The sequence below is a fragment of the Mus musculus genome, chromosome 14 (genome assembly GCF_000001635.26).
Source record: "Mus musculus strain C57BL/6J chromosome 14, GRCm38.p6 C57BL/6J".
In the NCBI taxonomy this organism is placed as follows: domain Eukaryota; kingdom Metazoa; phylum Chordata; class Mammalia; order Rodentia; family Muridae; genus Mus; species Mus musculus.
Window position 1 is genome coordinate 44,078,391 of NC_000080.6, and position 72,089 is coordinate 44,150,479.

Consider the following 72,089-nt stretch of genomic DNA (forward strand, 5'->3'; position numbering starts at 1 on the left):
CACACTCTTTGTGTGGTTACAAAACTTAAGACCAGAATGCTCTTGGAGAAATGATCAACAAACTCAAGTGAAAATGACTGGAATAAATTCACTTCTGTGGGGAGTGAGAGCTTTACAAACAGACACATCACATACATCATGTACAATGACCCCCCCCCACTCTCTCCTTTTCTCATTGTGCCTTAATGCTGCAGGCAATACCCTATTTTTAATAAGTCCTTGTGCCCAGTGGGGACCATAGCCTGGGATGGCCAGGTTTCACTAAGGACTGGCTCCTAGTCATCAGCTTACAGAAAATCCAGGAGAAGGTTTTTGGTGTCTTATAGTGGTGCATCCTGTGCCTTGCTGATGGAGAAATTGAACAGTGAACATTCCCTTACCAAGGGCATTTCCTACAGAGGAAGGTATGGTGGCATTTTTGGAAGCTGGAAGCAAATAAGATGATGGTATTTCTGTAAAGAGGGAAAAGAAGATTCAAAAAGCATGTATCCCTTTTATTTTATGCTTACCTTGAAAATATATTTATAACAAAGCTTGTTCATCATGTGGTGGTGCATGCCTTTAATCCCAGACCCCAGGAAGCAGAAACAGGCAGACATTTATGAGTTTAAGGCCAGCCTGAACTACAGAGTGAGTTCCAGGACAGCCAGGGCTATAGAGAGAAACTCTGTCTTAAAAAACAGAGAGGGGAGGGGAGGGAGAGGGAGAGAATATAAGATGTGTCAGCTGATACAATACTAGCATGGACTATTAGTGGAACAGTCAGTAACTTCACAATTGGATTTAAGGTCCTCTCCATAGGTGAGAATTCATATCTGGTCTCTAAACCATTAAGAAAACCTCTAGCTAAGAGGCTCATGGGGACCGACTACGTACACAACTGTGGTTGTCCTTTTCAATGGATGTGATCGACTGGTCAAGTTACCTTCTAAGCATTTCTGCTTCCTATGCACATAGACCATCGTTGCTAGTACTGCTGCTGCCTTCCTTAGTTGTGAAGAAAAAAGAACAATGGATGGTGCCTGCAGGTGGGACAACTCTGAAACAAAGGCACTGCTGAGCTAGCATGGTTACCCAGTGCTCAAAAAAGGCCCACAGATGGCTCACCCTTGTCAAGACTCAGGGAGCATTGTGGAAGAAGCAGCAGACAGAATGTAAGAGTTGGATGTATGTGTGGAGTACTATATGAATTTTTTTTTTCCTTTGGATGTAACAGGGTTGCCAGAGTTACAGTCCCACCCAGTGTTTATGTAGGTGCTGGAGTTCTGAATAGTGGTTGTAAGATGAATTCTCCTAATATAAATGTAACAGTGAATTACTATAGTGTCTGTATTTCTTTATCCTAGCTACTTCCCTATAACCACATGGAAAAACTAAGATTTATTTTAAGGCTCCACCTCACTATCTGGAAAGTTTAATGATTTATATTAACCCCTAAGCTAGTCTGACTACCTTCCAGCCTAGTTTCCATGATTCTGGCATTTCATTATTGGTCTGGCTCTTTGGGATCCAGGACTGTTTCAATGGACACTCTCTGGACCCCTTACTTGTGGCTCCAACTCCAAAACTCCTCCTCCTCCTCCTGTTTCTCCTTTTCCTTCTCGTTTTCCTCATCTTCGTTGTACTCCTTGTTCTCCTCCTCCTCTTCCTCCTCCTCCTTCTCCTCCTCCGTTTCTTCTCTCTCTCTCTGTTCTCTCTCTCCCTCCCTCCCTGTCTCCCTCCCTCCTCCCTCCCACCTTCCCTTCTTCTCTTCCTCCTTCCCCTAGATGTGAGAAGTCCATTTCTATTCTCTCTTTTGTCCAGCCATTGGGTGATCAGCATTTATTGACAATGCATAGAATAAATTGTAAGCATTTTTACACAAACGTGAGACTGGACATTCTTGCTGTAAGCATTGCAAAGGCCCTGTAGGGGCTGAAACAAGATACTAAGGCAGAGAAATTGGCATTTGAATAACACAAGGATAACCTTTACACCATGCCTACAAGTGGTACAGTGTTTTATGATTACATTTGTATAGCAAAGGCTTTAACCACTGAACCACCCCCACTCATTTGCCACTGGAGTTTTGGAGCAAAGGTCTATCTTTTGGATTCCAACAGAAGAGTTTCTCTCTACCTGTCCCAAAGAGGCAATTACTTGGTGAAGAAAGGAGAAAGATTTGAGTAGTGTGCCACATGAGGTAGAGGCCTGGATGCAGAGTCCCATTACCTCCAGTTTGTCTTCAGGGCACGAATGTGAGCTTTGGGTCTCAACAGAGGAACAATCAAAAGTAGGCAACAAGGATTATAAATAATCAAACATTTGTTTCTAGTCCTTCATGGTGGCCAATGAAGTTTCATAGACCGTTATCCTTTAAAGGAGACAGTCTAGTTCCCAAACACAATTATCCCACTTCCTGCTTCAGGCTGCAGCCTCTCCATTGCAGTCTCAGCCCTTCTTCAGAGTGGAGGCTTGGTGGTCCTGAGGTGGCTGCTGATTGGAGAGAATGATTTCAGCCTTGAAGAGGAAGGGGAGTAGTTTGTTATTCCCCATGAGAGACAGGCACTAGGTCATGCCTCTGTGCAGAGAACAGTGGTGACCAAGTGACAGAAGAAGTAGACAATGAGGACAGAGAACACCAGACCCTCACTTCTGCTCTGAGATCTGCTGCAAGCCCAGGCAGTGTGCTTCCTAGGAACCTGTTTCTCATCATGCAGCAGGTGCTCCTGTGTTCTCTGTGCAGATGAGTCAGCAGGATTACTGCTTCCAAAGGCTTCTCCCCTCCCTAGGCTGTGAGCATTACTTAAGAACATAGCAAGTACTACACGCCATTTTACTCTCCCACTTTTTCTTTGCCCTGTGATTCAAATGTGAATATGTTTGGATGTGTATGAACTTCTATCTACAGACTCAGAACTTGAAAAACAGGATAGTCTTATACTTCTAAGTAAGATTTGATTTCTTTCCTGGAATTCTTGATGTAGATCAGCCTTGAGTCCAAAATCACAAAATTCTGGGATTACAGCATGCACCACCACATCTGGCCTTGACATCTTAAGATGTGTATGTCTCATATTTTCCACAGGATATTTTAATACCTTATGTTGACGTGTGAAAATACATATCCAGTCCATTCTGTTTAGATGACCTAGGTTTAATATCAAATAGATTACTTTCTATCATGACCTCTGACACATTATTTAACTTTTCTGAATCTGCTCATCTGTACAGCACACATGACCTCACACCCATCTCAGTGTTGTTGAGAGTAGTAAATAAAACAGAGTTGCTGCATAAGAGTCAAACTCTATTCTGCTAGATTCCTCATCTGCTGCTGCTGTCCTGAACCAGTCTGGCAGGATCTGGAGTCTGCTTCTCTTCCAGTTTTGGCTTTCTGCTGCTATTCTGCCCAGTTTGTATTTCACAGGGTTATAATTCCTCCCAGGTTTGTTACTACGATTGTATCTCATATACTCTCCCTGCTCTCAGGTTAACCCACCCTTAATCCATCTCTTGCCTTACTGACTGAGTGATCTGACCCTGTAATTAAAAGGCTTTAATCCTCCAGAGTAAACCCAAGCTGCTTCTTGATCTGGTCTCCTTGCTCCTCTCTTCTCTGACTTCTCCAGTGATCTGCTCATGGCAGGTGGTCCTCTGGGGCTCCCAGGGCTGGGCAGCTGTTCCTGCTCTCATGGATGGGTCACTGAAAGATGCAGCACTACTGTGTTTCCTTGGAGAGCTCTTTCTCTCCATTTTATTTATTCAACACTCACTCTTCTTTTAGGTCTCCACTCAGCTGTGACTTGTTCTGAATTCCAGTATGGAGACACGTTCCTCATGTCAGATCACAATGTGATGTCTTGCTTACTGGTTTGTCCTTCACTGGACTTTGAAGTCCTGAATGAAGGAACTCTCTTGCTCTTGAATACCCAATGTCTAACCAAGTTAGCACTCAAGGCCAAGGAAGGTGCTTCTGCTGAGGTACTCATTACCACCCAATACTGATCTTAAACTTGGGTGTTATTTTCTGTCCCCATGGGGAAACTTTTTTTGTCCCTGTGAAATTTTGTCTTTTTGCTTAATGGATGTAGTCTACTACTTCAGTCTGGCAGGGACTCTAGATCTTGACTCACACTTACGTTATTTATGCTATTGACTGTATGAACCCTTTGCTCCCTCAGCAGCTATCAACTGCTCTTAGTCCCTTAGACAGAGGTGGGACATTGGAGGTCCATCCCATAGTCATGATGGAATGTTGACTGGCCTGATTTTTTGTGAAGTTAATCCTATCTGGTGTGAGATGATGTCTACCACAGCTGTTACATCTAGAATTCAGCTCTTCTCTGTTCCTACCAGCTTCTTGATTGGGCTCTTTCTTCCAAGATATTCTCTGATTCATGGATGACCCAACCACAGCTGAGAACTCAGACTTATTTATACATGGCCCTTTGACCAGGTATGAGTCTCACCTTTAACCAGCATTTTCTCACCTGGGTCATGGGCATACATTGTTCTACCAAAGATCAGGAACAAGTAGCCTCAGACCAATCATAGCACCTGCATCCTGGTCCTGGAGAAGTTATAGTGGGGCATGTTCTCTGGAGAGACAATGCTGACTATTGTTTCAAAGCCTGTCTTGGAATGAGTGACCCTGAAGTGGTGGGTTTTTAGCTAGCGTTTCTAAGCCTGGGCAGGTTGCACTTGGTTCACCAGGACCATCTGAGCTGGAGAGAGACCTCATGGGGTCATCCTGAGAGATCTATACTGAGGATACAGGGCTGCTTCCTCCACTCCAAACTCCTCATCCCCATCTCTTCCTTAGGATTCTTTTCAATTCCCATAGATAACCAACTAAACAAGGATTGAAATTAATGTGATGCTGATAGTCTAAAGGAAAATGAATGACAGGGTGTGGTGGTATACACTTCTAATCCCAGCACTCAGGAGGCAAAAGTGTGTGGAACTCTGTGAGTTCAAGGCCAGTCAAGGCTACATAGTGAGATTCTGTCTTTTAAAAAAAGGATTTGGCTACAACACTAGCCAACAAAAGAAGGATGATAGAAGGTCAGCCAAGGGATAGAAGGACCTGTTTTTGGTTGTTTCCTAAAGAGAAACAGAGGTTCTTCAAGGAAGCCAGGAGAAATACAAATGAACTGTTTACTCAAAACTCCTCTGACTATCTGTTCAGAATATCGACCCAACAGATCAGGAGCCAATTGCTTGGGGTTACCATAGTTCAACAGGGACCCACAGAGAGCCTTCTTGTATCAGTGAAATGTGTGTTAAAAAAACTTCAACTGTGCTAAAATACATTAAGGAAAGAGATAAAAACCCTGTCTTTTGTCAACAAGATAGTTGGGGCCTTCAACACATTTTCTTATTTATTTATTTGTTTGTTTGTTTGTTTGTCTATCTATTTTTATTACATATTTTCCTCAATTACATTTCCAATGCTATCCCAAAAGTCCCCCATACCCTCCCCCCCACTTCCCTACCCATTCATTCCCATTTTTTTTTTTTTTTTTTTTTTGGCCCTGGCGTTCCCCTGTACTGGGGCATATACAGTTTGCGTGTCCAATGGGCCTCTCTTTCCAGTGATGGCCGACTAGGCCATCTTTTGATACATATGCAGCTAGAGTCAAGAGCTCTGGGGTACTGGTTAGTTCATAATGTTATTCCACCTATAGGGTTGCAGATCCCTTTAGCTCCTTGGGTACTTTCTCTAGCTCCTCCATTGGGAGCCCTGTGATCCATCCATTGGCTGACTGTGAGCATCCACTTCTGTGTTTGCTAGGCTCCGGCATAGTCTCACAAGAGACAGCTACATCTGGGTCCTTTCGATAAAATCTTGCTAGTGTATGCAATGGTGTCAGCGTTTGGAAGCTGATTATGGGGTGGATCCCTGGATATGGCAGTCTCTACATGGTCCATCCTTTCATCTCAGTTCCAAACTTTGTAACTCCTTCCATGGGTGTTTTGTTTCCACTTTTAAGGAGGGGCATAGTGTCCACACTTCAGTCTTCATTCTTCTTGAGTTTCATGTGTTTAGCAAACTGTATCTTTATCTTGGGTATCCTAGGTTTTGGGCTAATATCCACTTATCAGTGAGTACATATTGTGTGAGTCCCTTTGTGAATGTGTTACCTCACTCAGGATGATGCCCTCCAGGTCCATCCATTTGGCTAGGAATTTCATAAATTCATTCCTTTTAATAGCTGAGTAGTACTCCATTGTGTAGATGTACCACATTTTCTGTATCCATTCCTCTGTTGAGGGGCATCTGGGTTCTTTCCAGCTTCTGGCTATTATAAATAAGGCTGCTATGAACATAGTGGAGCATGTGTCCTTCTTACCAGTTGGGGCATCTTCTGGATATATGCCCAGGAGAGGTATTGCTGGATCCTCTGGTAGCACTATGTCAAATTTTCTGAGGAACTGCCAGACTGATTTCCAGAGTGGTTGTACAAGCTTGCAATCCCACCAACAATGGAGGAGTGTTCCTCTTTCACCACATCCATGCCAGCATCTGCTGTCACCTGAATTTTTAATCTTAGCCATTCTGACTGGTGTGAGGTGGAACCTCAGGGTTGTTTTGATTTGCATTTCCCTGATGATTAAGGATGTTGAACATTTTTTCAGGTGCTTCTCTGCCATTCGATATTCCTCAGGTGAGAATTCTTTGTTCAGTTCTGAGCCCCATTTTTAATGGGGTTATTTGATTTTCTGAAGTCCACCTTCTTGAGTTCTTTATATATGTTGGATATTAGTCCCCTATCTGATTTAGGATAGGTAAAGATTCTTTCCCAATCTGTTGGTGGTCTTTTTGTCTTATTGACGGTGTCTTTTGCCTTGCAGAAGCTTTGGAGTTTCATGAGGTCCCATTTGTCAATTCTCGATCTTACAGCACAAGCCATTGCTGTTCTGTTCAGGAATTTTTGCCCTGTGCCCATATCTTCAAGGCTTTTCCCCACTTTTTCCTCTGTAAGTTTCAGTCAACACATTTTCTAATGTGGATCTCTTTCCCTGAGGACAAACTCTTCTGACACAAAAGACTCCATAGACACAGCCTTTGATGCTTACCAACTTATTGGTGTTCAACAACTCTGTCTTGAGGAAGACTCCCCTGAGCAGAGGAAGGTAGATGAACAGGTCAAACCCCGGTACCCTGACCAATTACAGGGCTGAGGGAACCTGATAACTCCTCACATCTAAATCTCATCCAGGGAAGCCTGGGTCCCTTTGAAGTGAAGGGTAATAGAAACAATCTGCTTATAGGTCCTGAGCCTCTCACTTAAACCTTGGTTTCATTTTCAGAAATCTTTCCTCTTGAGCCAAAAGTACAAAGGAAGGTGATATGTTACTCCTGAAGCCATCTGTAAATTTACAAAGAGGTTTGTTTGCTTGCTTTTGCTTTCTACTCTGGCATGGAACTTAGTTTTATTGACTAAGACTGGCCTTGAACTCAAGGATCTACCTGCTTTTTGCCTCCTGAGTTCTGGGATTAAATGTTTGAGCACAATTCTAAGAAGCGGCACAGTGTCCACACTTTGGTCTTCCTTCTTCTTGAGGTTCATGGGTTTAGCAAATTGTATCTTATATCTCGGGTATCCTAAGTTTCTGGGCTAACATCCACTTATCAGTGAGAACATATTGTATGAGTTCCTTTGTGATTGTGTTACCTCATTCAGGATGATGCCCTCCTGGCCCATCCATTTGCCTAGGAATTTCATGAATTCATTCTTTTTAATAGTTGAGTAGTACTCCATTGTGTAAATATACCACATTTTCTGTATCCATTCCTCTGTTGAGGGGCATCTGGGTTCTTTCCAGCTTCTGGCTATTATAAATAAGGCTGCTATGAACATAGTGGAGCATGTGTCCTTCTTACCGGTTGGGACATCTTCTGGATATATGCCCAGGAGAGGTATTGTGGGATCCTCTTGTAGTACTATGTCAAACTTTCTGAGGAACTGCCAGACTGATTTCCAGAGTGGTTGTACCAGCTTGCAATCCCACCAACAATGGAGGAGTGTTCCTCTTTCTCCACATCCTCGCCAGCATCTGCTGTCACCTGAATTTTTGATCTTAGCCATTCTGACTGGTGTGAGGTGGAATCTCAGGGTTGTTTTGATTTTAAATGAGGAAAATCCCTAATTTTATATATATATATATATATATATATATATATATATATATATATATATATATGTTTGAGCCCAGTAAGGAATAGGTTTTTAATCAGGTGTTGTTTCATGTCCTTTCTGTTGTTGGGAAGAGACTTATTGAGCTGCATATTAATCTTAAAAAGATGCTACTTCTGTTTTCTGCTTCCAGGACTTCCCTTTCAGCTTCTCAAACACAGGACCAAAGGCCTATGCACCTAGTTCCCTCTATAGTGATAGCCTAGTAATCCTTGCAGATGCTCTGCTAGAACAGAAGTAATCACTTCCTCCTCAATAGCCTCCTATGCCAGTCCCATCAACAGACAGCCAAGATTCCCCAGCCAAGGCTGTAACTGGCATAGGATGACAGTTTCTTTAGGAGCGATTGCTTTTCAAAACACAAGGGCATTAAATATGCAGCCCAAGGGGGAATCTGCTTGATGCTCAAAGGGACATACTGGCTCTAGGTCAATATATCATGACAAGTTCAAAGTGATTTAAAAATAATATTTAGTCAGTAGTCTCATGTCAAAAGCTAGCTATATATAGTACTGGCTCTCTTGGGATCCATCATCATGGCTTTTCTGAGCTTTGCCCTGTCTGGGGCCATCGGTTGGTGAAATGATTACTCTTGCTTGGATCTTGGTTTTGTTTTGTTTTGTTTTGTTTTTGCCTCCTGATAGGATTTATATCTTAGAAACTACAACAGTTTTATACTGAAGTTTGATGCCACTATTGCAGACAGTTCTGAACACAGGACATCCAGACCCTCTTCAACAAGCAATAGACAGAACAGGAGGAGAGTTTCGCTGTCCTCTGGATGAAAGTAGTCATAGAATCCTGACTATTGTTCTTCAATTTCCTTGAATGATTTCTATGACCACAGGTCTCAGGAAGCAGTTGAGGCAGGAGATTAGGGAAGAGAGTGAAGCCCAGAAGTCCTTATCTAAAGTCTTCAACAGTAGTTTGTGGAAAACAAACAATTTGGCAAAATGGAAGACTGGAAACTCCCCATTGTGGCAAAAACTGGTGCACATTCCAGAGCAGGTTCTTGGGAACGGTAGAGTGTACCTGATGGTAACACACAGCTCATTATAGTACTCACCCTTTTGGGTGGAGCTTCGTGTTTTCACAAGACATGAGATGTATGAAGTTATATTTAGAACTATGTGTAACAGAAAAGGCACTGAAAGCCTACTCTATGCAAATGAATCAGAATCTCCACATTATGCAAATGATCCATAAAAGGTAGGAAGCACAGCTCAGAGTAAGCACTGGAGAAACCAGGATTGTCAATTACACAGGCCTGTTTTCTTTAAAGAAAAGAAGTGAATGATGCCTGGTCACCTGAAATGCCCTAGGGAAAGTGATCAAATGACCTGGTGATCCTTTGCTATTCATTTAGGGGCCAGTCTCTTCCTGAACCCCCTGCCTTTCCTAACATCCTAACATTGTTGCGCCCTAACGCTGGGCTTTATCTTCACCAAATAGAACCTATCCCTGTGAAAAATGCCCCATGTACTTTGCATCCTCCACCAATAGAATCTATCCCTATGCTTATCACTGATTCTTCCTCTCTAGACCCAGCCTGAGTTCTGCGTGTCAGCCAGTAGAACTCATGCTTATTGAAAAAGACACAGATGCTTTGCAACTTTGCTGGGGAGTTTCTATGTAGCTGTGCCTTAAGTTTTAGTGTGATAACTGCCACATGGAAACCTTTTCCCAGAGTTTTACTACACGCATATGCATAAGAAGAATAAACCACAAAGTCAGACTATGAAAGTTTTGACCTGGTGCCTTCAACTATGGTACTGACTCCAGTTTCATTCTTCACCTTGCATGTATGCCTCCCCACCAGCTGCAAGGCCCGTGGAATCCTGAACAATAAAGTGCCAGTCTTCCATCTGTGGTACCTTGAGCTGTTCACTTTGGCATATCTCTCCCTTGGAAGTAACTTTCCTTATGAAGCTGTCCCTGATTCTGCTGCAACCATATGTTTACATCTACTCCTTTGTCTGAGAAAACAAGAATCTGGAATTTCTCAGGGAGAAGCAAAGTGGAAATTTCTGGTTTCTTTAGAGACTCAGGTTATTTTGATGTTTTACTGGGACACACAGGTGAAAGAATGTTTTGCTGTAGCAGACACAGATTAAAGGATATTTTGCTAAATTAAATACATGAAAGGATGCATGGTGTTCAGAAGTTAATATGAATATGACCCATCAGACAGTGGGAGCTTGAGCATTGGTTTGCTTGCTCTGCTTGCTGGTCTCCCCTGAGGACATGCATGTGTTGGTTTACCTTACATTGTATTGCTGAGCTTTGCTTGTGGTGACTTCAGAGAGAGAAACTCAGTCAAGAATTTCACATGAGATTCCTGTGGCTTCTTGCTGCTTCCTAGGACTCTGGCCAGTTGGTGAGCCTCATGGTTTCTTCTGGATTGAATTGACCTTGCTGATTTATGTGTGGTGTCTGTTGAATGGACTGGACTACAGCTACTGATTCATGTTTGGTGATTGGGAGTGGACTCCACTGAGAACAACAAAGATTGGAATCCCCCCAAAAGATCTGATTCTGAACAGATCCACTTCCCTTGTATCCTAACCTTTCTTTTCCCTACCTGTGATGGGCGGTGGGCTGGAAGGGAGCTTGAACTCTTATTAAAGTAGGTTGTGAAAAATATGTGCCTACAGAGAAGGAGTGTCTATCTGTAGAGATCTATCTGGAAAGATTATATCCAAGCCAGGCCTGAGAAGGGAACTGTCAGCGCATCATAAAATCTAGAGTTCCTGTTTGGTTTGGATTTTTTGAGACTGGGTCTCTCATACAGCTTAGGCTGGCCTTGAAATTGCTATCAGAGGATGACATCAACCTTTGATTCCACGACTCTACTTGCCAAATACTGTGATTGCAGGCAAGTGGTGCTGGGGATTGAATGTGGGGTCTGTGCATGCTAGGCAAGGACTACTGCCAGCCAGTTAACATCTTCAGTTCAAGGTCCGGGTTGATTGTCAGTGGAAGAGGCACTTAAGGATTTTGTCAATTGCTTTGCTGGAGTGAAAAGTATTCCCTCCTTTTTCTCATTTTCTTCGTCATGGCAGGAGACTGGATTAATCCAGAACAATCTACACAGTCTGTGCTGACTGTGGTTTAACACCATTTTCACTTCATGTCTAAATCGCCAGTGTCATCCTCAGATGGTGGCACATGCTCTTAATCCCAGCACTCACGAGGCAGGACAGTAGATCTCTGTGAATTGCAGGCAAGACTGGTCCACACAGTGAGACCTTGTCCCAAATAAACATGACTGAACAAAACTTAGTGTTAACATTTATCCAGCAACTAATGTATAGCATCTGTACTTCTGAACGTCCCTTTTGTTTTGATTTGCTATGGATTTGCTATGGCTCCTGGATAGGCAAAGCCCCCAGATATCACCCCAGTTTGTCCTTACAGGCAACAAGATGCTATCACACATATTCCCTTGAACCAGACTGTCCTGCGTCCATTCTCAGGATTTTGGTTTAAAAGTTTTGTACTGTATCAGCATGTGAAAACTGGATATGGGTCTTAGAAGTCCTCTGTCCTTGTGGGGCATGGTGGCAGCGCCTAGAAGTACAACACTTGGGAAGTGGAGCTGGAGGATCAGGAATTCAAAGTTCTGTCAACTTCACAGGGAGTTTAAGACAAGTAGGGGCTTCATTATACATTCACACACACACACACACACACACACACACACACACACACATATATATATACATACATACACACATATATTCATGGTATATATTCATGGTATGTATTCATGATATATATTCTAAGCATAAAGTGTCAAGTTTATATGCATGTTGTAACTTCTAAGAGTTTTCATTTTATTGAGAAAGTTGAGGCAGAAACCATGTTGCAGACACAATATAATCCTATATACCACACCCAACACTATTACCATGCATCATATTTCCTTCTTTATGTTCATTTATTTTTATTTTATGTGTATGCATGCGTCATATTTCATACAGAAAAGTCAGTCATTCTCTTACTTAACCATGACCACCAGCCATCAAATCCAGGAAATTCAAGAAAGAAGATGGTAGAGAACAGGCAGGCCTGCCCACTACAACCTCTACAGAATTAGCTGGGAAATACTTGGTAACAGCTCTCAGTTAGGTGTTTGATATCTCAGTATCTCAAGATGTAATAGCAAAGTCAATGGGGAAATTTGTAAAGTAGAAGGGAAAGTCCAGAGTCCATTTCATATAGAGTTACTCATCTGCCAACTGGTTGGGAGTCAACTCTTAGCAGAAAGTGGCTATCATCTCTGCAGCCATCTCGGGGTATTTACTTACAGGTGGATGCTTTTCTGCCCTGATGAGAGATTTGTTTTCCTAACGTGATGTTTTTGCAAGAAGCCCACCACACCTGAATACACTCTGATAACATCTTGGTTTTCTCCTATACATCCTGGACTTGTGGATAAATGTCTCCAGCTGCACCCCTCCCCCCCCAGCTTGTGCTTATATACCCATAGTTGCCTTTCAATAAAGAAGACTTGAGACTTAAGCAGACAGACTGTCTTTTCTTCACTCTTCAACTCTCTTGCCCCTCAGTCACCACTCTCTCTCTTGAGGACCACATTGACAGACCAGAGGATCGGGTCACCAACTCAATACTAACCACTTGTGTTATCTGCCTCACCCCACCCCCAATCATAGGAGTAACTATTATACTAATGTATACAATATTGTGGGGATTCCCTCTGGGCACACCTGATGGCTGGAGCTTGAGGCAGCCAGTCCCATTGCATCCACAACCAGGAAGCAGAGAGTGCTGGTGGCCTCCCTTTTTTCCTCCTTCCTGTGCAGCCCAGGACCCCAACCCATGGGATGGTGTCACTCTGATGAACATTGTCTTCTTACCTCAACCCAATATAGAAGCTCCCTCACAGCATGCCCTGCTTTGACCTGGATAACTTGGCTCTGGAAACCTGACCAGGGTTGAGAGGTAATGAAGAAACTATCAGGTTCACAGACCCCTTTACAGAAAAGCTGGGCTCAAGTGCCAGTGGGCTCTGATGCAGATGTACCAGCAACAACCTGGAAAGAGTGTGCATTGATTGTACACGGCTTTAGAGGAGGGAGGGTAGCCAATCTGGGCAGGAGGTCTGTGTAGGGGAACAGTCATCTTGCAAGAGGAAGCTGTGGCTAACAGTTTCTGCATACAGAGGTTTCAGCTAAAGGTCAGTGGTTCCTCTATTTTCAAAGGTCTTGGATATTTCTGCAATGCTCTTCCTTTGTCTTGTCAGATCAGGGTCTTAGGCAGAACCCTACTGCTGAGGTACAACACCATCACTGAGAGGAAGAGCTTTAATAAAAAGAAAACCTGGGAGCTGAGAGTGTAGTTCAGCATGGAGGGTCACATAAGATTACATTAGAAAGCAGACAGACACTCAAACAAGAAAAAAACAAAACAAAAACAAACAAACAAAAAACCCAAAGCTAATAAAAAAAGTAAACACAAAACATCATTTAATTAAAAAAACAACAACAATAACAAAAAAAAAATGTTTAGAAAGTAACCTGTCTTCAGTGTGTTTTGAAAGAGAGCATAGAGTGGAGGGTTAGCTGAATGGGAGCACAAGAAGACAAGATGAAGTCACAGAGAGGACATTGACTTGCTCATGTCACTACAAGACCTCTGACAAAGGCCCTGAGAGCCAGTTTGCTCTGGGTGGGAAATAATGAGAGCCCTGCTGAGCTGGGCTTTCCCAGTCCTCTGTGAGAGATTAGAGATAAATACAGGAAGAAGGAGGAGACATAAAGGGAGGAAGGGCATGTGGGTGGGAGTGGGTATAAGGGACACCAACTCTTAGTCTGTTTTATCAAACACCATTAAATTTACCTTAATGACAAGGAATTAATTTTTAATTCCCCCCAGCTTAAAAGACTTTAAGGTAAATACCCTCTCCCACCTTTGTCTACCCAAAGGCCCAGCTGCATTCTCAGAATTTAAAGAACTAAAGAAGCTGGCTCCTTCCCCTTTCCTTCATTTTCTTTGTGCAAATGATCCTTTTGAAACTAGTTAATGTTAGACTGGACTGCAGCTCACATATATTTGTGTAAAACACTCACCACAATCAAGAGCCTGGTGCACTCTCCATTCAGAGCTCACTCTTTTGATCAACAGAAAGGTTTTGCCTTGTCCAGAAACTTCAGGCAGAGTGCTGGTCCCTTGTATTATGACATCAAACTTAATAATTTAGCAGGGTGGAGGGAAGAAGGAAAAGGTTTTGAGATTCTTCTCAGACAGAAGCAGTAAGCCACAGAGCAGCTAAGGACTGGCTTTTCTGGAAAATGAGAGAAATCCTCAGGGGACAGAAACAAGGAAAGGTGTCAGGACACTAAAGCCCAAAGCAGGTCTGGGCACAGATGGCCAAGACTGAAGTTATTGCTTAATAGAAGGATCCATGTTCCCAAAGGAGCCAGGCTGAGCTCTCTGTGCTTCAGCATTGAGCCCCTCAGGTGGCTGCAGCCTCAAGCACCTTCCATTCCATTTGCAAGAAGCTCTTCTGTGCTGCCATGGTGCTAATGGTGAACTGAAGGAGTGCAGGAGACGGAGGGTGTGCAGTGACTAGGGGTTGCCCACTGTCCTCCAGATCAGGCTTCCTGGATGGAACTGTCCTGCCAAGCCTCCTGGAAGGAAAGAGGTGTGCTTGAAGAAGTTGTCTTCCTAGGGCTTCCTTCCTTCCTGTTTTCCTTCCTTCCTTTTCTTTCTTCCTTCTTTGCTTTCTTTCTCACTTTCTTTTTATTCCCCCCCCCCTTTCTCTCTCTCTGTATGTATGTATGTATGTGTGTGTAATGTTTTCTGTGGAAGTGTGAGAAGCATTTCTGTACCTTAAAAACTCTCTGGGGAGGCTTGATGAATCTGTGTGAGGCAGGGGGATGAAGGGGACTGCATGCTTGTGGGCAGAGGAGAAGCCAGGAGATGGATCTCAGTGGGCCTGAAAGAAGCAAACAACCTACTTCAAAGTCATGGCAGCCATTGTTCCTCTTGATCAGTCCCATCGAGTAAGACTCCCCACCTCTCCTCTCACCCCTCTCCACCCCTACATCAACTCCAAGAAGAGATGATTCAAACATCCAAGCCCTGGCTTGAGGTCAAGCAGACACACAGTCCCCTTTTCCAGATGGTTGCCCTGACTGGCAAGTCCAGCAGGTGGAGTCACAGCCCTGTCTCCAGGACACACAGACCTTATCTCCTAAACCATCTCAGACTACTGACACTATCCATTTTCTTCAGTTCCGAGGAAGGAGGCTCATTCGCCAGATGCCCTTTCCCACTTTATCAGTTCTAAGTCTTCCTAAATGGATCAGATGTTGCCCAGTGTGCCAGAAGAAACAATGTGGCACTCTCACTCTCTCTTTGTGTGTATGCTGTTGGTGGTGGTGGTGTTACAACACACCGAACTATCTTTCAACTATAGTTGTTTCCAGGTCTCTTTCAGTCACTTTGGGGAAAATTTACCTGTCTCTGGCAACATTTCCCTCCAGAGCAGGCACCAGTGTCCCCAACCCAAAGCTGAGGGGCCACTCACTTGTCCCAGCTCATTCTTTGCAGCTCACCTCCCAGGATTTCTGTGTGAAATGACCCCTTGTTATGAAAAATCAGGAGGAGGGAGGATTCTGGCAGTTGGAACTGCTCTTATAAAGCAGAAGGTGAGCGAGTGAATTAGGGGAAATTTTGGAGCAAATTGTGATGAGGAGAATTTCATGGGAAAAAAAACACACCCATATACTTAAAGTTTGGTGAAAAGAAAGGAGAATTTGGATAGAAAAAAGTTAGAAGGAGAAACACCCACACTGGGCACTGTACACTTACCATATAACAAGTATCTGCATGTGACCAGGATGAATGTTAATGACAAATGAAAAAGGAAATTTAGTCCAGTGAAGGAATGTCTTGACCTCCTTAAAGAAACAACTTCAGTGTGAAAAAGACAAGCAAACATTGACCTCTGAACTCGAGCTATAAAACGTCTTCCAACAACAGGGCCAGACAGTTTTGGCAACAGAAGCTGAAACCAGCCTTAGCTACTCAGCTTTGGGGACCCACAGCCTGTCATAACATTGGGCACCTCGTCTCTGGAACTGAAGAAAACGGATAGAGTCAGCATTCTGAGGTGGGGTAGGAGATAAGGTCTGTGTGTCCTGGAGACAGGGCTGTGACTGTACCTGCTGGACTCACAGGAAAGTCAGGTCGAACATCTAGAAAGGGAGGTTGTGTGTCTGTTTGATCTTTAACCTGAACTTTCTGGAGTGATCCTAGCAGATTCCATAGGAAATGGAGACAGAGACATTCCATCTCATGTTTATCCATGAGGCCATGCTAATCTCTGAGACAGGTGTTGGCAATTTCTCCCTTTGCTCTCTTCCTTCTATGTAGCTAGGGTGGCTTAGGCTCTCCCACACTGTCATCTCTCTGAGAAGCAGATGTTACAGGCAATGGTCTCAATCTGGACAGTGGCTCTTGGGGTTTAAGGGAGGTTGTGATTTTCTTTGATTATTATCGATGTTTTTGTTTGCTGTTTTTCTTTATTATCATGGTTTACGTTTATTGTGTTGGTGGGTGCACACATACCACAGCACAATGTGTGAGGTCATGTATGTGGAGGTCAATGGACAACTTACAGAAGTTGGTTCCCACCTTCTGCCATATGGATTCTGCAGCTCAAATTCAGATCATTAGCAGTGCCTTTTATCACTGCTGTGATAAAATAGGGCAAAACCAACGTGTATAAGAATGGGTTATTTTGACTTACAGCTCCAGGCAGACACTGGGACACAGTCCAGCATCTGTCAAAGTTATGACAGCAGACATGGAAGCCATACTAGTAGGAAAAGAGCTACTCACATTGCATCCACACTCAGAAAGCAGACAATGAGTCAGGCATGAGGCTACGCTATGGAGCCTCAAGACTTAACTTCAAAGACCTATTCCACTACCTTCTGAAAACAACAGGGGTCAGTGGCCCTCAGTGTTTGGACACACAGATTCCTGTGTGATTTGGGAACCTAATTAAGACAAAGCATTAAAACCAATTCCCAACAGAAAGGATGAGATGTTGGGGATATAGAAAGTGTTAACTCAGGAATACCAGAGGGAGTGTGTGCTAGCCCCAGGGAGGTTTGGAAGTGCCCAACCAATGAGCTAGTAAGGCACATCAAAAATCAGCCAGCATGTGTGTGTCTTTCATTCATGAATCCAGGTCTCTTGAGCAACTACAGAGCTATGAATGCTCCCACTGGGAGCTCAGAGCAGACTAACAATTTACCACTACACTTAACCACTGAGTCTTCTCTCCAATCCCTCTTAAATTTCTGTTTAGTGTTATAGGGGGATGTGGAAAACAGAGGTCAGCTTTGTGGAATCTATTCTCTTTTTCCATCTTTACATGGGTCCTAGGAATCAAATTCGGGTTGCCAGACATGAATAGTAAGGGTCTTTGCTGGTTGGTCCACCACCTCCCTCCACCCTCACCCTTATCTCTATATTCCTTAGTAGCAGGATTCACATTGTTAAGACCTAGTTAAAATAGCAAGGCCAAGATGGAATGTTAAGGCCTAAGTAAAAATATTAAGGCCTAGGTAACTGTTTCCTGGCTGACCTGTTATTTTGTGCTGTTACTAATATTATAAGGAAACTTTCTCATGTGTTGTTTCTACTGTAAGTAGGAATTTTTCTCATGCCAAGTTGATTAAATATTCTTTTATGTTCTGTGGCCTTGGAAATCATGATAAAAGTCAATAGAACTGCTTTGTATAGGTGCCCACATAAGCTTAAACCCGAACAAATCACTCAGCAGCACTTCCTGCCCCTGTGTATAACCCCTTATGGTATTTACTTTTATACATTGTGCCTGGGATGGAACCCAACATAAGAGAGACACCTGCATCGATTTATATTAAGATTTCCATTTTGAGTAAGGGTCAAATAAAGTTCAAGTTGCCAGGACCTCTGCTTCCCTGCTCTCTCCCTCTCTCTGCCTTCCCACAATAGATGCCTTAAAACCAGGAACTGCCTCTTCTAAATGCACCTGCTGAGCTGGAGCAATGGAGCAGGCATTCCTGTAAGGAGGTGCTTGCTCAGAACCTCCCACCAGGAGATCTCTCTGTGTTCCCAGCCACCACCAACACCAACCTGCCCACTGAGGAAGCCACCTAAGCTGGCCAGACAACTCCTCCCCATGTGAACTGAGCCAGTGCTCCCTCTTCCTGGACATTTCCCTTCAGGCCCCAGACCAGAGTCAGCCTGAGCGTCCCCCTCCCAGTCACCCCCACTTTAGTCTCAGCTCTTCAGGGTCATCCAGTGGCATCTGCAGTGTCCAAGCCTGAGAACCTGACACCCCTGGACTCTGTGTGGACCACAGACTCCAGAACGAGGTCTTCCACAGCGCCCAGAGCTGTCTGCGGTGCCCAACAGTCTGAACACAACTCTGCCAGGTCTGCAGGAACATGTGTCACCAGATCTGGCTAGTAAACACATCCTTTTCAAAACAAAAAGATAAATAAGAGAAATTGATGCTGGATTATATTTTCAAAATCTCTTTAGAGGCTGACATCTTGATTCCAAATCTGATTTTTATCTGTACTGTTCTACATCATTGTTCTGTTGAATTATACAAAGTTGGGTTCATACACATAAGCAGTGGAAAGAGAAGAGCTGACACACAGCTACCACAGAAGAGTTGATGGACCACCAGGGTTATTGGTCCACACATGATGTAATCAGCGACAGCCACTGGGATCCACTGTTAGCTCACTGGGAGAACCTTGACACTCAGAAACATTGTCTTGAGAGTGTTGAGGGATAAAGATGGAGACCTTTCCCACTCCTCTCATTCTTGAGACAGTAGGGTTTCGCCCTGCTGCCACCGGAGTAGAATATGCTAGAAAAGACCAATTACTAGATATAGACTTATTGGTTTATTTAGTTATTTACTTGATTTACTGATACTGTTTGTACTGCCTGTTTGTCAAGCACGACTTCACCTGCTACCTGAAACAGAATGGCCTGGAGAAATGGCAAGGGTCTGCTAAATTTAACCTTTGGACTGCCAGGGATGCTTCTGTAATCTCTTGCTTGCTTATCTGCCCAACCTTGTGGTCCTAGAGTATAAAATGAGAATAAAAGCCAACCCAACCCTGAGAGCCTTCCAGGATTTATTCTAGCTTCAGTCCACAGGTGACACCACCTCTCTTCTGGTCTCATTGGTGTCAGTGTGCTGATTCCAGAAAGATTGTCACAAAACCAACATCTTACCAATGCATGTGGGACTTTTGCCTGAAGATAGACCAAGACAGAAGAGATAGAGGGGTGGCGAAGTAACGGATTCTGCTTTCACCATCTGAGTTCTGATAAGCGGCTTGTTAACTCATAACAACACCTTATTGCTTAGTGCCTTTTATCTAACATGTTCTGGGGACATCAGAATGACAACGGTTTTTGTTTTTTTGGTTTTTTTTTGGTTTTTTTTTTTTGGAGGATCGAGTTTCAAGGCACAAGACGGCATGATTTTATAATAAACTTTAAACGAGAACCCATGATGTATAGTTTTGTTATTATCACATGAACATTCATGAATACAGAAAGGTATTTAATGACTGCTCATGCAAGTATATAATGCTTCAGGCACAAGCTGCCCTTACTCCACTGAGATCTCATTCCTTACCCCACCCCTCTTCTCAGTGCTTTCCAAGCTGTGTCATCTCACCATCTCTTAACACTCCATACCACTGCAAATCAGCAAGAGAGCTCACGTACACCAATTCAAAGTCCATTTGGGTCAACTGCTCCTGCCATGATTCCAACACTTTGGGAGGAAAAAGGCAGAAGACTCAGGCTGGCCTGAAATACATGCTGAGAAAACAAGAGGAGGTTGAGGCAGAGGCAGGCAGATTTCTGAGTTCAAGGCCAGCCTGGTCTACAAAGTGAGGTCCAGGACTGCCAGGGCTATACAGAGAAACCCTGTCTCAAAATGACCAAAAAAAAAAAAAAGAAAGAAACCTTAAAGAACCACAACTCCAAGGAGAAGAGCTGACAGGAGAGAGAAAATGGGACAGGCCTCAACAGGCAACCAGTGCTAGTATGCTAAGCCTGTTTGTCCCTCCTGTACCCTGAGTGAAGTAGCTGCTTTTTATTTAACCCAAAAACCTGGTGATCAGTTCATGTTTGCTAAGACAGACAGCTTCTTCAAACTTGTCCATAGCAATGTTGTCATAAGCTTACCTAATTTCCACTAGCTGACTGGTTTTGTGCCTAGCTCTATACTGTTCTTCCTGAAAGTTCACAGTCAAAAAAAGGGGAATGATGTGGCCACGAACTACAAAGCAAAGGATAAGGTCAACAGGTAGGAGCAGAGACCTGATGCCCATACCTGTGTTCTGACTGAGCTACACTGTGCCTTTTATGTTTTTAAATTAACTACAAATATAAAGATTTTTCTGTTTTCTTAGCTCACTGGCTAAGAGCACTGACTGCTCTTACAGGGTTCCTGAGTTTGATTCCCAGAAAACACATGGTGGCTCACAACTACCTATAATGGAATCTGATGCTCACTTCTGGTCTGTCAGAAAATGGTGACAGTGTACTTACATATATTAAATAAATAAATAAATAAACATTTACAGTTTTCAACATAAAATAATCTTTATTTCTGCCTTGTGAGAAATCAGAAAGTTTGCACAGTGTGGATCTAAATTTCCCAGATGCTGTGCCCAACAGAATCTGAATGAGATGCTTTCTTCAGTGGCATCAGACATAGTGGCACAAGCTTTTACCCCAACACTTGAGAAGCAGAGTCAAGTGGCTCTGTCTGAGTCTGAGGCCAGCCTGATCTACACAGAAAATATCAAACCACCCAGGGCTAAATAGTGAGACCTGTTGTTCAGAAAACAAACCAACAAATAAAACAAACCAAAAACAGTCCTCAGCCCCTGAGTAGATGGGAGGTAGTTTATTCAGTAATCCAGCACTTGGGAGGCAATGCCAAGAATAGTACTACTTCAAAGAGAGTGAACTGGCTGAAGACAAATCAGACAGAAGTTGGACAGTTGGTGGCACCTACAGACTCGTGCTGGGTAAGGGCCATACACTGAACAGGACCAGAGCTCCTGACCCCTTGAGTCCCCCAAAACACCATGAAACTGAAGTGAGTGTTTTATTGATAAAAATGAGAATAAAAGTCTTGTAGGTTAGGGAAGGAGGCAAGAGCAAGGGTGTCCTAGAGTCTAACATGCAGCCTCTAAATGACTGTCCCCAGGACTTATCCTAACTGCTTTCATCTCTAGTGTGTTCTAAGCAGCCATATCCCAGGACAGTGTCATCAAAGGGGAAGGCTGCTGAACATGGAAGGACAACCACACTGGGATGATCTCTCATTTCAGAGTGAAGCAGCACCCTACACACACCATTACCGGTTACCCTATTAACAGAGTGAGGAGCCTGGGCAGTCCATTGACTGCCAACTCCAGTTGTTAAGTTACAACATTCTTAGTCTAGTAAAGAGACTCTAGATGAAAAGGTTCCAGTGGGAAGAACATCCACATCTGTGTTTTCTGTGTTACAGAAGAAAATGAGGCCATCTCTATGCCAGGTCCTCCTTTCCCAGGCCCCACACCAGCACAGGACTACAGGCCCGCTCCTGCCCTCTGCTGACCACAAGGAGGTCTTACAGACCTCATTCTGAGCTAGCTCTCAGCCCAACCTTTCTTAGCATCATGAAGGTGCCCAGCTTCAGCCTCTTCTTCTCTTTCTGAGACTGCACACTCTGCAAGTGATCTCCACCTCAACTCTGAAGTTGTTAGAGTGCAGTGTGACCCTCAAATAGGAGAGTCACCAGTCCTATATCGTGTCAGCCTGGAACATCACCCCGGATTCTGATCTTCGGTTGTGAAATGTAGGATCTGTAATAAAAGACCTCATAGATTCCTTCCATCTCAGAATCTCTCTAGTGCTTTGAGTCACTGAATAAATGAGGGTGCACGTGCATAAGTGTGCATGTGTGTGGGGGAACAACTATGAAGGGAAACAGAACATCATTTAATTTTAGTGTCAGGGATATCATCCCGTCAGTTGGCTTTCTTGTTTGGGTGTCTGTGGTAGAGAAACACCCACGATGGGAGGCATGTGTTAAAGCAATGCTGCTCCAAGTCATGGGAGAAAAAAGGAGGACAAGAAAGGGCACTGTGCCCCACAAAATCCTTCAAGGGCAAGCACACGGCGTCCTAGCTTCTTGCTGCTGAGTCTTACTTCCTAAAGCTGAGCATCCACTCACAGCAGCACAGGCTGCTTACAACCTGGCTCATAAGCTGGGTCTGGAAGTGCAAGCCTGGGACCCTAGAACTTCCAGCCTGAGGCAGAAGGACAGAAAAAATTGAATCCAATTTGGGTTTCTAAGCAAGTTCAAACCAAACCTAGGCTACAGACTGACACCCTACTCAACACTCCTTAGACCCCCAGAAGATTAGTCCCTAAAAACAGGTTCCTGTGACAGTTTTACAAATGTTGTCCACTGTCATTTCCATAGAAAGCCGGAGCACTTGACAGAGCTGTGTCAAATACTCCACTGACACTGGGCATCTGTCAGTCAGAGGTCTAAAGCAGTCATTGCAAGAGGATCCCAGGGTTGGAGAAATTCCAAGTTTTGGAAACAATCTCTCATCAATGGAATCTGCATTAAAAACATCTATCAATTGGGAAAGGAAAATAGTCACTGTAGCTTATAGGTCAAGTGCAAAAGTATTTCTTGAGATATTATGATATTCATCAAGATTGGAAAGAAAAACCCAAGACTTACTATTGGAATATAACTCTGGCTGTACTTCACAACAGACCCGGGAACAGGTCTGGAGATGTGTCAGTGGGTGGGAGTGCAAGGGAGGTTTGGATAACAAAAAACTTAGAGAGGCTTTTAAACTATGGAAGCCAAAACTCTCTATCTATGTGACGCTAGGGATGTAGATCACTGGCAGTTTATATCTCTAGATTGCAAAAGGCCTGGTTCAAACTCCATTACAAAGAAAAACAGAAATCAAAATTCTGTTAGAGTTATTGCATCTTTTTTAGCATTGGCTTATAGTAACTCTGGCATCTTAGATAAAGAGATGTTTTCTGAGGGTCCATGTTGTAAAACTAGGCCATCAGTAGTAGCTCTGGAACAAATGAGGGTGGATGGAAATGTAGAAAGGAATCTTATACAGGAAACAAGCAGAAAAATACTATGAACTATGCCATGACTACAGTGTTTTGTTATAACAGTGTTCCTATATGCAATATTTAAACTTTACCTTTTAACTTTCACATGTGTGTGCACTCACATATGCCATGTGTGTACAGGTACTAACAAAAGGCAAACAGGTGTCCAATTCCCCTGGACCTAGAGTTATCTCAAGTTCTGGCTTCTTCGTGACAAACTGGGGACCTCTGGAACAAGAGGAATCTGGAAGAGCGGAAGTTCTCTTAACCACTGTCATCTCACTGATCTCTGAGGCCTATTTTTACTAATGTGTTTCTGTGTGTCTGTGCACATGTGTATGAACATGCCAACAGATGCTATTAGAAGACATGAGATGTCCTGGGATGAAGTTACAGGCAATTGTAAGCCATCCAGCTCAGGTGCTGAAACCAACCTTGGGTCCTCTGGGAGAGCATAAAGTACTCCTAACAACTGAGCCATCTCTGCAGACCTCACCATCATATAATTTTAAAGATGCAAGACAGAAGGTAAATATCTCTTATGATTCAGGCTACCCAAGACTTTCTAAAAGTGTGTAGTCGGGCTAATAGAAAACTTGTCTGTCCCTTACTGAAAACAGTAGCAAAGCCTACAGCCAATCAAAAGGCAATAAGAGATTTCTGTGTAGAGTTCCAATTCAGAATTAAAACAGCCCTGCACAAGAGGGCTTGGAATTTCTTCCTTACAATGGAGCCAGCAGCACCATGGCTTGGCCAAGTGAAGAAACAGAAGGCTGGTTGCACAAGCAGAAAATGTACCAATGTGTGGGTTCTGCACCAGCTCCACCCATAGAGCCTGCTGTATATCTATGGGCCCAAGTGGAGCTCACACATTTATCCCTGATTTCCAGGACAACCAGCCCTAAGTTCCACGGGAGCCACAAAGCAGACAGGGTAAGACACTGACTGTCTATGCCTGGGAAAGGGTGGGCAGGTGATGGGGCAGTGTTCATGAAAAGTGGCACTATGAACCCACAGTGACAGCAAGGGCCTTCAGGAAGACATAGGGAAAACTGAGGCAAGGTGGGAATAGTCACTTCTCTTCTGTCCTCACAGGAAACATGGGTCCGAAGCTGCTTGAGTCTCGACTTTGTCTCCTGCTGCTGCTAGGACTTGTCCTAATGCTTGCCTCATGCCTGGGACAAACCCCTTCCCAGTGGTTTGCCATCCAGCATATCAATAATAATGCCAACCTCCAATGTAATGTTGAAATGCAGCGTATTAACAGGTTTAGAAGAACATGTAAGGGCTTAAATACTTTTCTTCATACAAGTTTTGCTAATGCTGTTGGTGTGTGTGGAAATCCAAGTGGCTTGTGCAGTGACAATATAAGTAGAAACTGTCATAATAGTTCATCTCGGGTACGTATAACTGTCTGTAACATCACCAGTCGGAGGAGAACACCTTATACCCAATGCAGATACCAACCAAGAAGATCATTGGAGTACTACACAGTTGCCTGTAACCCCAGAACTCCACAGGACAGTCCCATGTATCCAGTGGTTCCAGTTCACTTGGATGGGACATTTTAGCTCCAGTGCCAGCACTTTGCACCTTTGCTCATCTGCTACTGCCGAGATCATAGTAGTGAAGAGACAATTCCTCTGTCTGCGCTCCATATAGCACATGTCCTCGTGAAACCTGTCACTTACTCCCTTTAATTTTGCTGAATAGATCTTTTCTAATTAATAAATACCTTTGCATACAAATCTAGATCTCTGGTATCTTTGTGTCTGTCAGTGTTGTGGAGAGAGGAAGGGGAAGAGACACACACAGAGAAGTGTGTGTATGTGTTTGTGTGTGTGTGTGTGTGTGTGTTGAGGCAGGGCCTTATACCAAATGAGACATCTTCCCAGTCCCTGGAAACAAATGAATCTGAGAAGAGATGGGCATCTTTCCCAAAAGTTCCCACACAGCATCTTACCTGAAGTTTCTCTGTGGGAAAGAAGTGGCTGGCAGAGGAGACCAGGGAATTGGGATCTCTCGGTGAGGCTATCCCTTGCCCTCTCGTTGCATAGCTGTCCTTAGATATCAATTATGAGAACATTCAACACAAACCAGGAAGGACAGACTCCAAGATAAGGGAACTGGAATCTGCACAGTAAAGAGATGAATAATGAGAGGTTCTGCCCTGGGGTTACAGATGATTGTTAGCTAATGGGAACTAGGAATGAAATGCAGGTCCTCTGCAAGAGCAGTCAGTGTTCTTAACTGCTGAGATATCTCTCCACCTCAATGGATTTTTAAAAGTGGGGTGTGTGTGTGTGTGTGTGTGTGTGTGTGTGTGTGTGTGTGTGTACTTATATGTAACCATACATGGATTTAGATGAAAAGCAAAGATGAAATCTTAAGGAAAGTGTAAAATAGGGGAGTAGAATACATGGTAGGAAAGCAGAAGCTGGGACTGTGTGAAACCAGAGAACCAGCCACACAGGGTGAGGAAGTGCAAGACAGGTCAGAGAGGCAGAGGAATGAAGGAGAAATTATGATTACACAAGTGAGTGAAATGTCCATGATGAACACCACTACTTTGTATCTAACCTTTACACAGACAAGAAGCAGGAAGTGGATCTTCAAACTGTCCTTTCTGGGGTGGCCCATCCGTCTGAGAAGACAGAGGCTCAGCATCCTGATGCTGTGTCTTCCTCTCTCCGTTAGCTAACAGATTCCATAGGAAATGGAGACAGAGACATTCCTTCTCATGTTTATCCATGTGACAGTTCTTGTCTCTGTGATAGGTGTTGGCACTTTTCTCTGTATAGCTAGTGTGGCTTATGCTCTCCCACACTATCATCTCCCTGAGAAGATTATGTTACAGGCGATGATCTTAGTATGGACAGGGGGTGATGGCATTTCATGGGGGTGGAGGTTTGTTTATTGTTTGATGTTTTATTTTAATGCTTTACATTTATTGTGTTGGTGGGAGCTCACATACCATAGCACGTATGTGGAAGACATGTATGTGGAAGACATGTATGTGGGTATCAAAGGAGAACTTACAGAATCTGGTTCCCTTCTTCCAATACATGGACTCTGCAGCTCAAACTCGGGATATCAGCACTGCTTTCATTTGCTGAGCCAATTCATCAGTCCATTAAGAGAAGTTTGAGAGCCTTCCTTGGATCATAGGTTGGGGATTATTCCTCTATGTCCTCAGGTGGAATCTCTGCTTTGAGGCTGCTGATTTTAGCTTGAAACTATAACCCCAGGTATTAACATAAAAAATGTGACAGTCATTAGAGTTCTCAGAACCACCTCATAAGGTCCCTTCCACAGAGGATCCAACTATTCTGTGGATTTTACCAGGAGAAGCCAGATCCATTTAGACTGAGTGTGTACAACTTTGTTTCCATATTCTTGTAGGGTTATTGGACTTGCTCCAAGTTCATAGTGTATTGTACTGAATCATCTGATTGACCTCAGAGTCTAACCCAGGACTCATGTGAGGAAAAGGCATAGAACAACCAAGGACTATATTTGGTGTCAGTTTGTGGAGTTATTCTAACACTCCTGGGGGCAACAAGAACAGATTCACCCATTTATCAGACGTTTTGAAAGACCAGGAAACATTCAGAGCCCCTAGCAGCAAGAATGTAGGTTAGCAGGTTCAGTGAGGCTGCTCCAGGACCTGGCCGACCACAAAAGTTAGATTAAAATCCTGAGAACAATCGTGAGAAGCAGGGAGTTTCCCCTTGTGATTTTTAGTTCCCCCTTGGGATTTTTTTCACTAGTGATTTTGGCATTTTTCAATAATGCCCTCCTTACCCCCTTGGGCTGTGCTTTTTTCCTTTAAATACCTCCTTTTCCAGCTACTCGGGTCCACGGTCCTCTACCCCTGCGTGGTGTGCAACTGTGGGGCCCAGAGCTTTCCTGGAATAATAAAAAAAAAAAATCCTCTTGCGGTTTGCATCAAGGCCATTTCTGGTGAGTGATTTGGGGTGTCGCCTCTCCTGAGTCAGAACATGGGGGAGTCCTAACTTTGTGGGTCTTTCATTTTCTTGGCAAAGTTTTCCTAGGATCTACTTAAGAGCTTGGTTAATACTTTCAATACCACCTGAGCTTTGGGGCTTCCAAGCAGAGTTTGGGTAATGTTTTATCCCTAGAGCTGTGGATATAGATTGAGTCACATGTGTAAATAAAGGTTAATCTGTGAGTCTTAAATGACCAGGAGAGACCAAACCTTGGGAAAGTGTCCTTTATGGACACATATTTGACTCCTCTGTAATCGTTTCAACCCCAGTTGCTAAAGATTCTATCTAGTACAAGAAGGTGTGTACAAACACTAACACAGATTTGAAGCTGCCCCAAGGAGACAAGAGTACATTCTACCTCCCAGTCCTCACTGGGATAGGAGCCCCTCCTCTGCATTGCTCCAAGATGTGTAAAGAATGAGGGCAACAGCATTGTGAAGACCGTAGCCCTGATATTCTTACTTTACTGTAGGTTACTCTCTACCCAAGAACAGTCAAGATACCATTTATAGAGTGACATCCTTCCCTGGATGGAATGAATCATGTATTCCCTGATTTTTCTTAACTGCAGGACTTAGAGAGGAAAGGTGTTTTCCACATTGATCCATGGCCAGTTTCTGTTGCCCCTTTTTCATGGCACAGTGATGTACATATAGGTTTTATATCATCTGTCTTTGGAAGGATCAGTACTCTCATGGAGATCTATCTGCAATACTGTCTTCTTTGCTTTTCTCTGTGCTGGTATATTTCCTTGGGACATATGAGACATGCATGCCCTTCTGATGGCCCTTCCAGTAGATGACTGATCTTTGTCAAAATCTTTGACAGCGTCCAACAGGATTAAAATCTTTTTTGCTTATGTTTGCTTATATTTTATAGGTCAGATGTTGGCCAATAACCGCTATGTGGGTTCTAGGAATCAAACTCAGGTTGCTATACATTCATAGCAAGGACCTTTGCTGGCTGATCCACCACTTCACTCTACTCTCACCCTTATCTCCATATTCCTTAGTAGCAGGATTCAAATTGTTAAGACCTAGGTAAAATAGCAAGGCCAAGATGGAATGCTAAAACCTAAGTATAAATGTTAAGGGCTAGGTAACTGTTTCCTGGATAGCCTGTCATTTTGTGCTGTTACTAATATTATAATGAAACTTTCTCATGTGTTGCTTCTGCTGTCATTAGGAAACTTGCTAATGCCAAATTGATTACATATTCTTTTCTGTTCTGTGCCCTTGGAAATCATGATAAAAATCAATAGAACTGCTTTCTCTAGGTACCCACAATAAGCTTGATCCCGAACCAACCACTCGACAACAGCACTTCCGGCACCTGTGTACAAATTCTTATGGTATTTGCTTTTTATAAGTTGCCACTGGGATGGACTCAATCATAAGAGAGACATCTACATCTATTTAGATTAAAGCTTCTATTTTGAGTAAGGGTCAAGTAAAGTTTAAGTTGCCAGGACCTTCCTGGGAGCTGACATCCTACTTGGTACAAAGAGACATGTATTTTGGTAACTGTCATCCTGGTTGGCACGTTAAGACATGAAGGTTAGACAAATTCCATCCTGGTTGACAAGTTAACACATGAACGTTAGATGAGGCAAGTCCCTTGCCACAGTTGAATACTCCAACCAATGGGAACAGGATGAGTGTACAACAAAGACATGTTCCTAAGGAAACCCCCATTCCTAAATCCTGATGGGTGAAAATCTTGGCACAGATATTTGTAATCTCAGACTTAAAAAGCCCTACTGGATCTTGACACAAGGTGACAGTCTGCTCCCACGTCTGACTGGAGTCCCTGAGCTATCAGCCTTGGGGTATGGTGTTCGATAAACCATTCCTGTTTGCTGAGATCCACCAGTGTCTGAGTGGTGTGTGTGAAGATTCCCAGACACCAACACAAACATTTGAGTCATGGTGTCATTTTACACTCTCTAACTTGCCTTGATTTGTGGGGCAGTGAGCTGTGCACCTACAGGCTGGTCCCTAGTAGAGCACAGGCCTTGAACCATGGTGACCTGGTTGGTGGTGACTTCTGCCTGCATGGGACGGCAGGTGTTCAACCACATCTCCTGGGCCCCTGGCTCCTACTGCAGGCACAGCCTCCCACAGTCACCCTGCAGGGGGGTGTGTGCCTATCAGTCACATAGACAAGGCCCCAATCTCCTGGTATTCTGTATGGTCTCCACCCTGCCAATTACCTGGCCACATCTAGGTTCCTCTCCACAATTACTTGGCAACAGCCAGGTAGATCTGTGTACTCTAAAAGGGGTTATTTGCCCCCTTCTCCCTTTCTTAACCTCTTACCCTCTTACACTCTTACTCTCATGTCTCTCTTATTCTTGCTTCCCACTTTCTCCTCCTTTCCCCATCATCTTCAGCTTTCTCTCCATATGGCCATAGCGAGCCTCCCTGTTTCCTTGCTCTCTTCCTCTCTCTGCCTTTCTAAAATACATGCCTTAAAACCATTGACTGCCTGTTCTCATTGGGACCCGTCTTGATGGAGCAATGGAGCAAGGGAAAACCCTCATAGAAGCATGATAAAGGGGGATGGCATGGGGGTTTGCAGAGGGAAAACCTGGAAAGAGTATAAGATTTGAAAATCAAATAAATAAAATATCCAATTAAAAAACAGAGTAAATTGGCGATAGGGAAAAAAAAGAATTTGGAGTCATCTTAATAAGGAGTCAACAGCACCTTAAGAGCACACCTAAAACCTCGAGGATGAAAGAAGCAAACACATTGAAGAGGAAGAAATGGCAGAAAATACTCAAACTCAGGGCTGAAGTCAACCAAATAGAAACAAAGAGCAAGATATGAAGAATCAAAGAATCCCAGTGCCGGTTCATTGAGAAAACAGTTAGCCAAACTAACTAAAGGGCACAAAAACAGTACCAAAATTAAGAAAATCAGAAATGAAAAGGGAGACATAACAACAGAAACTGAGGAATTTAAAAACTCAGCCTGTCTGACTACAAAAGTCTATGCTCAAGTAACCTAGAAAATGTAGATGAAATGGAAGATATTATTTTATTTTAAGATTTATTTTGGAATGTATGAGTGCTCTGCTGCATATACACACACGTGCCAGAAGAGGGAATCAGATCCTGTGATAGATTTTTTGTGAGCCACCATGCTGCTGCTGGGAATTGGACTCAGGACCTCTGGAAGAGAACCCAGAGCTCCCAACTGCTGAGCCATCTCTCCAGCCCAATACCAAATACCAAACTAAAATCAAGATAAGTAAACTATATAAAAAGTCACATAACCTCTACAGAAACAGAAACAGAAGTAGTCATTAGAATCCTCCCAACCAAAACCAAAACAAAAAACAAAACAAAAACAAAAAACAGTGAAAATGAGGGCATTGACTCTCTAATCTGGAATGAGTCTGCACAAATCATGTTTGGGACCTTAAAGATGGGTGCTTTAGCTCAAAACCTTAGCAATTCCAGATGCCTCCAAACCTTTTCATCTACAGGTCCATGAAACAAATATTACTGCAAGTTGTGTGGAACTACATATTTTAGGCCCATTGTACCACCGTGCAACAGCCCTGTCCAGGCTACTGGACCCTGTCTCCTCAGGTTGTTCCACTTAGGGAACAAAATACCTATAGTCTCGTGCGAGGCTATGCAAGTGCCTGTCAAATACAGATGTGGATGCTCATAGTCATCTATTGGATGGAACTCAGGGCCCCGAATGGCAGAGCTAGAAAAGTACCCAAGGAGCTGAAGTGGTCTGCAACCCGATAGGTGGAACAACAATATGAACTAACCAGTACCCCCAGAGCTCATGTTTCTAGCTGCATATGTAGCAGAAGATGGCCTAGTCGGCCATCATTGGGAAGAGAGGCCCCTTGGTCTAGCAAACTTTATATGCCCCAGTACAGGGGAACACCAGGGCCAATTATTGGGAGTGGTTGGGTAGAGGAGCAGAGCAGGGGGAGGGGACAGGGAACTTTTGGGATAGCATTTGAAATGTAAATAAAGAAAATATCTAATAAAAAAAGAGCTATGTTGGCTACTACTATTTTAGCGAAAGAAGTAGAGACGTTAACTCTGGGTCAGCATCTCATACTTACATCACCCCATGCAGTGAAGGTTCTTCTCAAAGGAACACCAGAACTCTGGCTGATCAAGGCATGTTTGAAAAAGTAGCAGGTCCTTTTCTTGGACTAACCTGGAATCTAGATAGAAAACCCCACTGTCATCAGTCCTGCTACATTCTTGCCAGATGATGACACACAGAAACTCATTAGTAATTGTCTGAGTAAAGAAACATGTCAAAAGAGATCTCTCTCTGTAACTCGTGTACCCATAGAAGGAGTTACAGAGACAAAGTTAGGATCTGAGACAGAAGGAAGGTCACACAGAGACTGTTCCACCTGGGGATCCATCCCATAAACAACCACCAAACCCAGACATTATTGTTTATGCCAGCAAGATTTTGCTGACAGGACCCTGATATAGCTGTCTCTTGTGAAGCTATGTCAGTGCCTGGCAAATACAGAAGTGGATGCTCACAGACATCTATTGGATGGAACACTTGGCCCCCAATGGAGGAGCTAGAAAAAGTACCTATGGTGCTGAACGGGTCTATAGCCAATATGAACTTACCAATACCCCCAGAGCTCATGTCTCTAGCTGCATATGTAGCAGAAGATGGCCTAGTTGGCCATCATTGGCAGGAGAGACCCTCGGTCTTGGGAAGATTATATGCCCCAGTACAGGGGAATGCTAGGGCCAGGAGGTGGAAGGATGTGGGTTGGGGAACAGGGTGGGAGGAGGGTATAGGGAACTTTTGGGATAGCATTTGAAATGTAAATGAGGAAAATCTCTAATAAAAAATTAAAAGAAAGAAAGAACAAAAGAAAGAATGAAAGAAAGGAAGAAAGAAAGAAAGAAAGAAAGAAAGAAAGAAAGAAAGAAAGAAAGAAAGATAGATAGATCTGTCTGTTTAAACCTAATAAATATCCCCACATCCCAGGAAATCTTTCAGTTCTGAGACAATGCTTGGCATTCTGAGGCAATGAGGCATGGTTGGGAACACCATCTTTACACATGGATTCAGGGACACAGGGGCTTCAGCAGAAATTGCAACTGAAATGATTTGGACCCCAAACTTATAGACCAAATATATGGTGAAAAAGAAGACCTGTTATCTCATAATCTATGCCTTAGATACTGCACATGTGAATGTTCTGATCTATCAAGAAGGAGGGCTCACCACTGCTGGCAGAAAGAACATTAAAAACAAAGAGGAGTTCTTGGCTCTCCTGGAAACTCTTTGCCTTCCTCTAGGAGTTTCTTGGTTTCAATGCTTAGGACATCAACTTAAAAACAGCCTTGAGGCCAAGAGTCACCAGGGAATTGACTTGGCTGCCCAAAAATTGGCCCAAAGACCAGTGAGGCCTACTGACATTCTGGTGACATAATGTGACTCACTGCTGCCTGAGAATCCATAGTATAACCAAGGGGACATAGGGAATATAAAAATATCCAAAGGGTAGAAGAACCAAAAAAATGGTGGTGGAAGCCAGTAGGAAGGGTCATTCTGCCAGGAAATATTGGCAGGGTTCTGGAAAGTAACTTTCACCAGGGTACCAGACCGGGGTCCAGTATACTTTCTGAGTTGCCCAGAAAAAGGTATGTTATAACTAGACATGACAGCCTGGCCCGATTTATCTAAGCAATATGTCAGGTTTATAGTAAAATAAATATAAAGACAGACACTTATCTCAGAAGTGGGCACATATGAGGGGCCAAACTATGGTCAATTGTGAGAAACTGACTTCAGTGATGTGGCCTGCTAGGGGAGGATACGAGTCCATGCTTCTTTTTAGTGATACCTTATTTGGGCATGTATAAGTTTTATCCACTAGTCTCAAAGGTCTCAAAGAGTAGCTCAAAAGCTCTTCCAGGCACTGGACCAACAATTTTACCACTCACTTGGAATTGTGTCAGACTATAGCAGAGAATTCATAGCCAAACCTTGTCAAGTAACAGTGGATGATTTATGAATAGATGAGAAACTTCATTGTATATGCAGACCTCAGAGTTCTGCTCACATTCAAATGAAGAATAGTTCATTAATGGAAACGGTACAAAACTCTCAGGAGATTTCCTGGAAGGGTGGATGGGCCTCCTTCTTCCTTGGGCCTTTTGTACCCAATACATGGAGGAATCCATCCCTATAGTATTTGTTTAGAATGCCTCCCCCATTGCTTCCCAATATCAAAGATAATCAGTTAACCAAACTATAACTATTTCTTTTTCATTGTCCAGGTCCTCCTGTTCTCCATAAAGGCTATTCATCAAACTCTTTGATAAACACAGTGGACATCTGACTTCTCCACCATCACCCTAGCCACCTCTGAGCCTTGTTGTAGTGATACTACTTGGCTGAAAAGGGCAGCCAAAGACAACACAATCAATTTGAAAAAGGCTTGCAAGATGTTTCCACTCTTACACCTGAGAAGTTAGGTGGCATTTTACCATGCATTCAGCAGACCCAAGTCAAGAAGCTAGAAGCCAGAGATGACAATGCCAAACAGAGACCATCCTGAAATTATGGACCCATTAAAATTGAGGTTTCCCCAGACATGAGCCCTTTCCATTGCCTATACACCATATTGAGTATTAGGTAACTTGTGAATACAGGATCATAGTTCAACCTAGGAATGGAAGAAGGTAGATATTGGAGAAGGGAGAGCTAATGGGACTACAGAGCAGCAATCCAAGACCCCTGTTGACCTTTGCTCACAGATGCCTCCTTTGTCTGGTTCTTTTGGATAAAGAGAGAATGTGAGGTTTTAGCTTTTGAAGAAGGGACATAAACTTTACAATTTGATATTCCCCCTGTATCTGAGTTCCTCTATTGCCAAGTACAAGGGAGTTTTCATTGCAAAAAAAAATCTGATTGTAAAACAGAGTTTTTGTGAAAGCACATATCTCAATATATTGAAACAATGTCTCCTCTCAAGGTATGTGCCCACTAAAAAATATAACCCAACATGCAGAAAATTAAATGTGCAGGAGAATGATTTTGGCCTCTGAAAACCAGGGCAACCTGGGGAATTGGACTATATGTTATATGAATGGACACCAGAAGTAGATTTATATTGGAGAACAATCTACCACATGCAAGGATCCTAGAGCTCTTGGTCTTAACGAAGATGAGCTATCCATGTTTAGGCCCTATGAAACTCTCCCCATCCTAAGCACTTAACATGTAGTGAAGCAGAGAGAACTCTCTAGCTTTGGAAGTAGAAGGTGACAAAGGGAACCCCTGGGTCAAAAGAGAGAATCCCATTGTTGTTTTGTTTTGTTTTGTAATTAAAACTCCCTTGTTCATGGCAATAGGGAATCTCAGGTACAGGGGGAATATCAAATTGTACAGGCACCCCAGAAAAGGGTCTAAATGGGGCAAGCTGGTAAGCCAGTGCACCATGGTAGTTCCCAGTGACATCACCAGTAGTCACATCCCTAGACAATCTCTTGTATCCAGGAGAACCCTTGACTCTTCTGTGATGTCACCATTGTTGTGGTGACACCAAAGGCCTGTGGTGTATTCCTTCAGAACCAATTGGTTTCACAGGCAAGCATGTTGTCCATGCAGCTCATGCTATTTTGGAGGGAAAATACAGTACACACAGAGACCAGACTTTGGAGGAATGAGGCCGGCCTTCTGTCATCTTGGGAAATGGTAAGAAAGAAATGGTCCTGGAGAAGGCACAGTATGTCCTGGGCAAAGGTTGGGGAGCTACATTGAGGACGTGGGCTTGAGCTGGTCCTTTCAGGAATAGAGCTGATGATTTGGATCCTCAAAACTCTTCAATCGCAGACCCAGAAACAAGAATTTATGATGATTAGTTTGCCGAGAGTCAGGAATTGAGAAACCTGTACTTACTTTGTTGAGAAATTGTAATATCATCCCAAGTGGCAAAAATATGCCCGAAGGAAGCTCTGTGGGGATAACAGAGTGTTGCTCTCAAGATAGAGTGTTGAAGCACTTCATCCTGTTAGAGTTTCCAGTAGGTTATATGAGGATGTGATGGCAAGAAGAGAGTGGGCTATTCCCCCTGCTCATGAATCAAGGTCTCTGACACTTTGGCATTGAACACACAAGATGTGGACTGATTCACAGTCTGAGGTTAGTGTAGTAATGTGGGAGCTCTCATCATGCATTTTAAGAAGCCTGGACAGGTGTTGGCTTATGGGAGATGTTAGGTGTTAGTGTTTATGGTCAAACTTTTTTATGCTAAGTAGAACGGACTACATTGTCAGATAAGAGCTGACAATGCCCTCCAATTCTTCTTGCATGGGAGAGCTTATGCATTTCAGGGCTAGGGGAATTGCAATAGGGAGGGAGGAATATGCTTAATGATGGTGACTGGGAACAGGGATCTAGCTGAGGAGCCCAGCCCGATGATAGCTTTCCTGCTCTTTCAGGGATTCTCTGTGACTCTAGATTTTCCTCTTCCTGAGACTTCTGTGTGGGACAAAGCATGTTGTCTCCATTCCCTGCCCTATTATCTCTACGAGTTTACTAGTGTTTGTCAACCTACATGGTCTGTTGGAAAGGCATCACCCCAAGCCTCCACCACCAATAAGCAGGATCAGAGAATGAAGAGCATGGAGAAGCTCAAAAGGGATCTCCAGAAGATCAAATATGAGAGAGATGGACTCCAGGGAATCCTAGCCAATTACACTAACAAGGATTTGAACAACTGGGAGTCATTATGCCCAGTTCTTTGCTGACTGTCTTGGGCCCTCTCTGTTAACCGCAGATTACCTCATATCACAGGAGGCTACACCACCAGGTGGTCCACATATCCAAATTCATTTTGCTGATTGGATTTTCGACACATAACTTCAAGTTCAGATAGGAATGATATGGGTCTTAGGCACTTTTGATTCCTCCAAAAGTAAATCAGAGCCTGTGGTATGAATCTTAGTCTGGGGATAAGGATAGTATTGTGTGAGTCCTAATTCTGCATTGTAAGAATCCTATACAGGTGTTGGTTTGTGGGAGATACAAGATCCTCTCTGTTTATGGCCAATCATGATTGCAGTTTACATGGAGGTAATTTGAGTCCAACTAGTCCAGTCAACAGCTGGAGGGACCTGGTCCCACATACTGCCTCTCACGATGACTGGATTGGTTGTAGTTCATCACTGCTTTTCTCAAATTTTGTTCATTATACTCTCAGATAATGTGTGTTTATTTGGAATTCTGATTGTGTCTAATTATGTGGTGTGTGTGTTTGTGTGTTTGTGTGTGTATGTTCCATTTAAAATCTAGAGTAACTGTGTAGTATGCTGGGGCCTGAGATTTTGCTTGACACAGTTTCGAGGCAATAATAATGAAGATGCCAGGGAGCCTCACTTTGAGCAGCACAGCACATAATCTCTGTGCTCACCTTAGATGCACACTGGAAACTCCTGGTGTATGTTATAAAGGCTTTCACCTGTAGAAACTAATTATGTCCTTTGAGAATTTATGTAAGCAATAGAACCAAGGATTGACAATTTCTTGTCTACAAACAGATGTGCCATCACAGGTCTATAAGGATGACAAACAGAACTCTCCTGTGGAATGGGAACACTCTGGCCGTACAGTCTTGTTCTGACAAAGGCTCCAGAATTCAAGATTATGAACCATAAAACTAGAGCAAATCTGTGTGTAGGACACTATTGGCTCATCAAGCCTGGGATGCACCAGGGCATACAGTAGGCACATATTTGTTGTAAGGAATCTCTACAGGAATGAGAAGACAGGATGAAGACTCCAAGATCATCCCACTAAAAATAAGAGCTGAGAATGTTAACTCATCACCTAATGTGTAGAAAAGTCTGTGCATTCCCTTTTAACTTCCAGCTATGCATCTGTTTAAAAAAAGAGAATGAGAAAAGGCACAATAGGGAAATCCCAGCATCTTCACGCCTCCCCCACCCACCTGCACAACTCTTCCAGGGAAAACAGAGGCTTTAGAATCTAAAGGGCAGACTCTCATCTAACCAATGAGAGAGGCATTCTAAGTCAGATCATACCAGTCCACAGACACTAAATGATGCAATCAGAAAACCTTTTGAGAAGCAATTGCCCTCCACCCTACCACCCACTCCCACTCCCCCTTCCTTTCTTTTCTCAGACAGGGTCTTTTGTAGCTCATGTGGGTCTTGAACTCTAGATCTTCCTGGTTCAGTACCCAGCCTTGAAAGACATTTTCCAAACAATGTTTAACACCAGTCGTCAGTCTAAACTTCTGAACTTCTAAGACTATCAGAAGCCATTTTACTACTATATATATTAAAAAGTCACCACTGTGGGTGTGATTGGCAAACACATTCTTGCACATTTCTGCATTTTCTTAAACTTTATTTACATTATGCTCCACCCTTAAAGTTTCCTTCTAAGTATCTGCAAGCTGGATAACTATCTCACTCTGTCTCTCAAAAATCCCCCCACGGACGGGTAAAGTTAAGTAAGGGCTGGAGGGACATTTCTGGGGTTGTCTGGTTTTGTCCCTAAAAGACACCCAATGCCCCTGGACCCCTTGGGGCAGGCAGAGCAAAAAGCTCTTCAGAAAAGCTTGGCTGCTGGGAAGATTTTTTTCTGCGCTGTCTAGCAGGGTCCCCGGTTTTATCTCGGGAAACTCAACTCTTAACTTTAGTTGGGCCACCAGCTGCCCTTGCCCAGCACCTTCCTGGACCCCATAGCCAGTGCTCCTGGCTCAACTGACCATGTTCCAGTGCTTGAATTCTCCAGGTGCCTCAGCACCGCCACCTCGCAGATGGTGGAGAGCAGCATGCCCTCCTCACTGGTCTGCACTCCCAAGAGCTTCAGAGCCATGAAGTGGCTGCCATTCTTCAGGTCACAAGCCTTGAACCCCTTCCCATAGGCGCCTTCGCCAATCTCTGCCAAGCACTCATACAGCTGATCGGTGTGACTCAGGCTCTCCTTCTCCGTGCTGGCTGCAGGCTGTCGTGGCAGCACAGTGGAACCCGGGTGCACACTGGCTGCCTTACACGCCTTGGGGAAGCCCAGAATAGGACTCAAGGCCGCAGGGCTAGACAGACCGACCTCCTCGCCCTAGGGTGCAAACCAAGGTGCAGTTGTCGCTAAACTTGGCCTAGCCTAGTCGCCACGCCTCGCCTCCGCCGCAGGAGAGCGCTGATCCCTCCTCTTCCCCCTCCTCAGTGATTGTATAGTCTGCCCACAATCTCTGCACCTAGGAGGAGGAGTCCGGGGGACTGGGAGAAAGTGGGATCAGATTGGCCTGGAGACTTCCACCGGGTTCCACCAGCTCCTCTCCTCCTCCCCTCTACTCGACCTGGCTTCCTAATCTGACCGGGTTTCTCAGAGAAAAACCAAGTTACTTTTTTCCCCAGCAGGGCTCCTGCAGTCTTCTGGAGGAAAAGGTTGCTGAGGCCCCTCGGGGATGAGTACAGCGAGGGAAGAGAGGGGGCTTGCCCAGCAACCTGGAGTGTGCCCAGAGCGCAGGGGAGGGGAGGCGCTGGGCCCATCAATGTCAATGGCTCAGTATTTATACTGGTATCATTGTTCTCCTCTGCCCTACCTGACTCTGGGGACCTGGTCTTGCGGGGTACTAGCGACCTGGGATAATTCGGAAGCTGGTGTGAAAGCACGGGGTGGGGGGGGGTTCCACCTGGGTGGGGCCCATGGAAGGAGTTACAGAGACAAAGGTTGGAGCTGAGACAAAAGGATGGACCATCAAGAGACTGCCATATCCAGGGATCCATCCCATAATTAGCCTCCAAATGATGACACCATTACATACACTAGCAAGCATTTGTTGCAAGGACCGTGATATAGCTGTCTCTTGTGAGACTAGGCTGGGGCCTAGCAAACACTGAAGTGGATGCTCACAGTCAGCTATTGAATGGATCACAGGGCCCCCAATGAATGAGCTAGAGAAAGTATCCAAGGAGCTAAAGAGATCTGCAACCCTGTAGGTGCAACATTATGAACTAACCAGTACCCAAGAGCTCTTGACTCTAGCTGCATATGTATCAAAAGATGGCCTAGTCGGCCATCACTGCAAAGAGAGGCCCATTGGACAGGCAAACTTTATATTCCCCAGTACAGGGGAATGCCAGGGCCAAAAAAATGGGAATGGGTGGGTAGGGGAGTGGGGGGGGGTGGGGAACTTTTGGGGTACCATTGGAAATGTAATTGAGGAAAATACGTAATAAAAAAAAGTCACTCAAAGAAAATACAAACAGTAAAAATCAACTAAACAAAAACATCCAGCAAATTCAGGACACAATGAAAAGAACAAACCTAAGAATAATAGAAAAAGAAGAGGGTGAGGATTAACAGTTCTAAGGCCCAGAAAACATTTTCATCAAAATCACAGAAAAACAAAGTCCTTAACCTAAAGAAAGAGATGGTCATAAATTTCCAAGAAACCTACGACACACCAAATCGACTGGACCAGTATAGAAAATCATCCTGTCACATATTAAAAAAAAAACTGTAAATACGCAAAAGAAAGAAAATATTATGAGCTCTAAGGGAAAAATGTCAAGTAACATACAAAGGCAGACCTATGAGAATTACACCAGACTACTCAAAAAAGATGATAAAATCTAGAAGATACTGGACAAATGTCATGCAGACCCTAAGAGAACACAAATTCCAGTCCTGGCTCTAATATCCAGTAAAACTCTATCACCATAGGTGGAGAAACTAAGATACTCTGTGAGAAAACAAAATTTAAACAATATCTTTCAACTAATCCAGCACTACACAGGATACTGGAAGCAAAATTCCAACACAAGGAGTGTAATTATACCCAAGAAAACACAAGAAATGAATCATCTCACATGAACCCCCAAAAAGAGAATCTCTCTCACAAAACCACCAGGAAAAACAAACAAACAAACAAACAAACAAACAAACAAACAAAAACCTGTGGAAGTAACAATCATCTATCATTAATGTCTCTCAACATCAATGGACTCAATTCCCCAAAGAGGCATAGGCTAAGAAACTGGAAACATAAACAATATCCAGCATTTTGCTGCAGACAAGAAACACACCTCAGTGTCAAACAAATACATTCTTTCAGAGTGAAGTGCTGCAAAAAATGTTTGCAAGTAAATGGTCCAAAGAACTAATTTGGAGAAGCCATTCTAATGTCCAAGAAAGTAGACTTTCGGCCAAAAGTTATCAAAAGAGAAGAGAAAGGACACTTCATACTCATCATCCAAGAAGAAGCCTCAATTCTAAACTCCTATGCCTCAAGTGCAACAGCACCCAGATTTGTAAAAGTTACGTTTCTAAATCTCAAAACACAGGTTCAACCACACATAATAATGGCATATTTCATCTCTTTACACTCACCGGTGAACATGCCACCCAAACAGAAATTAAAGAGAGAAAAAGTGTAAGTAAGAGAAGTTATGAAGGAGGAATCTGTCATGCTAGAGGAACAAGATAATTTAGACTATGTAGAGCAGATGTTTCAACTGAGAAACATGACTCTGCTATTCTTCCTAGAGAACTAGAAAGCTCTAGAGAACATTCTTCTTGGTCAGAATGGGGGGTATATATGGAGACATTTTTTCATGAAGCCTCAAGACTCTCACATCCAATCTGAGATTGTGAAAAGCCTTTGCTACAACCCCGCTCATCCAGCCAGCTCCAGACTACAAGGCCCAGGAATGACAACTATAACAGCAGTCAAAGAAAATAGGACAGACAAGCTGCTACTCAGGCTCTCTCAGTGTGAATCAAGATCTATGAAACCTGAGCAGACCAATTTGAGATACAGGAAGAAGAGGCGAGACAAAAAATTCCAAAAGGCAACAATGAAATCCACATATTTCTCAATCCCACTAAGCTCTCATCCCTGCAAACTCCTTCCTCCCTGAAATCTCACAAGCTCCCCATAAAACTTTGAAGGCCTTTACATCTTCCTTCAAAGCTCTCTACTATTCTAAAGAAGGACTCCAACACAGCACCCTTCAAACTTAATATCATGTAGAGTGGTGATGTGTAATCAACTTATCATCCTTAATGAACTGCAGATTTTAGCAGAACAGAAAAATTTGCTTGTCAAACATGCAGTTTCTTGAAAAAGGCTACCTCCACAAAAAGCCTTGTAGATGACACCATAAATAAACACTTGAAGGAGACACAAACAAGTGCCTGGATAAGTTGGTGGATTGTTACATTGGATTGTCTATGTTTATGGTTAGCCATGAGGGCAAGATGCCTCTGATTCACATCATTCTACCTGCTGCTGCTTGGCACTTGTGACAAAGATGTTCTTGCTGGCCTCATCACAGAACCTGTTTTCTTCACCATAGGATGCTTCCTGGTCAGCCTGCTCTACCAGCAGCTTTCTGTTCCCATTCAGCAACATCCTTACTTTTTCCTTCAATTAATTGCAGTCATTCAGGAGGTAACAGTGCCAGAACTGTTCACAAACAAACAATCAAAAAATGGTCACTTCCAGGAAGCTTAGATTTCTCTGCCACTCTTCCAAGTACTATGATACCTGCAAGAGTCCTGATACCCAGACAGACCCAGACTAGATTCCACACTATACCAACCAGTACCAAATAGAGGCAGGTCAAATCCAGAGACCAGCCACATGTCAGAAGACTCAAAGGACTTTGGAAAACCATATCACCAATAGTGTTCCATGTACATCACTGAAGAGGAAATGTTCCGCATGGTTGCTTATATGTCTGTGTACCAGAAAACAATCAGCAGGGAAAGGGAAAAAACCCTCTGAGGGAGGAGAGAAGACCCAACAGGTATAAACTCATTCCATTTTTGTCATGGATCAAAGAACTTTAAATCTGCTGTCAGAATCCTAAAGGTTCAGGGTTGCTTGATACTCCCAGCGTGGTGGAAATGGTTTCTATGCAGAGGATTATGAATTTGGGAGAATAAAAGTTGGAGTGTCTTGGACACTCTTCACACTTAAGAAATCTGAGTCCAAGAGTTACAAATGCAAGACCCTTACCTCAAGAGAGGGCTCCTATTAAGAAACAGATAGTGGGGCTGGAGAGATGGCTCAGAGGTTAAGAGCACTGACTGCTCTTCCGGAGGTCCTGAGTTCAATTATCAGCAACCACATCGTGGCTCAAAACCATGAGATCTGACCTCCTCTTCTGGAGTGTTTGAAGACAGCTACAATGTACTTACATATATAATAAATAAATCTTTTTAAAAAAACAGGATAGAACAAGAGCCCTTATTTTTGTTCAAAGTCTTAGAAGGCCACAAGCATTCCCTGCCTAGTGCTGCCTCTCAGTTGTGTCAGGGGCTCACCTGTAGAAATATTTATCTTCTATAAGTTCCTTGTACTTCTCTATGATATCACTTATTGACAGGGTCATTTTTCCTATACCCAACATTGTCTCATCATGTTGTGATTTAATAATAGTGAATTCATTGTTCATCCTGTGGTAGAGCATGGCCCAATAAGCAAATATTCCTCTGAACTAAGCAACCAAGTATCATGTGCAAAAAGGCTGTATCTGGACTACCCAAGCCAATTGTATCCCACATCCTTGCTCCTTCAAATTGGGTCCTATTGGTACTGATTAAACTTATTATCTTGCCCAGAGGACAGCAGAGTCTGGGGACCAAATGAAGAGAGATGACCCTCAAGAGCTCCTTAGGTGAGCCTGAAGGAATACATTAGTTCTGTGAGAAGTTTCTAATAGACCTATTAAGATATTGATTCCTTTAAACTCAGGCTGGTCCTCTTGTCTTAGAGATGTGGTGGCTACCACTATTCTAGTGAAAGAAGCAGAGATTTTCTCTCTGGGTCAGCATCTTATATTCACATCACCCCATGCAGTTGAGGTTTTCTTAAAGCGACACCACATTTCTGGCCATTCACAGCAAGGGTCAAAGTGCAACCCTTTGACAATACTGGAGTCTAGTTTGAAAAACCCACTGTCATCAACAGTGAAGTCTACTGACATTCTGGTGACATACTGTGAACATGCTGCCTGAGACTCTATAGTATAAACAAGGGGAAATAGGGGATGTAAAAATATCCAAAGGGTAGCTGAAACCAAAGGTTGGTGGTGGACACCAGAGGGAAGGATCACTCTGCCAAGAAATACTGGCAGGTTTCTGGAAACAAACCTTCACCAGACTACCTGACTGGTATTCACACTACTTTCTAAGATGCTCATAACAAGGTATTGTATAACTGGACTTAACAGCCAAGCTCAGTTCCTCTAAGCAATATGTCAGGTTTATAGTAAAATACATTTAATGACAGATACTTCTGCAAGAAGTGGGAACTTATAAGGGGCCACACTATGGTCAATTGTGGGAAACTGACTTCACTGATATATGTCCTGCTGGGGGAGGATAAGAGTCCATGCTTGTTTTTAATGAAAACTTCTATGGGTTTATCCACTAGTCTGAAACTTCTAAAAGAGTAGCTGAAAAGCTCTTCAAGGTACTTGACCAACAATTATACCACGCTCTCTGAATTGTGTCAAACTATAGTAGAGCATTCATAGCCAAAAGCTGTCAATAAACACTGAATGATTTATGAATAGATGGGAACCTTCATGGCGCATGCAGACCTCAGAGTTCTGGTCTCATGCAAGTAAAGAACAGTTCCCTAAGGAAACACTACAAATCTCTCAGAAGAGTTCAGGGAAAGGTGGATGGGCCTCCTCATTACTTTGGGCCTATTGTACCCAATACAGGGAGGGATTCATCCCTATACTATTTTATTGGAATGCCTGCCCCATTGCTTTCCAGGTTCAGATATCATCAGCTAGCCAAAATATAACTATATCTTTTTCATTAGCCATGTTCTCCAGTTCCCCATAAAGGCTCTTCATACGACTACCAGAGAGACAGAGTGGACTTCCTACTACCCCACCATCTCCCCAGACACCTTTGAGCCTTGTTGTAGTGATATTCCATAACCAAAGGTGGTAGCCAAAGACAACACAATCAATTTGGAAAACCTTTGTATGATTTCTCCACTCTTACACCTGCGAGGTTAGGTGGCATTCTACCATGCACTCAGCACACCCAGGTCAAGAAGGCAGAAGGCACTGATATCAATGCCAAAGAGAGCCCCTTCTGAAATTATGGATCCATTAAAATAGAGGTTTCACTGGAACAGAGGCCTTTTCATCCCCTATCCATGCAATTGAGTCTTAGGTATCTTATGAATACAGGATCATATTCGAACCCCCAAGAACTCAGGCCTAGAACTGGGAACACAAAAAGGTAGAAACTGGAGAAGTGAGAGATAATGGGACTACGAAGAAGCAATTCAATGTCCCTGTTGGCCTTTGTTCACAGATGCCTACTTTGTCTGGTTGTTTTGGAGACAGAGAGAATGTGGGATTTTCGCTTTTGAAGAAGGGACATAAACTTTAAAATTTGATGTTACCCCTGTCCCTGACTTCTTCTATTGCCAAGTACAAGGGTGATTTCATTGCAAAGAAATGGGGTTGTAAATCAGAGATTTTGTGAAAACCCATGGCTCACTATATTGAAACAATGTCTCCTCTCAAGGTAGTTGCACACTAACACATATAATCCAACTTGTGTAAAAGTAATGGTGCAGGAGTAGGTTTTTGGCCTCTGGGAAACAGAGACACCTGGGTAAGTCGACCGTTTGTTATATGAATGGACCCCAGAAGTATATTTATATTGGAGAAGAATCTCCCTCATAAAAGGACCCTAAGGAAGATAAGCTAGCCATGCCATGGCACTAACAAACTCTCCCCATTCAAAGCACTGGACTTGTAGTGAAGCAGAGAGAAATCTCTAGCTTTAGAAGGAGAAGTTGCCAAGACGTATCCCCAGGGGCAAAAGAGAGACTCCAGGAAAGGGCACCTCAGAAACTGGTCAAGATTGGGCAAGCTGGTAAGCCGGTAGGCCATGGAAGTTCCAGGTGACATCATCAGTAGTCACTTCCCTGGACAATCTCTTGTATCCAGGAGAACCCTAGAATCTTCTGTGATGTCGCCAGTGTTGTGGTAACCAGAGCAGCTTGTGGGGTATTCCTTCAGATCCTCATGGGTTCCCAAGCAGGCATGTTGTCCATGCTCCTCAGGGTATTTCGGAGAGAGAATAGAATACACACAGACACCAGACCAAGGCAGAAGGAGGCCGGCCGCCCATCATGGTGGGAAAGGGCAAGAAACAACTGGTCATGGAGAAGGCACAGTGAGTCCTGGGCAAGGTTTGGGGAGCTACCTGGGGGATGTGGGCTTCAGCTGGTCCTTCCAGGAATAGGGATTATGATCTTGATCCTTCAGATTCCTCAGTGGTAGAACCAGAGTCAAGAGTGTCTGATGATTAGCTTTACAGACAGCCTGGTATTGACAAGCCTGCAGTGGCTTTGCTGAGAGATCTTAATTTCCCCCTGAATGGCAAATTATGCAAAGACCAAGCTGTGAGAATAGAAAAGTGTTGTTCTCAGGATAGAGTGTTCATGTACTTTATCTTAATATAGTTTCCTCCAGGTTACATGAGCATGTGATGACAAGAGCAGAGAAGGCTATTCCCCTGCCTATGAATCAAGGTCTCAGACACTTTGGTATTGAACACACATGATGTGTACTGATTCACAGTCTGGGTTCCTGTCGTAGTGTACGAACTGTCATCATGCATTTGAAGAAGACTAGAAAAGTGTTGGCTAGTGTGCTAAGAGGTATGGATGTTGTTGTCAGATATGAGCTGACAATGCCCTCCATTTATTCTTGCCTGGTCCAGCTTATGCACTTCAGGGCTACGGCGATTACAATAGGAAGTCAGGCATATGTTTAGTGTTGGTGGTTGCGAACAGGGACCTAGCTGAGGAGCCCAGCTTGAAGATAGCTATGATGCACTATCAGGGATTCTCAGTGTCTCTAGATTTTCCTCTTCCTCAGGCTTCTGTGTGGAACAAAGCATGGTTTCCCTTTCCCTGCCCTATTATCTCTACGAGGTTACTAGTGTTTTTCTACCTACAGGGTCTGCTGGGGAGGCATCACCCCAAGCCCCCACCATCAATGAGCAGAAGAAGAGATACGAGAGGTTGGAGAAGCTCAAAAGAGAGCTCCAGAACATAAAAAATGCCAGAGATGAACTTCAGGGAATCCTGACCAACTACACTAACAAGGATTTAAATAACAGGTAGTCATCATGCCTAGTTCTTTGCTGACTATCTTGGGCCATCCCTGTTAAGCCCAGATTCCCTCATACCACAGGTGGCTACAACTCCAGGATGTTTACATACCCAAATCAATTTTGCTCATTGGATTTTTGATGCAGAACTTCAAGTTCAGATAGGAGTGAGATGGGGGTCACAGGCACTTTTGATTCCTCCAAATTAATTCAGAGCCTGTGGCATGAATCACAGTCTGGGGATGAAGGTAGTAATGTGTGAGCTCTCATCCTGCCATTTAAGAAGCTTACACAGGTGTTGCTTGGTGGGATTTGTTAGGTAATGTTTGTTTATAGCCAATCCTTTCCATAATTGACCAGGCTGTAATTTGGGTCCAATTGGTACTGTCAACAGCTAGAGGGGCCTGTCACACATACTGCCTCTCAGTATGACTGGATTGGCTGCAGTTCATAATGGCTGTCCTCAAATTTTATTCATTATACTCTCAGATAAAGCCAAATCAATTTATTTATTTGGCATTCTGATTGAGTGTAAGTGTGTGTGTGTGTGTGTGTGTGTGTGTGTGTGTGTGTGTGTGTGTATCTGTGTCTGTGTGTGTGTTTGTGTGTGTGTGTGTAAAAGAGAGATAGACAGAGACAGACAATGAGAGAGATACTGGGTGCATGTGAGTTTGTGTGTGCATTTGTGGATATGTGTATTCCTGTGTGTGTGTGTGTGTATGTTCCTGTGTGTGCAGCTTAAGATCTAGAGAGTCTGTCATGTGATATATCCTTAGGTTGTGCCTGACTCCATTTCCAGGCAATAACAGTGAGGAAGCCAGGGAGGTTCATTTTGAGTAGCACAGGACTTGACCCCTCTGCTCACTGTGGATGCACATTGGAATCTCCTGGTGTGTTATAAAGGCTTTTCCCTATAGATATGATTATGTCCTTTGGGAGTTTATGTAACAATAGAGCCAAGGATTGGCAATTCCGTGTCTAAAACCAGGAGGAGAATCATACAGATTTAACGTGGACTCAGGCCTGTGACACAGATTCCTGGAAATTTCTGGGAGAACTAGTCTATTCTTTAAAACCCCTAGAGGGAGCTGAGGCAGATCAGCACCCTGCCTTTACTTCCCTGGGCTTACTGGCCCAAACTGAAGAGTAATAAGTTTAATAAGCACCAAGTGGAACCGGTAACAAGGAGCTAGGTCGAGTGGCATATATGGGGTGGGGTAGTGCATGATTCAGCTTGAATTGAAATGATCCTTGTATCCTCAGTTCATGGGACAATTTGTTCTTTGGGCCATGCCCTCCCACAGGATCAACTTTGAGACATTCATGCTTGAGATGCAACATGACCAGGTGATGACTGACCTGAAGAGAATGCCCCAGGACATCAGTGAGGCCTTGTCCAAGTGCAAGCAGTTGACTAAAGAAAATCAGTTCTACTGGTGAGTGACTAACAGGGTCATGACCCAAGACCTATGGAAAAGGATATGTCTGCCAATCCTTGTCTTTGAACGAAAGTGGGGACTCAGGTTCTATACTGTTAGTCTCTAAACAGGAAGCCTGCCTCCTTTAAACAAGGCACAAAGATTTTAACATCTTGGATCATTTTGACCAATTGTGAAGAGACTGGGAAACGCCTCTAACCAATTCCTTTCCAATTAGGTATCCTCAAGATCAAAAAGGTTTCCACCATGATGGAGATATCAATCAGCCTTGGGCATCTTGGGCTCTGAACATAGAAAGATTCTGTGATGCTTGGGTCTCTTCACTCCTAGAGAATTTTGCCCCAGGTGGTTTTTTTAATACCACAGACTTATAAGCACATATAGACCCCATGCTCTTTTCTGAGAGATACATGAGTCCCTGTTGCTGTCAGGGTTTTCAAAAGTACCTTGGGTCTTCTGGAAAGTGGCAGTCCTCTGGATTTGATCTCCCTCTATGGCCAATCTGGATACTTGTCTGGGGCTGCCTGGGGATCAGGGCCAATGATGAAGGAATGGTCTTTGGAGGAATGGGAGGAAGATGGATGCTTCCTGGATTCACCATGTTTTGTTTGTGGCTCAGCTGCAGGAACTGCCACCTCCTGATTGAATCTAACCTCATCCAGCACAAAGTCAGGATGTTGAGGAAGGAGAACAGACAGCTGCTAAGGGAGCAGATTGCATTGGAAGAATGCAACATAGAAACAAAAACACTATGTAAGGAAGGCATCCAGAAGATCAAAGACCACTATACTAAGCAGCAGCAGGTAGGATGAATGAAGCATCAAGGGCAGAATGCCCTAATGTGTGATCATAAACACAGTCAAGCCTATGTAACCATCCTGCACCTTATCCAGGCTCTCCCCTATGTCTCATCCAGTTTTACACTTCTGTGATCATTTCCAAGACTTTCTGTGGACTTACTCTCTTTTGAAGAAATTGGATTTCTGCCATGCCCTCTCCTCCCCATCCTAGTTGGCCACCTCTAGCTTGCCACTCTAAGCAGAGGAGATCCTGGACCCCTTGAGGCTCTATGGTATGAAGAGGTGCCTCAGGATTCCACTTCCTGAATTATCTAGGAACCAGGTCCTCTGTTCTGCTCTATGGCAACTCATCCTGAGGGGCTTGGGCCTGCCCTGTCCTAGGACAGAAGGGCAGGCTCCAATTTTATTTTGTGTGTGTGTGTGTGTGTGTGTGTGTGTGTGTGTGTGTGTGTGTGTGTCATGGCTTGGCTGAAAACATGCAGCGTCCTTTTACTGTCTCCAAGATGAGGTACTAGCACAGGTTTGCAGTACCTAAGTAGTCATAAGCATAGCAGGACTATTGGTTTTTGTTTTTGTTTTTGTTTTTGTTTTCCTTCATGAGTATCCCCTTTAGAGTTCAATGCTTACCCTTGGGAAGATTTGCATGAAGCACACTCTTGCTGATTACAGTATCCTTTCAGTGTGCATGAATTTCCTGTGAGATGGTTTCTCTGGGGATTCCCAGATATAGGGGTTCCCAAGGAGAGCCAAGGAAGGATTCAGCACTCCAGAAATAATAAGAGCCTTCACTTCAAAGTTTGATAGGCTCCCTAGAAGGCCTCTATTAAATGTTAGATTCAGACACTGATACACACTTATTTTCAATATCAAGTATTTAGACTATTGGAGAAATGTGGTGTTTTACTTTAACTCCAGCACAGTGTGTAGTTCACAATCCATTGTCAAGCAATTATTTACATTTGAGAAAAACATCCAGGCCCATGTGCTCTCTTCCCCTTCTCCTATGGGGATACAGGAAAGATCTCAGATGAAGCTGGTATTTGCTGGATCGCTGACATGGCAAGATCTCACCAGGCTTTTTTTCTGTTCCCCGGTAGGTCTGAAATATTCTGCAGAAGCTCAAACAGATGAGAGACCAGGTCAAGATCTTGCTCAGACACAACTGTTCACCAGGAGCACTGGGTGTGCAAAGCAAATTAACCACCATTGCATCTAATCCTTGTAACCATGGCAATCTTGGGCTGCATTTTCTTCTTTTTTGCTTTGCTATGGGTAATGAGGCCTTTATTTTGTCTAGCCTCTGGTCCAGCAAGACTACCTGTTTGGAAGGCTTCAGAGAAGTGCTGAGATACATAAAGATCTGCTCGGCATCCAGGAGAGCTATGAGAATGCCAATTTTGGCTGGTCCTGTTGGGTCATCTAGAATTATATCATGGTGATCAGTCAAGTGAATTTGAAAAACTTTGAGGTATCATCTGTAACATCTCTCATGCTCAGACATGGAAGGCCTAGTCCATCAGCAGAACACCCACCCCAATGCCTATATTCATCCTGAACAGATTATTACCATCAGTGACTTCCTTTGCACTATTTCACCAAGGCCAGCAACAGGCTGTAGGTCTGTGCTGAACATCTGCAGCAAGAGAATGATGCTTAGCTTAATTATTTTGTTTGGTTTTAATAATGCTTAGCTTAATTATTTTGTTTGGTCTTGGTTAGAGTTTTGATTTCTTTGTGTCTTTGGTTTTCCTGTGTTTTCATTTGAAGTTTCATTATATATTCAATATCTTTTTGTTACTGTAATTAATTTGCTTTTTTTGCTAAGTCTATATACTGTATAAACTCCTCCCTCCCTCCCTCCCTCCGTCCCTCCCTCCCTCCTTTACCTTCTGTGATTACTTTAAATTTAAGATGTTATTGAATAAAATTAGTATATTGTTATGGATAAAACATCATCTCTAATTATTTCTATCATAAGGACAATCTTCATTTATGTGTGGTTCATACATAGTCCTGTAACACTAGAAGTTTCAGGCAGGAATGGGACTCTTCAAATATCATGTTGTTTAGGCTTCATAAGTAGTACCCAGCCAGCCAGAGCTTCACAGAAAATTGAGATTTTTCATGTGGATAATGTGTCAAATTATGTGGATCCCAAAATCAGGATGAAAAAAGTATCCATGCTGTATCTCTATAGTCATAAATTTAGCTATAGTTATAATATACTCTCCTGTGCATGACCATGTCGGACAAACAAATAAGGTACACAACAGTATTTCTCTAATACATCCCAGGAAATAAAAATATTCACATTGAGTAATTAAAATCTTCTGAATTATAAATAAAGTAATTTGGATAAAAATGACCTTCAAAAGTCATTTCATAATTGAATGTTTGATACCTACCTCATAAAAATGTTTTAGGAAGGATTAGTAGATATGGCCTTGCTGGAGGAATTTTGGCACTGGAGGTTGGCATTGAGGTTTCAAAAGCTCATGCCAGTCCCTGCCTCTGTCTTTGTCCCTGTCTTTGTCACTGTCTCTCTGTTGATCTCACAATGTTTCTCTCTTTTTCTCTATATCTCAGTCTACACTCTCACTGTCTCTGTCTCTGCTTCTGTCTGTCTGTCTGTCTGTCTGTCTTTATCTATCTCTTTCCTCTGCCGCCTCTATATGTATCAGATGTAAGTTCATCTACTCCTCTAGTGCCATGATGTCTGTATGCATGCCTGCCTGCCTCCTGCCATGTTCCCCACCTTGACAATCCTGGATCACCCTTTTATATTCTTGGCCAAATACAATTGAATATTTTCTTTATACGTTATCCTGGTCATGGTGTGTCCTAGCAATAAAACAGTGAATAAGAAAGCAAAACAAACTCTTAATCAATGGAAAGATCAGCTACGAGATGGGAGAAGAACTTCATTAAGTGTACATATGACAGAGAGTTCATTTCTAGACAATCAGATGGTTTTAAAAACTAAACACCAGGAAACCTGCCTGTTAAACATTAAAAAATTTTAAATTTAAACATTTCAAAATGTTCTATGGCTGTACATGGTAGTGTACACCTGTAATCCCAGCAGTCAGATGGCAGAGGCAAGAAGAACTGCATGAGCCTCCGGACAGCCTGGTCTATGTACTAGATACTGGGACAGCAGGGATAAGTACAGAGTCCCAGTCACACTCCCTTCTAATGTTCTGGTGAACTGAACAGAATCTTCAAAAGAAGAGAAAGAAATGGATCATAGATATGTATTTAAATGTTTAATATCCTTCCTCATCAGAAAAATACAAATTAAAATAGTTTTAATCTTGTATCTTACTGCAGGTAGAATGGCTATTACAAATAGACTAAATGACCACAACTCTTGGCATGAGTGTGGGGTAAGAGAGTATATATTCACATGAACAGTCATTATGAAAAACAGGAGAAATGTTCTGAAAAACATTGCTAGAGATAGATCTTCCATAAGAACCAGCTGTACTATTTGTGGTGGTTTGAATGAGAATATATTTGAATACTTGGTCAACAGGGTATAGCACTCTTTGATGGTATTCAGAGCTGTGGCCTTGTTGTGGGGGTGGGCTTTAAAGTTTCAAAAGCCCAGCTCAGTGCCAGCATCCCTGCTTCCTGCAGATCCAGATCCAGAACTCTCAGCTACTTCTCCAACACCATGTCTACCTCTGCATGATTCTTTCAAGACAAAATGTACTAAAGTTCTGAAATGGTAAGCAGGCCCCCATTTAAATGCTCTCATTAAAAGGTCCATCATGGTCCTGGTGTGTCTTTCTAGCAAGAGAACACAGACACAGACACTATTCCAGGGCATATAGCCAAAGGCATTATCCTAAGACAGAGACCTGGGTGTGCTCATGTTCCCTCCTGCTTTATTCACAATAGCCAGGACATCAAAACAACCCAGACATAAATATAACTGATGAAAGGATAATGAGTATATGGTTCATATACACAATGGTAATGAACAGTGACAATATAAATGAAATTTACAGGTTAATGGATGGACACATGAATAATCTTTCTGAGTGATATAACCCAGACCCAAAAAGACAAATACCACATGATGTGTCTTATGTGGATGGTAACATTGAATGTCTAGAGATGTGCATTTAAACTGCAGTATCCATAGAAGGTAATGCACTAGTGTTGGGTTATAGGAGGATATTTCAAGAAAATAATAGAACACATAATTTGTGAAGGAGAAAAAGGAAAACAGTAGGACAGAGTGAGGTAAATGTCTTGGGAGATTGCAGAGGAGTGTGGTAGCTTGAATATGGGAGTGGTACTTTTAGGAGTTGTGGCCTTGTTAGAAACAGTGAGTCAGTGTGGAGGGTAGGCATTGAGACCCGCATACTAAACATATGTCCTGGTGTCTCCTCACATCAATAAATCTCAGACTAACACTTGGGATAGTAGACTACCTTGTCCAGAATTTGGTAAAGTTGAGTGGGTTGGAAGTCCCACACCCACAGTAGATGGCAAAAGTGTCACCTGCTTCCTACCAGGCCTCTTTCATGGGACCAAAATCTCTACATAGGAACATGGCCTGTGGTTATTTAGAAGAGAATAGGGTTCTCCCTGCTAATGAGGTAATAGAAGATGGTAGGGTTCAGTCAATAAGCTTCCCTTCCTGGACATTCCTTCCTCAGAAGTTACTTAACTTCTAGTCTAACTTAAGACATGTTATGCTTTCATTTCCATGAAAAAACAATCAATAAACTGTTTACAACCAAGGACTGTCTCTCTCATCAAACCAACTGTGGGTTACATGGAGAAAAAGCCTTTGGCTACAGAGCCTTGCTATCTAAGTCTCCAACAGAAGGCCCCTCAATACTCCTGGGCTAGTCACCTCTGAGCTAATCCAGAATTCCCCATTTCCTGATTTCAGGGCTAGTTCTCAGCCTGCTGGCCTCCTCCATGCTCAGCTCCTCTGAGACTTCTAGCAGTGCCTGCATGTCCAAGATTCTGAGAACCCCTTGCCCAGTTATCCTTGCAGGCCAGCAGGGTCAAACCTGCTGTGAACTCTCTGCAACCCAGCACTGTCTGGATGTCCAGGATTTTGTGGGTCCCTGTCCCCAAACTCCTAAACATAGGCCCATGGAATTCAGAACAATATACTACCCAATGAAAAGCCCAGGGCCAAGTTTGGGTTACCTTGTTTGGGGTTGCTCATCATTGAGTCTCAAACACTCTCCCCAATCATTAAAGACTGCTGCCATTGCTCTTCCTTCCTTTCTTGAAGTCAATGGTAAGACCACATTGCTGAAGAAGATGGTATCTGGCACAGGCATCAATTCAGGCATCTATCTCATTATTTTCTGTGTGTTGAGAACATATTTATTACTCTTTTGCAGTTACTTCGAGATATTTGTCCCATTACAACCCACCAAATTTCTATAGATGTGGTAGTCCCTTGGTAGCGGAGATTGCAAGTCCCTGTCCCCCATAACCCTCCCAACATCTGTCTTAAGATCTGGCAACTGTTATTCTAATTTCAGCTTCTCTAAGTGGGCTAAACTGAAGAGGGAGCTGAGGGCCTCAAGCAGCAAAAACTACAGGAGAATACACTATACTTCACCACAACACTCTGCACCACACCACACTACAGTATACTACACTAGAGAACCCCCAGTTGTCCTGTTTCTCTGAGATCAACTTTCTTTCTTAGCCCTTTCTCAGCCTTCCTGAATGGATTATCTGCTCAAACAAGGTGAATGTAATAAAAGAAAGTGAACATTTTCTACTTTCATAATCCACATTGAAATTTGCTGTGAACTCTCTGCAGAGTTCATGACCACCAGGAACACCTGGCCTCCCGTCTCCCCATTTTCACTTACTGGGTTCCCTCTCAATTTTTTCTGTTCTCTTACTAATCTGAGGATACAGCCTTGGATACTCAGATTTCGGGTACTTTGTCCTTTCCTTCAGACCTCTGTATTTGCTGTGTCTCCCCTTAGGACTCTGTGCATCAGGCTGAGTACTTAGTAGAGCTGTTTCTAACTCTGCATCAGCAGATACCCACAAGAGCTTCTGGCCCTCAGACAGGTGGTTCTTCAAAGCTTTAGATAAGAGATGTGACTCTGAAGAACACCTCAACTCCTGCAGACAGATGGCTGCTGAACAAACTCCATGACTAGTTGTCCCAGGAGGGTTTGGAGACTCCTCCAAATCTGGCTGCACTGCAGCTTCTCCTAGAATTCAATGTGGATGCCTTACAGGTTAAGAGGATCAGTCAAGGACCACAAGGTGGCCACATAGACGCATCCAGAAAGGCATGGTACAGGAGAAGCTGAGAGTCCTACATATTCATGTGAAGGCTGCTAATAGAACATTAATGTCCAGGCAGCTAGGGTGAGGGTTTTGACCACACACACAGTGTCCCATATACTCTAACTTGGCCACTCCTTCTTATGTTGCCACTCAGTGGGTTGAGCATATAAAAACCATAACAAATATTGATGCAAAAATACTCAATAACGTCTTGGAAACTGTTTCTAATAACACATGCAAATGATCACTCACCATGATCCAATATGCATCATGTATAGGATGTAAGAATGATTCAATGTTTTGGAATTCATCAAAGTAATATACTATGTAATAAATTTAAGAAATTATTATTTGATCATCTCATTAGATGCTGTATCATCCCACAGATGCAGGGATGATTCAATATATGGACATCCATCAATGTAATCCACTATATAAAATAACTTAAAATATATTGGATAATCTCATCAGATGCTTAAACAGTGTTTGACAAAATACAATATAACTTCAAGATAAATGCATTGGAGGAATCAGAAAGCCATGGTCTATATCTGAATAAAGAACAAGCAAAATAGAGCAATCCAGTTGCTAACATCAAAATATATGGAGAAAAGTTTGAAGCCATCCCATTAAAATCAGAGACAAGGAAAGACTTCCCCCTCTTCCCCTATGTATTCAACATAGTCTTTGACATTTTAGCCAGAGCAATCAGGCAAAAATGCCGATCAAAGTGATACAAATTGGAAGGGAGGAATTCAAGACACTACAATTTGAGGAGTATGGGATATTACACATAAGTGAGCTCAAAAAAATCCAGGAGAGAACTCCTACAGCTGATAAACCACTTCAGCAAAGTCAATGGATACAAAATTAACTCAAACAATCTAGGAACTTTCCTCTACTCAAAGGATAATTAGGCTGAGGAAGAGTTTTTTTAAACCTACATACTTCACAATAGTCACAAACAATATCTCGGTGTGACTCGAACAAAGCAAGGGAAAGATCTGAATGACAAGAACATTAAGTCTATGAACAAAGAAATCAAAGAAGACCATAGAAGATGGAAAAATATCCCATGGTCATTGATGAGCAGGATTAATATACTAAAAAAGGTCCATCTTGCCAAAAGCAATCTAAAGATTCAATGCAATCCCCATCACAATTCCAACTCATTCCTTCACAGAGATAGAAAAAGAAATGCTCAAATTTATCTGGAACAACATAAATCCCAGTATATCAAAAACTATTCCTAACAATAAAAGAAAGGCTCGGGAAATCACCATTCCTGATCTCCAAATATAACACAGGGCAATAGTGATAAAAATGTCATGTTTCTGGTATAGAGAGACAAGTAGACCGACAGAATAGAATTGAAGACCTAGAAATGAACCTACACTCAAATGGTCACTTGATCTTTGTCAAAGGAGCCAAAACCATCCAGTGGATAAAAGACAGCATTTTCAACAATTGGTGCTTTTTCAACTGGCAGTCTGCATATAGAAGAATGCAAATTGATGTATTCTTATCTCCTTGTACAAAGCTCTAGTCTAAGTCACTCAAGGACCTCCACATAAAACAAGATACATTGAATCTAATACAAGAGAGAGCAGTAAAGAACCTCAAACACATTGTCACAGGGGAATTGTTCCTGTACAGGACACCAATGACTCATGCTGTAGGACCAAAAACATTGTCAAATGGGACCCCATAAAATTGAAAAGTTTTGTAAGTCAAAGGATGCTGTCAAAAGGACAAAATTGCACACACATGTAGGGAAAACTTCTGAACCAACCCTAAGTCTGATAGAGGGCTAATATCCAAAATATAAAAAGAACTCAAGAAGTTACACTCCAGAGATCCTAATAACCCTATTAAAGAATGGGGTACAGAGCTAAACAAAAAATTCTCAACCGAGGAATCTTGAATGGCTGAGATGTACTTAAGAAATGTTCAACATCTTCAGTCATCAGGGAAATGCAAATCAAGATGACTCTAAGTTTCCACTTCACAGCACTCAGATGGGCCAAGAACAAAACTCAGCTGACAGGTGATTCTGGCAAGAATGTGAAGAAAGAAGAACATTCCTCCATTCCTGCGGGGACTGCAAGTTGGAAAAACCACTTTGGAGATCAATCTGGCAATTCCTGAGTAAGTTGGAAATGGTTCTACCTCAAATACAGGTATACCACCATGGTACATATACCCAAAAGATTCTCCAATATATTAAAAGGACACATGCACCACTATGTTCATAGCAGCCTTATTTATAATGACTAGACGCTGAAAACAACCCAGATGTCCCTCAACATAAGAATGGATACAGAAAATATGGTACAGTGTACAGAAGTACTACTCAGCTTTTAAAAACATTACTTCATGAAATTCAACGGCCAATGTTTGGAAGTTGAAATATCATCATGAGTGTGGTATCCTAGTCACAAGAGGATACACATGGTATGTACTTATTGATAAGTGGAAATTGGTCAAAAAATGCATGGAATGCCCACAATACAACTAACAGACCACGGGAACCCGAAGAAGAAGGAAGATCACACCAAAGTGTGAATGTTACAGTTCTACTCAGAAGGGGGAAGCAAAGAATGTTCGGAAGTAGGAGGAGAGAAGGATCTGGGAGGGAGAGAAGAGTATGAGGTAAAAGGGGTTCTGGTTCAGATATGGGAGGAGATGGGGAAGAACTACAGAGGGAAAGTCATTTGAAAGGAGGTCTGTACCCATTGGGGAGGGGGAACTGTGTGTAGCCACTATAAAGTCTCAGATGCCAGGGACCCAAGAGATTCCCAGATCCCAACAGGGAAGACATTAGCCTAAATACCAAACAAAGGGGAAGTAGGAACTATACAGACCATATTTATTGGATAAGCATGGCAACCTTTAAGGTTGGGGCCATCCAACCACCTCAAAAGTATTAATCCAGAATTCCTTCTCTCAAAAGGAAATGAAGGGATAAAGAGAGGAGCAGAGCTTGAAGGAAAGGCCATCCAGAAACTGCCCCAACTTGGGATCCATTCCATCTGGAATCACCAAACCCAGTCACTATTGCTGATGTCAAGAAATCTGATGCTGTCAGGAGCCTGGTTTCGTTCTTCTTTCTTTCTTTCTTTCTTTCTTTCTTTCTTTCTTTCTTTCTTTCTTTCTTTCTTTCTTTCTTTCTTTCTTCCTTCCTTCCTTCCTTCCTTCCTTCTCTCTCTCTCTCTCTCTCTCTCTCTCTCTCTTTCTTTCTGTCTCTCTTTCAATTTCTCTCTCTCTCTCTCTCTCTCTCTCTCCCTCTCTCCCTCCCCCTCCCTCCCCCCCTCTCCTTTTTTCCCCACAGGTGGAAGAACATTTTTGTTCCTTTTCCCTAATCACAGTGTAAAAATGATAGATAACATTTGTATCAAGTTAGGATTATGTAGGATTTTGGGTAATCAGGAGATGACTCAGTACATCAGTATATAGCAATGGTTCTCAACCTTCCTAATGCTGCAGCAAATCTTTTATGTACTTCTTCATATTTTGGTGATACTCCCACCCCCATACCATGTAATTATTGCAATGCTACTTCATAATTGTAACTTTTGGTATTTGGTGTCTCTTGAAATGCTATGCATGCAGCCAAACATGAGACAGAGCAAGTGGACCAAGATTGTGAAGTTAGGACAAGGACTGAAGGAACAGAAGGGGCTTGCAACCCCATAAGGAGAACAACAAAATCAACCAAACAGAGCCTCACAAAACTCACATGCACTAAACCACCAAGCACATAGTACATGTCGGGGTATCCATAGTTCCAGCTGGATTCGTAGGAGAGCACTGCCTTATCTGGCATCAATGGGAGGGAATGCCCTTGGTCCTGTACAGGCATGATGATCCAGGGTTGGGCAATGCTAGGGCACTGAGGCAGGAGTGTTTGGAAGAGGGGGTATAGGAGCACCCTCATACATAGAGGCAATGCTAGAAGTAGAGGGGATGAGGTTTTTGGAGGGGGAACTGAGAAGGAGGATAACATTTGGGATGGAAATACATAAGAAAATCAAAAAAGAAAAAGTAAAAATAAAGGTATAAAAATCACAAGTGGGGCAACCCTGGAGAAGGACAACCTACAAAAAACATCAGGGTCTACAAATGCAAGCCTCACCAACAGAACATAGAAAAGAGAATCACAGGCAAAGGAAATACCATAGATGATATTAATAGATGATATTAAAAAGTCACTCAAAGAAAATACAGAGTAAAAAATTCCTAACTCAAAACATCTAGCAAATGCAGGACACAATAAAAAGAACAAAACTAAGAATAATGGAAAAAGAAGTGGGTGAGGGATAACAGTTCAAAGACTCAGAAAACATCTTCAACAATATGATTTTTAAAAACTCCTTAACCTAAAGACAGAGATGGCCTTAAAATTACAAGAAACCTACAACACACCAAATCATTTGGACCAATACAGAAAATCATCCTATCACATATTAAACAAAAGTATAAATGTACAGAATAAAGAAAGAAAATATTACAAGCTCTAAGGAAAAAAAGTCAAGTAACATACAAAGAAAGACCTATGAGAATTACATTGACATGTCACCAGAAATGATAATATCTAAAAGATCTTGGACAAATGTCTTTCAGACTCTAAGAGAACACAAAAGCCAACCTTGGCTACTATACCCAGAAAACTCTTTATGACCATATTTGGAGAAAATAAGATATTCTGCGACAAAAACAAATTCAAACAATATCTTTCCACTAATCCAGCACTACAGAGGATACTAGAAGCAAAATTCCAACAGATTGAGTGTAATTATCCCCAAGAAAACCCAAGAAATGAATAATCTCACAAGACCCCAAAGAAAGGGAAAAGCATGTTGTCTCCATTCCCTGCCCTATTATCTCTACGAGTTTACTAGTGTTGGTCAACCTACATGGTCTGTTGGAAAGGCATCACCCCAAGCCTCCACCACCAATAAGCAGGATCAGAGAATGAAGAGCATGGAAAAGCTCAAAAGGGATCTCCAGAAGATCAAAAATGAGAGAGACGAACTCCAGGGAATCCTAGCCAATTACACTAACAAGGATTTGAACAACAGGTAGTCATTATGCCCAGTTCTTTGCTGACTGTCTTGGGCACTCTCTGTTAACCTCAGATTCCCTCATATCACAGGAGCCTACAACACCAGCCTGTCCAGATAGTCGTGAAATGGGACTCAGGAAATTTGATTTCTCCAAAGGTAAATCAGAGCCTGTGGTATGAATTACACTCTGTGCATAAGGGTTGTAGTGTGTGAGCCCTAATCCTGCATTGTAAGAATCCTATACAGGTATAAGTTTTGGGGAGATGCAAAGTACACTGTGTTTATGGCCAATCATGTTTGCAGTTGACTTGGAAGTAACTGGGTTCAACTGGTCCTGTCAACAGCTGGAGGGGCCTGGTCCCACATACTGTCTCTCAGTATAACTGGATTGGCCGTAGTTCATCACTGCTTTTATCAAATTTTATTCACTATACTATCAGATAATGTGTGTTGATTTGGCATTCTGATTGTGTTTGATTATGAGGGGGGTGTCAGTGTGTGTGTGTTCCACTTAAGAGCGTGAGTGTCGGTAAAGTATGCTGGGGCCTGGGATTTTGCTTGACACAGTTTCCAGCCAAAAATAGTGAAGACAGAGGGAGCCTCACTTTGAGGAGCACAGCATATGAGCTCTGAGCTCACCTTAGGTACACACGGAAATGAAGTATCCTGTAGATACTGATATGTCCTTTGGGAGTTTATGTAGTAACAGAAGCAAGGATTGACAATTCCTTGTCTACAAACAGATGTGTCATCACAGGTTTTAGGTGGATCCAGGACTACGGCACAGGTTCCTGGAAAGTTCTTGGAGAGCTAGTCTATTCTTTCATGCCCCTTCAGGGAGATAAAGTAGGTCAAATCCCTGCCTTTACTTCCCTGCCTCTACTGACCCCAGGCAAAGAGTAATAAGTTTGATAAGCTCCAAGTGGAACTGGTAACATGGAGCAATGTCGTGGCATATATGTGTTGGGGTAGTCCACGATTCAGCTTGAATTAACATGATCCTTGTATCCTTAGTTCATGGGATTATTTGTTCATTGGGCCATGCCCTCCCACAGAATCAAAATTAAGACATTCATGCTCACGATGCAACATTACCAGGTGATGACTGACCTGAAGAGAATGCCCCAGGACATCAGTGAGGCCTTGTTCAAGTACAAGGAGTTGACTAAAGAAAATCAATTCTACTGGTGAGTGACTAACAGGGTCGTGATCCAAGCACTAGGCACAGGATATGTCTGCCCATTCTTGTCTTTCAACCAAAGTAGGGGCTCAGTTTATATACTGTTTGCCTCTAAACCAGAAGCCTGGCTCCTTCAAGGCAAGGCTCTAGTATTTTTACCTCTTAAAGGCATTTTGGCCAAGTGTGAAGAATCTGTGAGCAACTCAAATCATTGTCCTTTCCAACAAAGTATATTTGAATGTAGATACATAGATAAGGTTTCCATGGGACACCTAGAAAGAGTGTGTGTTGACTGGGTCTTTTCTCTTCTCCTAGAGAAGGTCTGCCTTCTACCTACAGGTGATTTTTAAATAACATGGACATATAAGCACACATGTGTTCCAGGTCCTCTTGAGAGATACTTAAGTCCCTGTTAGTGTCACAGTTTACAGATGTACCAGGGTTCTGAAATATGGCTGTCCTCTGGATTTGACCTCTCTCAATATGATGCTCCATGGCCAATCTGGACAGTTGTCTGGGCTGACTGGGCACCAGGGCCCATTGTGGCAGGGATGGTCCTTGGAGGAGTGGGAGGAAGATGGATGCTGACTTGTGTAATCATTTGTTTGTTTGTGACTCGGCATCGGGCACTGCTACCTCCAGAGTGAATCTAACCATCTCCAGCACAAAGTCAGGATGTTGTGGAAGGAGAACAGACAGTTGCTAGAGGAGCAGATTGCATCAGAAGAATGCTCAAATGAATCAAAGAGGCTGTGTAAAGAAGGCAGCCTGAAAACAAATGACCTATGTACCAAGCAGCAGCAGGTAGGGTGCATAAATCATGAGGAGAAGGTTGCAGTCATGTCTAACCTTAAACACAGTCAAGCCTAAGCAACCATCCTGTACCTTATCCATGCTCTCTCCTATGTCTCATCCAGTTGTTCATTTCTGTGATCATTTCCAAGACTTTATGTGCAGTTATCCTCCTTCAAGAAACTACATATTTGGGAAGTAAACAATCCTGCTCAACTAAAAGCTGCATTTCCTTATGATAGATAGGTTGAACACACAGTACACAAGTACATGCCAGTATGCTAAATGAGTTCCATGTGCTTGCCTCCATTGTAGTAGCACAGAATGTTGATTGATGAAGTCAGAGCTTTAGCTCATTTGCTTCTGAGGGGTCATGTGAGATCACAGGCAGTACAAAATTTGCAAGTATTAGATCCCAGTGTAATTGCCATATGAGAGGAAATCATTGCCTTTTGTGTGTGTGTGGGGGGGGGGGGGGCTTGTATGCTTTCTCTCCCCTTTCCCTGCATTGCAAAATGGTCTCATCACTCTGCCTACATCTTGGCTCACACTGAAAGAGCCTGAGCAGGTACTTGTCAGGACTGTTTTATGTCAGTGTTGCTAGAGTTCTTTCCTAGAGCTTATATTCTGGAGCTGACTGGATCAACAGGGATGTGAGAAAGGCTTCTCTCAGCCTGAGTGTTGGTGTGAGAGATGTGAGGCTTCAAGAATGAAATTTCACTAACACTCTCAACCTAGTCTAAGAAATGTGCCCCCTAAGAAATGTTAGTGCCCAAGGGATGGATAGCAGAGTCCTGTGTCTCACATTTAACATAAGCCTTCCATAGTCCCCATTCAACTGTTTCTCTACCATCTATTGTTATCTCCTCATAGTTTTCTACTCACTTATGATTATTGGACAGAGAGAGCGACAGGTATATATATATATATATATATATATATATATATATATATATATATATATATATATATATATATAGAGAGAGAGAGAGAGAGAGAGAGAGAGAGAGAGACAGAGACAGAGAGAGAGACAGAGACAGAGACAGAGACAGAGAGACACAGAGAGAGAGACAGAGAGAGACAGAGAGAGACAGAGAGAGAATGTGTTTGTGCGTGGCATAAGCATGTGTGTACCAATATGTATATTGGTGGGTGTGTTGAAAATCCAGTTATTTATGTAAGGTTTTGTTCAGTTTTTCTTTTTTGTTTTATTTATTTGTTTGTTTGTTTGTTTATTGGGACAGCAGGTTTTTGTTTGTTTTTTATTCAGCCTTTCTGTAACATATTTCCTAGAAACCAGGTCTGTCACTCAACCTGAGACTTCCTGTTTTGTTTAAGCTGTTTGACCAGCATCTTTGAATCTTCTGTCACCTCCCAGGCAGAGATCTTTGTAGGGTTTGGTCTCAATTAATTGTTATGAGGTTCAATTGCTCATAGCTAGGAAGATCATGGTGTTATTTTCTATAATTTTATACAAACATTTTAGTGTTTTGGAATTTTTTTGTTTGTTTATTTTTGTAAGTGCCAATTCATTAACAAGGAGGAAGACAATGCTGTCTGCTTCAGGTGTCAGATACACAACTTGGCTCACTGTGCCTTCTCATGAGTTTTATCTCATCATGATGGAAACTTCAGAAAGTGGTAGTAGGGAGGGGGTAGACCAGAGGTGGTCTTAACCAAGATACCTGGGCTACATGTTATCCACAGTGGAGTGTTTCAACAATTAATTCCTTTCTTAACCAAGAGAAACCATGTTGCCAACATTTAAAAGTGAATGAAAACATAGATAGTCCAGCCCACCTTTTCCAAATCTTACCATGTGACCTCAGATTCCCCTTCCCAGTCCTTCCCTCATTCATTACAACTTACAGACCCTGGGTTTGGAGGCCCATCCATGTGAGAAAAAACCGCAAAGCAGGCATGGTACCCTTGGAATACGCGTATGATATGGGGCACAAAAGGAGTGCTCAAAAACAGCTAGCTGAAGAAATGAGAAAAAACGGGGCTCCAAGGATCTCGATGTTTCTATTGAAAGAACACTTAGGAACCTAAAACAACAGTCTATCATCCTAAGATGGGATTGTGGGGCTCTTGGAGGTCAGGGCGCAGGAGTCCAGGCACCCCGGAGTCACAAAAGATGGTTCCCTGGCCTGGTGGGAAAGCATTGGTGTTGGTTGAGGGACCACAGAAGCCAACTTACCTGGATTATCATGGCTCTCCATCCACTGGTCCTCAGACTCCAGTGGTCCTGGGATCAAGCTTCTTCTTGAAGTTCCACTTCTGTGTCTGTCTTCTGCTGCAGGGCCTTCACAAAGCACTCTTTCTCTTGCCTGTCTCGTGGATGCTGGCAGGGATCACAGGTGATACTCAGACCCCTGTGTCAGGAGGTGAGGACACCAGGCCAGATGTGACCTTCGTGGCCACTTCCAATCCAGCCACATGCTCTTGTCCCCCTCCCAGTTGGTCACTGCTAGCTTTCCTTTCTAGGCAGAGGAGTTCTGGAGTCCTGACAGCAACCCCTTCCAGCTCTATGGTATGGAGAGGTGACTCAGGATGTCACTTCCGGAATTATCTAGGAACCAGGTCCTCTGATCTTCTCTATGGCAGCTATCTCAGAGCAGCGCTTCCAATACACTCCTAGGACAGAAGGACAGTCTCCAGTTTTATTGTTTTCTAATTAAACTCTTTAGTAATAAAAAGTTAAACATGTAAGCATTTTAAAAATAAAACATAGACTCCCTTGCCTTCATTGCACTAAGATAAACCCCTGGAATCTATTGAGTGTCTTACTGGCTTCACCGAGTGGATTCATGGAATCCTACACTGCATCCCTTTGCTGACGTTGTTTTGCTGAGTGTATCATAGACATAACTTTGCTTCTGTACAGATTCCCTCTCATTGTTTTGCAGAGTGTTGCATTTCAGAAAAATCAAGACATGTTAAGTCACTAACCTCTTTTTGGCTGACATTATTAACTTGTGTGTGTGTGTGCGCATGCGCACAACAGTGCTTTTAAATTGGGTATTTTCTTTACTCACATTATCCCGTTTCCTAGTTTCCCCTCAGGAAAAAAAAAACCCTCCCCCAATTCCCTTTCCACTCCCCTTCTTACTAACCTACCCACTCCTGCATCCTGGTCCTGCATTATATCACATGAACTGTAATGTGTTGAATTGCAGCTACTGGATAATATCTATGGCTAACTGTTTTTACTGGTGCTAGAGAGTCTTATGAGAAGTAGCTAAGCTAGGTTTAGAGAGCAGAATATATTTCAACTTGGAGCTTGCTGGAGGATGTTCTTTTGAACCCTCTTTTTTACAACCTTGAATCTTGTGTGGACCCACTTGTGTGTGCAGAGGACCCATTTGTCTGTTTTATATCATACTTGTAGAAGCAGCAAATATCTGCATGGAAAAAGTTCCTGACAAGGAAATCAGCACAGGCCCAGGCAGCACAAGTTGGGTTAATTTAAGAATCGATTACACATCTCAGGTCTCAATACTTACTCAGTTGTCAGAAAATGTGCTGTAATATAGCAGTGCTTTTATTGGTGTGTGTGTTTGTGTGTGTGTATGTTTGTGTGTGTGTGTGTGTGTGTGTGTGTGTGTGTGTGTATGTTTGTGTGTGCATGTGTTTTTACCCAGGTGTTTGTGTGCATGTTTATGTGTCATATTTGTGTAATGGTAGCTGCTTCTTTTAGGTGCAAGTATATAGTACTGTTCATTCATGTATTCTTTTCTTTTATGTATGTGTGTATGTATATGTGAAGGCACGTATTCATGTGTGTCTGTAAACATATGTATGTATTTGTTTGTATATATTCACATAGTCACTTGGTGAGGAAACACCGTAAATGATATAATAGAGGACAACTTAAAAGAGAAAAGTACTCTGTCAGTTCATTTTGCATTGGGGAAACAGCTCTTCATCATGCCTCTCCACCTAGCTCACTAGAACAAATGGAGACAAACATGGTATAAAGTCAGATTTTGAAGGGTTTGTAGAGGGAAAAGTGCTTATCTGTATTGAAATCATTTGTAAGAAAAGAAAGGAAGGTGGAACCTGGAATTAGCAATGAGCCTGCTGTGTTAAACCCATTTGGCTGAGAGTCAAAAAGGCTGGCTAAGCCTTTGTGTTACCTCTCTGCACATCATGAATAGTGACTGCACAGTGGAAGACCAGGGGGCTTCTTGCATCTTCTTGGCATCCTAGTTTGTTTTTCTGTTTGCCTGCTACCATTTTCTTTCCAACTTTGCCTATGCTTCACTCAGTCTCCCTTCCTTGGAGTTTGTTCAGGGTGTTATGACTTGAAAGACTGAGTTGCTTGAGGTTGAGACTGTCCCAAGCCGAAGGGCCATGATTATGGTGAAGTGTAAGAACAGGGCTGCCTCAGACAGCCCCTTAGGCTCATGATAGTCAGAAGAGCAAACACTCTGTTCTGTCTGTAGCCCTCTGTAATTCCTGTTATTAAAAACAGCTTTAAAGTTTCACCAGCTCAGGACAGGTATTCTTGCTTCCTGGAGTTTCAGATACAGAACTCCCAGCACCATGTCTGCCCATAGGATGCCGTGCTTTTGCCAAGACAAAAATGTACTAAAATATTGAAAATATAAGCCCAGTTTCAACCTCCCACATCCAAGGCTACATTTTCCTACCGTCTAAGTAGTATATCTGCATTTCCATCCAGGTCAATACCCGACAGTGGGCTATTGGCAAATATAGTCTAACATCTCTGCATTTGGTCTGTCCAGTGGCTTTTCCACACCTTTACTGCAGGGCAAAAATGCAAAACCACACTAAGAGAAGGAGGTAGTATGGAGGTGGGATAACTGACTGAAGACTTTTGAAAGGCTACATGGAAATCAAAAATTGTAGAACCATTATAATATACAAGTCCATATAAACGACGTTTAAATAGAATTAATCTCTTATGCTCTGACAATGCCTCCCCTAAATCCCATAAACTATCAAATGAAAAACCCAGGGGCAGTTTTAGGTTATTTTGTTTTGGGTTGTTCATCATAGAAGTCTAATACCCACTCAGGAAACATTAAAGGCCATTGTGATTGCTCTTGGATACTTTCCAGAAGTCAATGGTAAGATCACATTGCTGAAGAAGATGGTAATTGGCACATCCATCAGGTCAGACGTCTGTCACATTAGTGTGTGTGTGTGTGTGTGTGTGTGTGTGTGTGTGTGTGTGTGTGTGTGTGTGTGTGTTGTGTGTGGAGAACATACCAATTTCTCTTTAGCAGCTGCTTGGAGATATTTGGCCAATTGCTGCCCACCACAGTACTTCTACAGAAGAGGTAATCCATTGCTAGCTGAGTTTGCAACTCATTGCCTACTGTCTCCCTCTCAACATCTGTCCCAAGATCTGTCACCTGCTCTTCTGATTTCAGCTTTTCTAAGTGGGCATTACTAGAGAGGGAGTCCAGGGTCTCAGGCACACTAAACATTAAGCATTACATTATATTACACTTCACTACACTACACTAGCCAACCCCAGTCTTCCTGTGGAGAATTGAGCTGAAAACAAGCAAGCACTCAAGTGAACTAGTGAGCATATATGTGTTCATTTCTCCCTGTTTTGGACTGTCAGTGTGATGAGACCTGTAATGTGAACCACCAGCTGTTATGACTTCCTGCAATGATGGACAGTCACGTGAAATTGTAAGCTAAATGAACTGCTTCTTCCCTAAGACACTTTTTGTCTTGGATATTTCATCACATCAAGAGAAATGAAACTACCACCTCTAATGAGCCTTTTCTTTTTTTTTTTTCCATTTTTTATTAGGTATTTAGCTCATTTACATTTACAATGCTATACCAAAAGTCCCCCATACCCACCCACCCCCACTCCCCTACACACCCATTCCCCCTTTTTGGCCCTGGGGTTCCCCTGTACTGGGGCATATAAAGTTTGCGTGTCCAATGGGCCTCTCTTTCCAGTGATGGCCGACTAGGCCATCTTTTGATACATGTGCAGCTAGAGTCAAGAGCTCAGGGGTACTAGTTAGTTCATAATGTTGTTCCACCTATAGGGTTGAAGATCCCTTTAGCTCCTTGGGTACTTTCTCTAGCTCCTCCATTGGGAGCCCTGTGATCCATCCATTAGCTGACTGTGAGCATCCACTTCTGTGTTTGCTAGGCCCCGGCATTGTCTCACAAGAGACAGCTACATCTGGGTCCTTTCAGTAAAATCTTGCTAGTGTATGCAATGGTGTCAGCATTTGGAAGCTGATTATGGGGTGGATCCCTGGATATGGCAGTCTCTACATGGTCCATCCTTTCATCTCAGCTCCAAACTTTGTTTCTGTAACTCCTTCCATGGGAGTTTTGTTCCCACTTGTAAAGAGGGGCATAGTGTCCACACTTCAGTCTTCATTTTTCTTGAGTTTCATGTGTTTAGGAAATTGTATCTTATATCGTGGGTATCCTAGGTTTTGGGCTAATATCCACTTATCAGTGAGTACATATTGTGTGAGTTACTTTGTGAATGTGTTACCTCACTCAGGATGATGCTCTCCAGGTCCATCCATTTGGCTAGGAATTTCATAAATTCATTCTTTTTAATAGCTGAGTAGTACTCCATTGTGTAGATGTACCACATTTTCTGTATCCATTCTTCTGTTGAGGGGCATCTGGGTTCTTTCCAGTTTCTGGCTATTATAAATAAGGCTGCTATGAACATAGTGGAGCATGTGTCCTTCTTACCAGTTGGGGCATCTTCTGGATATATGCCCAGGAGAGGTATTGCTGGATCCTCCGGTAGTACTATGTCCAATTTTCTGAGGAACTGCCAGACTGATATCCAGAGTGGTTGTACAAGCCTGCAATCCCACCAACAATGGAGGAGTGTTCCTCTTTCTCCACATCCACGCCAGCATCTGCTGTCACCTGAATTTTTGATCTTAGCCATTCTCACTGGTGTGAGGTGGAATCTCAGGGTTGTTTTGATTTGCATTTCCCTGATGATTAAGGATGTTGAACATTTTTTCAGGTGCTTCTCTGCCATTCGGTATTCCTCAGGTGAGAATTCTTTGTTCAGTTCTGAGCCCCAATTTTTAAGGGGGTTATATGATTTTCTGAGGTCCACCTTCTTGAGTTCTTTATATATGTTGGATATTAGTCCCCTATCTGATTTAGGATAGGTAAAGATCCTTTCCCAATCTGTTGGTGGTCTTTTTGTCTTATTGACGGTGTCTTTTGCCTTGCAGAAACTTTGGAGTTTCATTAGGTCCCATTTGTCAATTCTCGATCTTACAGCACAAGCCATTGCTGTTCTGTTCAGGAATTTTTCCCCTGTGCCCATATCAAGGCTTTTCCCCACTTTCTCCTCTATAAGTTTCAGTGTCTCTGGTTTTATGTGAAGTTCCTTGATCCACTTAGATTTGACCTTAGTACAATGAGATAAGTATGGATCGATTCGCATTCTTCTACATGATAACAACCAGTTGTGCCAGCACCAATTGTTGAAAATGCTGTCTTTCTTCCACTGGATGGTTTTGGCTCCCTTGTTGAAGATCAAGTGACCATAGGTGTGTGGGTTCATTTCTGGGTCTTCAATTCTATTCCATTGGTCCACTTGTCTGTCTCTATACCAGTACCATGCAGTTTTTATCACAATTGCTCTGTAGTAAAGCTTTAGGTCAGGCACGGTGATTCCACCAGAGGTTCTTTTATCCTTGAGAAGAGTTTTTGCTATCCTCGGTTTTTTGTTATTCCAGATGAATTTGCAAATTGCTCCTTCTAATTCGTTGAAGAATTGAGTTGGAATTTTAATGGGGATTGCATTGAATCTGTAGATTGCTTTTGGCAAGATAGCCATTTTTACAATGTTGATCCTGCCAATCCATGAGCATGGGAGATCTTTCCATCTTCTGAGATCTTCTTTAATTTCTTTCTTCAGGGACTTGAAGTTTTTATCATACAGATCTTTCACTTCCTTCGTTAGAGTCACGCCAAGATATTTTATATCATTTGTGGCTATTGAGAAGGGTGTTGTTTCCCTAATTTCTTTCTCAGCCTGTTTATTCTTTGTGTAGAGAAAGGCCATTGACTTGTTTGAGTTAATTTTATATCCAGCTACTTCACCGAAGCTGTTTATCAGGTTTAGGAGTTCTCTGTTGGAATTTTTAGGGTCACTTATATATACTATCATATCATCTGCAAAAAGTGATATTTTGACTTCCTCTTTTCCAATTTGTATCCCCTTGATCTCCTTTTGTTGTCGAATTGCTCTGGCTAATACTTCAAGTACTATGTTGAAAAGGTAGGGAGAAAGTGGGCAGCCTTGTCTAGTCCCTGATTTTAGTGGGATTGCTTCCAGCTTCTCTCCATTTACTTTGATGTTGGCTACTGGTTTGCTGTAGATTGCTTTTATCATGTTTAGGTATTGGCCTTGAATTCCTGATCTTTCCAGAACTTTTATCATGAATGGGTGTTGGATCTTGTCAAATGCTTTTTCTGCATCTAACGATATGATCATGTGGTTTTTGTCTTTGAGTTTGTTTATATAATGGATTACATTGCTGGATTTTCGTATATTAAACCATCCCTGCATCCCTGGAATAAAACCTACTTGGTCAGGATGGATGATTGCTTTAATGTGTTCTTGGATTCAGTTAGAGAGTATTTTATTAAGGATTTTTGCGTTGATGTTCATAAGAGAAATTGGTCTGAAGTTCTCTATCTTTGTTGGATCTTTCTGTGGGTTAGGTATCAAAATAATAGTGGCTTCATAAAATGAGTTGGGTAGAGTACCTTCTACTTCTATCTTGTGAAAAAGTTTGTGCAGAACTGGAGTTAGATCTTCTTTGAAGGTCTGATAGAACTCTGCACTAAACCCGTCTGGTCCTGGGCTTTTTTTGGCTGGGAGACTATTAATAACTGCTTCTATTTCTTTAGGGGATATGGGACTGTTTAGAAGGTCAACTTGATCCTGATTCAACTTTGGTACCTGGTATCTGTCCAGAAATTTGTCCATTTCGCCTAGGTTTTCCAGTTTTGTTGAGTATAGCCTTTTGTAGAAGGATCTGATGGTGTTTTGGATTTCTTCAGGATCTGTTGTTATTTCTCCCTTTTCATTTCTGATTTTGTTAATTAGGATTTTGTCCCTGTGCCCTTTAGTGAGTCTAGCTAATGGTTTATCTATCTTGTTGATTTTCTCAAAGAACCAACTCCTCGTTTGGTTAATTCTTTGAATAGTTCTTCTTGTTTCCACTTGGTTGATTTCACCCCTGAGTTTGATTATTTCCTGCCGTCTACTCCTCTTGGGTGAATTTGCTTCCTTTTTTTCTAGAGCTTTTAGATGTGTTGTCAAGCTGCTAGTATGTGCTCTCTCCCGTTTTTTCTTGGAGGCACTCAGAGCTATGAGTTTCCCTCTTAGAAATGCTTTCATTGTGTCCCAAAGGTTTGGGTACGTTGGGGCTTCATTTTCATTAAACTCTAAAAAGTCTTTAATTTCTTTCTTTATTCCTTCCTTGACCAAGGTATCATTGAGAAGAGTGTTGTTCAGTTTCCACGTGAATGTTGGCTTTCTGTTATTTATTTTGTTATTGAAGATCAGCCTTAGTGCATGGTGATCTGATAGGATACATGGGACAATTTCAATATTTTTGAATCTGTTGAGGCCTGATTTGTGACCTATTATGTGGTCAATTTTGGAGAAGGTACCATGAGGTGCTGAGAAGAAGGTATATCCTTTTGTTTTAGGATAAAATGTTCTGTAGATATCTGTCAGATCCATTTGTTTCATCACTTCTGTTAGTTTCAGTGTGTCCCTGTTTAGTTTTTGTTTCCATGATCTGTCCATTGGTGAAAGTGGTGTGTTGAAGTCTCCCACTATTATTGTGTGAGGTGCAATGTGTGCTTTGAGCTTTACTAAAGTTTCTTTAGTTAATGTGGCTGCTCTTGTATTTGGAGCATAGATATTCAGAATTGAGAGTTCCTCTTG

At 42.7% G+C, this 72,089-nt stretch overlaps 2 protein-coding genes and 2 pseudogenes across 4 annotated transcripts; 2 read left to right on the forward strand and 2 right to left on the reverse strand.

The window, feature by feature from the left end:
* The first annotated feature begins 24,263 nt into the window (after positions 1–24,263).
* On the forward strand, positions 24,264–25,141 carry Ear2 (eosinophil-associated, ribonuclease A family, member 2). The gene is made up of 2 exons (NM_007895.2): positions 24,264–24,329; positions 24,492–25,141. Exon 2 carries the CDS (start codon positions 24,497–24,499, stop codon positions 24,965–24,967), a length of 471 nt encoding a protein of 156 aa, NP_031921.1. The 5' UTR covers positions 24,264–24,329; positions 24,492–24,496; the 3' UTR covers positions 24,968–25,141.
* Positions 25,142–34,996: 9,855 nt separating this feature from the next.
* On the forward strand, positions 34,997–50,605 carry Gm3327 (predicted gene 3327). 3 transcript variants are annotated; one of them, NR_168720.1, is made up of 8 exons: positions 34,997–35,124; positions 43,030–43,085; positions 45,509–45,621; positions 46,410–46,572; positions 47,868–47,999; positions 48,220–48,347; positions 48,628–48,805; positions 49,900–50,605. NR_168720.1 is itself a non-coding variant. In NM_001384102.1 (7 exons), the coding sequence occupies exons 1-7, from the start codon at positions 35,023–35,025 to the stop codon at positions 49,903–49,905; spliced, it is 756 nt and encodes a 251-aa protein (NP_001371031.1). In that variant the 5' UTR covers positions 34,997–35,022; the 3' UTR covers positions 49,906–50,605. The 3 variants fall into 3 exon arrangements, 2 of the variants coding, with proteins under 2 accessions (NP_001371031.1, NP_001371030.1); NM_001384102.1 differs by lacking the exon at positions 48,220–48,347 and having other exon boundaries at positions 48,622–48,805; NM_001384101.1 differs by lacking the exons at positions 43,030–43,085; positions 48,220–48,347 and having other exon boundaries at positions 48,622–48,805.
* On the reverse strand, positions 38,092–38,948 carry Gm49103 (annotated as a pseudogene).
* Positions 41,566–42,875, reverse strand: Gm18216 (predicted gene, 18216; annotated as a pseudogene).
* Positions 50,606–72,089: the final 21,484 nt, after the last annotated feature.

Coding starts and splice junctions, on each gene's coding strand:
- Ear2 (NM_007895.2), top strand. CDS start 24,497: ATGGGTCCGAAGCTGCTTGAGTCTCGACTTTGTCTCCTGCTGCTGCTA.
- Gm3327 (NM_001384102.1), top strand. CDS start 35,023: ATGTTGTCCATGCAGCTCATGCTATTTTGGAGGGAAAATACAGTACAC. Junction 43,086..45,508: donor GACCCTCAAGAGCTCCTTAG/GTGAGCCTGAAG, acceptor CATGCTCCTCAG/GGTATTTCGGAGAGAGAATA. Junction 45,622..46,409: donor CTGGTCATGGAGAAGGCACA/GTGAGTCCTGGG, acceptor TTCTACCTACAG/GGTCTGCTGGGGAGGCATCA.